The 72,089-nt window shown below is 41.0% G+C and overlaps 1 protein-coding gene across 1 annotated transcript; it reads left to right on the top strand.

The window, feature by feature from the left end:
* Positions 1-45,099: 45,099 nt before the first annotated feature.
* On the top strand, positions 45,100-46,794 carry LOC122010976. Its single transcript, XM_042567431.1, has 7 exons — positions 45,100-45,258; positions 45,334-45,420; positions 45,493-45,759; positions 45,843-46,004; positions 46,079-46,132; positions 46,199-46,342; positions 46,411-46,794. The coding sequence occupies exons 1-7, from the start codon at positions 45,100-45,102 to the stop codon at positions 46,792-46,794; spliced, it is 1,257 nt and encodes a 418-aa protein (XP_042423365.1).
* The last annotated feature ends 25,295 nt before the right edge of the window (positions 46,795-72,089 follow it).

Here is a 72,089-nt window from a genome sequence, read left to right as displayed (position 1 = left end):
CATGGAGATAGATCGCTTAGAAAACTTAAGATTTTGTTTAAGAAAATTCGGTCAAAAACAAGAAGAAGAGTTTAAGAAAGTTGTGATTAGATATGCTTTCTATTTTTCTTGTGACATGTATTTTATGTAAGAAGTTAATCTATGGTTTCCATGCTAGAATAATTAATGGAAAATTAGTTTTATGATTTACATGTTTCGGCCAAGCATGAACAAGAAGACTAGATAAGTTCAAAACTAAAACTAGGCACGTTTCCTTAATCTTTTAGTTATGTACCCTATGATAATGAGGTTGTTAACTTTTCTCTTACTTGTATATTGTTTGAAACTCCATTTACATGCTCATGAATATTCGGCCAAGTAAGGAGTAAAGGCCTAGGAGAGTTTTAAACCTAAGACCAAGCATGCTAAGATTTTTCCTAAGACAAGACATGAAGCTAAAATGTTATGCCATGATTGTATGTTAGTTATGAATCTTATTTCATGCTTATGAGGGTTCGGTCATGATGAGAGTTGAAGCCTAGGAAAGTTGAAACCAAGGCTAAGAGGCTCATGACCTTCTTGATAATATAATATGAAACTAGTTAATGTTTTATAGTTGCTTGTTATATAGAATTTTGAATACATGTAACTTTCGGCCACATTAGGTTTTAAAGCTAGTATGTGTAGGTTTTTTTTAACTAAGTTTACTTATGTCGTTCCTTGTTATGAAGCCATGAAAATTGTGTAGGGTTTCCATGCTCTTGTGCCACTAGAAACTTAATTCCATGATTGTTAAGTTTCGGCCACTACAAGTTTAAAGGGTCTAGGGAAATTTGAATCCAACTTATACATACTTATGATGTACTTGAGATATATGATATGAAATGTAGTTGTGGTTCCCATGCTCTCATGTCACTAAAAATCTAGTTCCATGATTTACATTTTTCGGCCACTACAAGTTTAAAGGCTTAGATAAATTAGAACCCAACTTATACATGCTTATGATGTCCTTAAGATATATGCTATGAAATGTAGTTGTGGTTCCCATGCTCTCATGCCACTAAAAACCTAATTCCACGATTGTTAGGTTCGGCCACCTTGAGTTAAGGGGGTCTAGGAAGTTTGAAATTTGAAACAAACATGCTTATGTTGTTCCTCATGAAAATGTATAACATGTTGGCTTAAGGTTCAACACCTCTATGCTACTTGTAACCTAGGATGAGATAAGCTATGGTTCGGCCATGATATGATTAGGAGCTTAGGGAACTTAGAACCCAAACTAAATGTGCTTAAGTAGTTCCCTATGAAATATAATATGATATGAGTATAGGGTTTACATGTTTACATGTTGCTTAGAACTTGATTCCTCTTCATGAAAGGTTTCGGCCATGAAATAATTGGAAACCTAGGAGGGGTTTAAAATTTAGGTTAACATGCTTATGATCTTTCTTATGTTAGTATGTGAAGATATCATGAGAATTTTTATGTTTATATATTGTCTAGAGATCATGTGGACCTTTCATGACTTTCGGCCATATGGGTTTAGTGACTAGATATACCTCACATGCTATGAAGAGATGATATTTAATGATTCCATGAATGGTTATGCCTTTTTAGGATATGTGTTATGTTCTTTCATGTATGCTTATGACCCTTGTATGTACTATGTGCTCAAACATGCTTACTTTATGACATGATAAAATGATACGTTCGTTATGCAAGCCTATGATTCATGCATGTGCTGTGTGCCCAAATATGCATGCTTTAAGATAAGTGATATGTTCATGATGTATGTTATGATTCATGCATGTGCTGTGTGCCCAAATATGCATGTTTTATGATATGTTAAGAAATACGATATGCATGAAATGATAAGAACTATGATATGTAAGTTAAGTCATGCTACTTTACTTTATGTATGGCTTGTACCAAGGGTGGGCTCCTTAAGCGCCCCGGGGTCGATGGACTAAGAAACGGGCCTCGTTAGGGATGGGCTCCTAAGTGCCCCTAGGTCGATGGACTAAGAAACGGGCCTAGTATGTATGCCTTGTAGGGTTCAAGACTTGCTACCTTGGACCTACGTAGGACGCGCGCATTTATGTATGTGGTACAAGCCGGGGCCCTAATCATGTTGAGATTATGTTTAAGTATGTATTGTATAAGTTTTCAAAAGACATGTTGCATATGTTGCATGATATATGTCTAGGAGTTTACCATGCTTATACTTTATGATTATGCCATGATACTTTATGTTATGTTATGATATGCCATGATGTATGCTTACACTTTATGATTATGCCATGATACTTTATGTTATGTTATGATATGCCATGATATGCTCTTAACATGATACATTTGTCTTTATGCTTTATGACTTGTGATTTTAATATGCTTGACGATTTTTGTGAGTAGGAAAGGAACTTACTGAGCCATGAGTGCTCATAGCTTACTTTCTTGTACCACAGATAAAGGCAAGGAATGGATGTACTAGGGGAGCAGCAGGAGGGCTTGAAGGATGTGTGCGGTAGTGGACTGGCTAAAAGAAATAACCTGCTTTCATATAATAAGAAATTTGCCTTGTTGATGTTTTTCTTTATGATTCCATGACTTTAAGTATGTGTTTGGTATTAAGACCCAAAATTTAGGATAAGTATGCTATGTGGACCTTTTATGTCTATTGTGACTTTTAAGTAAGAAAAAGGTTTTTTAAATTCTCTAAGTAAGATTTCCTCTGTGTTAAGTATGCAAGTGTCGTCAAGTAACCCCCGTCGCCTTAGAAGGAGTGGCGGGGCGTTACAGTTTGGTATCAGAGCCAGGTTAGCCTTTCCACTACACACATGTCAAGCCTCTGTCCTGTCGCTCCAAGTAAGATTTTATATGCTTAATGTAAAATTTTATTTTTGATGCTTTAATATTTTGCATGTTTACTTATTCTTGATTTAGTTAATTTTAATTTTGATGCTTTAATATTCTGCATGTTTAATTATACTTTGAATTAGGATAGGTATGCATGATGGTAGGATAGGGATAGTAATAACCTTATGACAGCAAATAGGGTTAACGATAATTTGTTATTGTGTAATGAAGATAAACATGGCTAGGAGACGCACTACCCGAGCAGACGAGGCAATCACTCCACTAGATCTGACTCAGGTAGTCACCGACCTTCAACGTCAGATCACGGAACAACAACAGTTGATCACGACTTTCATGGGTCAACAAGGAACCCCTACCACCCCACCAGTAGTTCAGCATGCAGTGCCCGTTGTGCCACTAGTTGCACCAGTATCACCGGTAGCCCCTGCCCCAGTGGTTCGACAGGAGACCTATTTGATTCAATGGTTGAGACTTAAACCGGAGAACTTCTTGGGTACTTGCGAGCTGTGGGATGCCCAGGCCTGGTTCAAGACAGTAGAAAGCACCGTGGAACTTTTGGACTGGCCTGAATCAGAGAAGATCAAATGTGTATCTTTCTGCTTCTCCGGAGATGCGAGAATGTGGTGGGAAAGAGTTAAAGCGAAGAGGCAAATTAATCTGATGAATTGGACGGACTTCGAGATAGAGTTCTTCGAAGAATTCTTTCATACGCAAGTGACGAACCGACATTACGACGAGTTTACCGAGTTCCGGCAAGGTGACTTATCAGTGAACGAAGCAGTAAAGCGCTTCAACCGACTAGCACGCCTTTGTCCTGAATTAGTGCGTACAGAGAGAGAAAGGGTCAGACTGATGCTGAAGATGCTTCGACCCGAGATAGCACTGAACGTGGCCGGCGGAGTTAATAGGCCGCAGACTACAGAGGAATTAGTCAGCAGTGCACTGATCACGGAGCATTATCAGAAAGCGATGAAGGAGAATAAAGGTCAGACCCGAGCCGAGGGACAGAAACCTCAGAGTACCAAAACAGGCTGGAAAGGAACGTCTACCGGAAAAAGAAAGCAGTGGGACAATGCAAAAAGTGGGTCAGTGAATAAGCAACCGAGATACCCTCAGTGTTCTATTTGTGGGAAGCTGCATTCCGGATTGTGTCACAAAGGTACACGAAAATGCTATAATTGTGGACAGGAGGGACATTTGGCCAGAGACTGTCCTACTCAAATGCAGGCACCATTCCAGCAGAACAACCAGAACAGGGGTGCCCCTTCACAACTACACTAGATGCAAACTGCTATAGAAGGGACTTCAATCAGCCAGGGAAGATTGGAAGCCCCGCCAGCAATGACAAATGCCAAGGTTTTTGCGATCACTAGTGAAGATGCGCCAAACGCCTCTACCGTCGTTACAGGTCAGCCACTTACCTTTAGCCAACATGCTAAAGTTTTATTTGATACTGAAGGCAAACCAGTGGTCGAATCTATCGGGAAACCAAGAAACATTTCGTGTCATGGGGTCGAGACCATGTCCGAGCAACTCTCCACCCTGACTATAGCACCCACCCTATTCGACAATATATTAGAGAAGCAAGCCAGTGACCAAAGCCTCCAAAGGATTAAGCAAGAGATCTTAGAGGGAAAGAATGATGGATTTCGTATCGCGGACAGCGGAATATTATACCTCAGAGATCGATTATGTATTCCCGAGGACCCCGAGTTGCGAAGGAAGATATTAGAAGAAGCTCATTCAACGCCCTATGCAATGCATCCGGGATCCACCAAAATGTACCAGGATTTGAAAAAGAAATTCTGGTGGTCCGGTATGAAAAGAGATGTGGCTCAGTACATCAGTGCATGTCTGACTTGTCAGAGGGTTAAAGCGGAACACCAGAGGCCTGGAGGATTACTGCAGCCTGTCCAGATTCCGGAATGGAAATGGGAGGATATCTCGATGGACTTTATTTCAGGATTACCCAAGACAACAAACGGCTATGACGCTATATGGGTAATCGTGGATAGACTAACCAAATCCGCCCACTTTTGGCAATCAAAATGACCCATTCAATTGAGCAACTGGCTCAATTATATGTCAAGGAAATTATTAGACTACATGGGATCCGTAAGACCATCATCTCTGACAGAGATGGTCGTTTTGTTTCGCATTTTTGGGAATGTGTTCAGAGGGCTCTCGGCACAAAGCTATTATTTAGTACTGCCTTCCACCCTCAAACCGATGGACAGACAGAGAGGGTGAACCAGGTGCTGGAAGACATGCTACGGGCTTGTGCCTTGGACTTCAAAGGAAGTTGGTGCCGATATTTATGCTTAGCAGAATTTGCTTATAACAATAGCTACCAGGCTACTATTGGGATGGCACCCTACGAGGCTCTGTATGGTAGAAAATGTAGATCACCCATATGTTGGTATGAAGGCGGGGAAAAGAAAGAGATGGGATTTCAAATAGAGCTTATCGATAACACTACCCGTGTTATACAGAATATCCGCCAAAGAATATAAACTGCTCAGAGTCGACAGAAGAATTATGCAGATAAGCGACGAAGGCCATTGGAATTCAGTGTCGGAGACTCAGTATTCCTCAAGGTAGCTCCTATGAAGGGAGTAATGAGGTTCGGTAAGAAGGGAAAACTAAGCCCGCGCTATGTGGGACCATACCAAGTTCTGAAAAGAATCGGCAAGGTAGCATATGAAATAGAGCTGCCTCAAGAGATGTCAGTCATTCATAACGTGTTCCACGTTTCAATGCTGAAGAAATGTATTCCGAACACGGGCCAAGTGATCGAACCACAGACGGTACAAGTGCAAGAGGACCTAACCTACGAGAGCCGACCAATTCAGATATTGGATCGAGACGTCAAAAGACTAAGGAATAAAGAAGTTTCCTTAGTAAAGGTCCTATGGCAAAATCAACAGTACGAAGAAGCCACGTGGGAACGAGAAGATGATATGAAACAAAAGTATCCAGAACTATTTTAAGTTCGAGGATGAACTTTCTATGAGGTATGGGGTACTGTAACACCCACAAAACTATAAGATAAGCATATGGGTGTTATTTGCTTTAGAACATAAAAGAAGAAGAATCAAAGAAAAAGAAATAAGAGAAATAAAAAGAAGAGGCGAAGGTTTGAACCTTGAACCTCCCACCAAGGATAGAAATAAAATTATGTATGATAACCACTAGGATAATAAATAATATGTGAATGGGAAATGATGGGAATTGTAGTTAAATGTAAAGCTAAAATTTAGTGAAGGAACAAAGGGAAAATCAAGTGGCTTCTTTCTCTTGTTTACCTCTTGGTTAAGAAAAAGAGAAGCAAAAGACAAGTTGTCTTTCTCCCTTTTTCCTCTCTATTTTCGTGGAGTTTAAAGAGGATAGTGAAGAGAGGAGTTAAGGGGCAAGAATGAGGACATATTCTCATTAAGAAAATACATGCATGAGATAAGGAGGAAGGGAAGCAAAGTTCATTTTGGTAACTTCCACCTACTTAGCATAAAAAGGGAAGGAACTAAAGGTTTTCATTTTTTTCCCTTCTCCCTCACCCTTGCCGAGACTCTAAGCCTCCTCCCTCATCTCCACAAGCCAAGTTTAGGTTTCTCCCTAAGAGAAAACTAAACTACAAGAAGGAGCCTTCAAGGTGTACCTTTCCAAGCAAGAGAAATCGAAAGGAGTGCTAGAAGAAGAAGCTCCCTACTTCCTCTTCACCAAGGGTACCATTTCTTAAGGATTAACAAGTGATTACTAGGTAAGCTTCCCCTCACCTGTGGTACAATGGTTTGCATGGTTTTCCATGGAGATAGATCGCTTAGAAAACTTAAGATTTTGTTTAAGAAAATTCGGTCAAAAACAAGAAGAAGAGTTTAAGAAAGTTGTGATTAGATATGCTTTCTATTTTTCTTGTGACATGTATTTTATGTAAGAAGTTAATCTATGGTTTCCATGCTAGAATAATTAATGGAAAATTAGTTTTATGATTTACATGTTTCGGCCAAGCATGAACAAGAAGACTAGATAAGTTCAAAACTAAAACTAGGCATGTTTCCTTAATCTTTTAGTTATGTACCCTATGATAATGAGGTTGTTAACTTTTCTCTTACTTGTATATTGTTTGAAACTCCATTTACATGCTCATGAATATTCGGCCAAGTAAGGAGTAAAGGCCTAGGAGAGTTTTAAACCTAAGACCAAGCATGCTAAGATTTTTCCTAAGACAAGACATGAAGCTAAAATGTTATGCCATGATTGTATGTTAGTTATGAATCTTATTTCATGCTTATGAGGGTTCGGTCATGATGAGAGTTGAAGCCTAGGAAAGTTGAAACCAAGGCTAAGAGGCTCATGACCTTCTTGATAATATAATATGAAACTAGTTAATGTTTTATAGTTGCTTGTTATATAGAATTTTGAATACATGTAACTTTCGGCCACATTAGGTTTTAAAGCTAGTATGTGTAGGTTTTTTTTAACTAAGTTTACTTATGTCGTTCCTTGTTATGAAGCCATGAAAATTGTGTAGGGTTTCAATGCTCTTGTGCCACTAGAAACTTAATTCCATGATTGTTAAGTTTCGGCCACTACAAGTTTAAAGGGTCTAGGGAAATTTGAATCCAACTTATACATGCTTATGATGTACTTGAGATATATGCTATGAAATGTAGTTGTGGTTCCCATGCTCTCATGTCACTAAAAATCTAGTTCCATGATTTACATGTTTCGGCCACTACAAGTTTAAAGGCTTAGATAAATTAGAACCCAACTTATACATGCTTATGATGTCCTTAAGATATATGCTATGAAATGTAGTTGTGGTTCCCATGCTCTCATGCCACTAAAAACCTAATTCCATGATTGTTAGGTTCGGCCACCTTGAGTTAAGGGGGTCTAGGAAGTTTGAAATTTGAAACAAACATGCTTATGTTGTTCCTCATGAAAATGTATAACACGTTGGCTTAAGGTTCAACACCTCTATGCTACTTGTAACCTAGGATGAGATAAGCTAGGGTTCGGCCATGATATGATTAGGAGCTTAGGGAACTTAGAACCCAAACTAAATGTGCTTAAGTAGTTCCCTATGAAATATAATATGATATGAGTATAGGGTTTACATGTTTACATGTTGCTTAGAACTTGATTCCTCTTCATGAAAGGTTTCGGCCATGAAATAATTGGAAACCTAGGAGGGGTTTAAAATTTAGGTTAACATGCTTATGATCTTTCTTATGTTAGTATGTGAAGATATCATGAGAATTTTTATGTTTATATGTTGTCTAGAGATCATGTGGACCTTTCATGACTTTCGGCCATATGGGTTTAGTGACTAGATATACCTCACATGCTATGAAGAGATGATATTTAATGATTCCATGAATGGTTATGTCTTTTTAGGATATGTGTTATGTTCTTTCATGTATGCTTATAACCCATGTATGTACTAGGTGCTCAAACATGCTTACTTTATGACATGATAAAATGATACGTTCGTTATGCAAGCCTATGATTCATGCATGTGCTGTGTGCCCAAATATGCATGTTTTATGATATGTTAAGAAATACGATATGCATGAAATGATAAGAACTATGATATGTAAGTTAAGTCATGCTACTTTACTTTATGTATGACTTGTACCAAGGGTGGGCTCCATAAGCGCCCCGGGATCGATGGACTAAGAAACGAGCCTCGTTAGGGATGGACTCCTAAGTGCCCCTACGTCGATGGACTAAGAAACGGGCCTAGTATGTATGCCTTGTAGGGTTCAAGAATTGCTACCTTGGACCTACATAGGACGCGCGCATTTATGTATGTGGTACATGCCGGGGCCCTAATCATGTTGAGATTATGTTTAAGTATGTATTGTATAAGTTTTCAAAAGACATGTTGCATATGTTGCATGATATATGTCTAGGAGTTTACCATGCTTATACTTTATGATTATGTCATGATACTTTATGTTATGTTATGATATGCCATGATGTATGCTTACACTTTATGATTATGCCATGATACTTTATGTTATGTTATGATATGCCATGATATGCTCTTAACATGATACATTTGTCTTTATGCTTTATGACTTGTGATTTTAATATGCTTGACGGTTTTTGTGAGTAGGAAAGGAACTTACTGAGCCATGAGTGCTCATAGCTTACTTTCTTGTACCACAGATAAAGGCAAGGAATGGATGTACTAGGGGAGCAGCAGGAGGGCTTGAAGGATGTGTGCGGTAGTGGACTGGCTAAAAGAAATGACCTGCTTTCATATAATAAGAAATTTTCCTTGTTGATGTTTTACTTTATGATTCCATGACTTTAAGTATGTGTTTGGTATTAAGACCCAAAATTTAGGATAAGTATGCTATGTGGACCTTTTATGTCTATTGTGACTTTTAAGTAAGAAAAAGGTTTTTTAAATTCTCTAAGTAAGACTTCCGCTGTGTTAAGTATGCAAGTGTCATCAAGTAACCCCCGTCGCCTCAGCAGGAGGGGCGGAGCGTTACACAAGGGACCGCCAAGGGGTCACCAGTTGGGCCGCCCAAGGGGTCAAGGGGGACGGGTCCTTACACTCAGGTTGACGACGAATCCTATCAGATCTGCGTACAGCTTGTGCTATTTAAACAGGTTGTTGCTCCACAACTTTCTTGTGGTGTAACAAGATCCCGATCCACAACATCTTGTGGTACCTGTTCAATTTCCATCAAGGTGTCAGTGCTAGTATCTTGAACTTCTTCAAGATCTACTTCACTCCCACTAGTTTTTCTAGAAATAAATTCCCTTTCTAGAAATACACAAACACCTTGCCATGTGTGGGATTATAGAAGTAATATCTCTTTGTTTCCTTGGGATATCCAACAAAGTAGCACTTATCTGATTTGGGTCCTAGTTTATCTGAGACTTGTCGTCGAACGTAAGCCTCACAACCCCAAATCTTCATTAATGACATATTGGGACTCTTCCCTGTCCATATCGTATATGGTGTCTTTATAACAGCCTTGGATGGAACTCGGTTAAGTGTGAAAGCGGTTGTCTCTAGAGCATGTCCCCAGAAGGAAGTAGGAAGATCTGTATGACTCATCATCGATCGTACCATATCTAATAAAGTACGGTTCCTCCTTTCTGATACACCATTTTATTGTGGTGTTCCGGTGAAGTGAGTTGAGATATTATCCCACACTCAACGAGATGTGTTGGAATGTATACTGAAAGCCTAAGCTTTTGTAAACATTTATGTTAAATAAAGAATCACATTTGGTCAATTTATCTACATTTATTTGTAGTTGTTCAATTAATTTATATTGTAGATAACATAGTATGTGGTGTCACATATAGAAGATGATGTTATCAGTACCTTATAAATTATAAACAGTAGCTCACGACCAAAATGGAAAGGAACAAACCATTGGAAGGTCGTAGTGTAATTAGGAATTAGTTTATCTTGACTATATAATTACACTAGTACACTTAGAGTGTATTGAGTAGGACCATTTGAGGTTGTTTCTTTTATACTGACTTTATAAAGGAACAAATATCTCAGTTATTATGGAAGTGTGTGCTCTTAATCCTAATATAATAACAAGCATATATATTTGATATTTATTTCTTTAATTTATCAATGGGTGAGATTTAGTTCGATGAATCAATAAACCCGATAAGTTGGGAAATGATATCACTTATAGTGTGTGTTGTTGATTATAGAAGGAAACTGTGTCCTAGAGATACTAGGTTGATAATGTCCCCAAGAGGAGCTCATAAGGATTGTCATGTTAAACCCTGCAGGTGGACTTAGTCCGACATGACGATAAGGTTGAGTGGTACTACTCTTGGACTAAGATATTAATTAAATGAGTTGTCAGTAACTCACTTAATTAGTGGACATTCGATATCTTAAACACAGGGAGACTAACACACTCATAATAAGAAGTAGCCCAAAAATGTAATTTGGGATTGGTGCGGTAGTTCAATAATAGTTCTCTAGTTTAATGAACTATTATTGATAAAATTAAGTTGTGTGTTCGGGGCAAACACGAGATGCTTAATTTTATCGGGAGGCCAAAACCAATTCCTCCTCTCGGTCCCTATCGTAGCCTCTTATTTATAGAGTACTATACCCACCTATACCCACCTTCTATACCCACCTAAAGGGGGCCGGCCAAGCTAGCTTGGAATCAAGCTAGGGCCTAAGCATGGTTTATGGGTGGCCAGCTTGAACCCAAGCTAGAGGGGGCCGGCCATATTAAATTTAAAAGAATTTTAATTTTAATTTTTATTATGTGGAAGATATAATTTATTAAAGAGAATTAAAATTAAAATATCTCTCTTGTAAAGGATCTACAAAAGATTAAAGAAAGAAATTAGATCTCTTTCCTTATTTGTAGATTGGTGAGATATTTTATTTTCTCTTTAAAAATTATTCACATGTTGAAAAATTAAAATTATAGAAATTTCTTTTTATCAACCATGAAGAGATTTTTGAAGAGAAATTTTATTTTTAAAATTTCCGGAAACAAATTAGGAAGTTTTAATTTGTTGATTAAAACTTGTCTAATTTATTCCTCCATGATGTGGCCGACCATTATAGTTTAATTGAAAAATTTTATTTTATTTTTCTCAATTAAATCATGTCAAGGAAATTAAGGAAATTTTATTGTAATTAAATTTCCTAATTTACCAAGGCTAAGGAATATAAAAGAAGGGGTGGGGGTGCCTTCATTGGTGACAACCTCTATTATTTCTCTCCCTCTTTTCCTTGGTGTTGTGGCCGGCCATCATCCTCTCCCTCTTTTCCTCTTGTGGTGGCCGAATCTTTCATTTCCCTTGGAGCTCTTATGGTGGCCGGATACTACTTGGAGAAGAAGAAGAAGAAGGAGAGAAAGCTTGCATCTCTTGGAGCTTGGTTGGTGTTTTGTTCTTCATCCTTGGTAAAACTTCCTTATTGTGGCCGAACCTAGCTAGGAGGAGAAGAAGGTGGTTGGTGTTTTCTCATCTCGGAAGATCGTTGCCCACACAACATCCGAGGTTAGAAGAGGAATACGGTAGAAGATCAAGAGGTCTTTCTAGAAGGTATAACTAGTAATTTTTCCTTTCCGCATTATACTAGTTATTTATGGAAATAATACCAAATACAAGAGACTTACGATTCTAGTATTTCGAATACGTTTTTCGATGTTGTGTTCTTTTGTTTTATTTATCCTTGTGATTTGATTGTTCTTTTCGGTTAACCTAAAGTTATTTTAGGAAATTAAATATTAGCTTTCCATAAAAGGTTTTGTCTAGTCGGTGGTGGTTGCTCCCATATCCAAGAAGGTCGTGTGCCTCGCCACGTCAGTACTGGGAACCAATTATGGAAATTAATATTTAATGAAATTGATAACTTAAGGTGATTTGGGTCGAACGTGTTAAGTTCCGCAGGAGACCCAAGTCAAAACCTAAAAGAACGAATAGATTAAGTTTTGGATCAAACGTGTTAAGTTCCGCAGGCGATCCAAAATTTAATTTAAAAGAACACATGGTAGCTAGGAAAAGGTTCAGACCTTTGTACAAAATTTTTGTATAGTGGAACCTCTAGGTTTTCCGAGTAGCAACCAACAATTGGTATTAGAGCTAGGGTTTTGCCTCTGTGTATTTGGTATTAGTTTAATTATGCACATGTCATACATAATTTAGGCAGGATAATAGTAGGATGTGCTAACTTTGTGGATGCAGGATCCAACTATTATGGCTTATAATTTTATGTGTGTGATTGGACCCTTGGACATGTCAAGGGCATTTATATGTGTGTGCATGATTGTATTATAAAATACAGCATGAGCTGTATTTAGTTTTATTAGGATTTTATTTTTGATCTAGATACATGTACATTCCTTTTATGGAATATAGGATCAAAATTGTAAAATTCTATTTATGTCGCGGATCGAATCTTGCAAAGCGTTGTCCCTTCTGAGGACCAGAGGCACAGCGGAAGATGGATTCGACAGCAAGACCCGGTGGCGGTGGCCAAATATGGCAGCAGCTTGGGATGACAACACACGGAGGACAACCATAGATAAAAGCCATAATAGTTGAAAATTAGATTTTCTATTTATTGCTTTTATATTGTGCTGTGTGTGTATGTTAGTATACATGTTTAGTAGGCTAGCATAGTTAAAATTCCTCTTTTATAAATAACTAAGTGGGAGAAGGATTTTTAAGTAAAACCCATGGTCTCCATTACTGGTTTGTAAGTGATGCAAACAAGCTTGCGCGTTGGCTCTGAGTGCCTTCCTCCATATCGGATGAGCTTGTTTGTGGATCACTAGAACAAACTTCCATTTGGGATGACTATAGGAAGTTAATTAAGAGCGTGTGATCTTCCCCATCGGAAGGGGCACAATCTTATTAATGGACTTAGTGTCAAGTAATGGTATACACTTAGGCACAACTAATAGTATCCTCCCTATCGGAGTCACTGCTATTATTTGTGTGACCAAAGGATACCAACTATTAATTTTATTTGTCAAAAAGTTAGGTTGACAAGATAATAAAATTAATGGGTTAAAACCCTCCTTTTACAAATGTTGAATTTGTATACGTCCACACTATCGTGACATACAAAATTCACGGTGGTTTGAGGTGTTGGTTAATTTAAAATAGTATTGTTTGAGGAATCAATATTATTCTAAATTTAGAGTTCTGACCAAAAGTTATTTGTGATTCTTAGGATGACTTTCAACCCACTGTCCATCATACTTCAACAGAATAGACTTACTGGACCTAATTATAGAAATTGGAAAAGGAACCTGGACATTGAAAGCTATAAATTTATCTTGACTGAGCCTTGTCCTGACGCAGCTACTGGTGAATCTACCCAAGAGGAGATTGAATATCATAGGAAATGGGTAAAAGTAGATGAGATGGCGCGGTGTTACATTTTGGCTTCAATGTCAAATGTATTGCAACATCAACATCAAGATTTACCAACAGCCTATGATATTATGAACAATCTCAAGGAATTCTTTGGTCATCAGGATAAGGCTTCTAGACAAGAAGCCATGAGAAAGATAATGACAGCAACCATGCAAGAGGGTACTCCTGTGAGGGATCATATCCTAAAGATGATGGCTTATCTGAATGAGATACAGATCCTTGGAGGAGAAATTGATGGGGAAACCCAGATCGATATGATCCTCCAAACACTACCTAGAAGTTTTGAGCAATTCCGCCTGAATTACAATATGAACAAAAGGGTATATTCATTGGCGGAACTCCTAACAGAACTTCAGGCAGCAGAAGGATTGTTTCGTCACAACTCTCATATTCACTATGTTGAAAATGGTTCTACTTCTAAGCCGAAAGGAAAGAAGAAGAAGAAACAAGTTGGTTCAACAAAGAAAGTGAATAAATCTCAGAGTACAGGACCTAAAGCTGGAATGAAGAAGCCGAAGGGCAAGTGCTTCATCTGCAAGCAGTCAGGGCATTGGAAGGCGGACTGTCCTCGTAGGAATCAGAACAACAAAGGTATATCTCATACTCTAGTTGTTGAAACATGTTTAGCGGTGTTATCTACCAGCACCTGGTGTGTAGATACGGGAGCCACTGATCATGTCTGTAATTCCTTGCAGGGGTTCCAGGAAACCCGACGACTATCTGAAGGAGAGATTACCGTTTACATGGGCAATGCTACTAAGGTGGCAGCTGTTGCAGTGGGAGACGTCTACTTATCTTTTAGTAGAAATAAAAATTTGGTTTTAAGAAATTATCTTTATGTACCCAGTTTTAGAAAGAATTTAATTTCAGTTTCTATACTGTTTTTAGATGGATATTCAGTTTCTTTTAGTAACGATGTAGTTATTAAGAGAAATAAAGTGATTATCTGTTTTGGTACATTAGTTGGCAATTTATATATTTTAAATCCAATTTCTCCCACAAAGCAAAACATGGAAATTTATAACTCATCTTCTAACTCAAATAAGAGAAAAGAACCTTCGGAAATGAACCAAGCATATCTTTGGCATCTAAGGCTTGGTCATATTAACTTAAGTAGGATTCAAAGGCTAATAGCCGATGGACTTTTGGGTTCATTAGAGTTGGAAAATTTTCCAACTTGTGAATCTTGCTTGGAAGGTAAAATGACCAAGAGGCCGTTTAAGGCCAAGGGGTATAGAGCCAAAGAAGTGTTAGAATTAGTTCATTCTGATTTGTGTGGTCCTATGTCTGTCCAGGCAAGAGGAGGTTTTGAATATTTTGTCTCTTTCATAGATGATTATTCAAGATATGGATACATTTACCTAATGCGCCGCAAGTCCGAGTGCTTTGATAAGTTCAAAGAGTATAAGGCTGATGTGGAGAAACGACTAGGTAAAAGTATCAAGACACTACGATCTGATCGTGGTGGCGAATACCTCTTAGGAGAGTTTAGGAATTACTTATCAGAGGCCGGGATTCAATCCCAACTGTCTGCACCTGGAACACCCCAACAGAATGGTGTAGCAGAACGAAGGTATAGGACTCTTATGGAGATGGTTAGATCAATGATGAGTTATTCAGAATTACCAAATTCGTTTTGGAGATATGCTCTGGAAACAGCAGTATACGTTATGAACTTAGTACCTTCTTAATCAGTTTCTTCTACTCCCACAGAATTATGGAATGGGCGAAAACCCAGTCTAAGATATATTCGGATTTGGGGTAGTCCAGCACATGTGCTGAAACCAGATGCTGATAAGTTAGAATCTCGTACAGAAGTTCGAGTGTTTGTGGGATATCCCAAAGGAACGAAAGGAGGTTTATTTTATAGTCCTAAAGACCAGAAGGTCATTGTTAGCACCAATGCCCAGTTTTTAGAAGAAGACTATATAATGGATCACAAGCCCAGTAGTAAAGTTGTTTTAGAAGAACTAAGAGAGGACACTGATAGGATCGACGGTCGAGGCTAGAGAGGGGGGTGTGAATAGTCGACCCCAAATTCGCGTTTCTTCCTACAATTTTAGTTAGCGCAGCGGAAATACAATGTAGAAATGAAACAAAGAATAGCAAACCTTAAACTCGACGATGTAACGAGGTTCGGAGATGAAACTCCTACTCCTCGGCGTGTCCGTAAGGTGGACGAAGCCTATCAATCCGTTGGTGGATGAGATCCTAAACCGCTAATAGAAACTCCTTCGGGTGGAGAAACCTCACAAACTTCTTGCAACAAGAAGATAGAGTACAAATATACACAATACAAAGGCGGAAGAATGTAAAAACACTTGCCTTCTCACCGATGGATGAAGCAACTTCACGAAACACCTACAACAAAGGAACCAACCGAAGGAAGCTTCCACGAAGCTTGAAAATGAGAGCTCAGAAAGCTCGATTGCAGAAGATCGAAAGAAAAGAGACGCTTCAAACTCGTAGCCCTCGACTGTTATATAACTGCGAAAAGAAGACACATAAACTAGCCGCTGTGTCGCATCGGTTAGGCTCGGACCGATCGCACACTCATGATCGATCCAGAGTGTTCGATCGGTCTTGGGACCGATCAGACCTAGGCGACGGTCCCCGCACCGATCGGCCATCTCGCGATCGGACTCGATCGGTCAGGACCGATCAGCCTTAGGTTGATCGGTCCCGGACCGATCAGCCAACTCTGAGAGTTGGCCTCTCGATCGGTCTCGTGCCGATCAAGAACTCTCACGAAAGTTATCGATTCATCGATCGGTCACCGCATCGATCGATAACTCGATGTATCCGATCGATCCACTGATCGATCCAGCTCTTGGTTTTTACCCAAACCAAGTCCCAAGCCTTCCAAACCAATGTCCGGTCAACCTTGACCTATTGGTACATCATGCTTAGCATCCGGTCACTCCCTTGACCTGCTAGGACTCCCCGCCAACTGTTCGGTCAATCCCTTTGACCCACTCGGAGATTTAATTTATCAATGGGTGAGATTTAGTTCGATGAATCAATAAACCCGATAAGTTGGGAAATGATATCACTTATAGTGTGTGTTGTTGATTATAGAAGGAAACTGTGTCCTAGAGATACTAGGTTGATAATGTCCCCAAGAGGAGCTCATAAGGATTGTCATGTTAAACCCTGCAGGTGGATTTAGTCTGACATGACGATAAGGTTGAGTGGTACTACTCTTGGACTAAGATATTAATTCAATGAGTTGTCAGTAACTCACTTAATTAGTGGACATTCGATATCTTAAACACAGGAAGACTAACCCACTCATAATAAGAAGGAGCCCAAAAATGTAATTTGGGATTGGTGCGGTAGTTCAATAATAGTTCTCTAGTGGAATGAATTATTATTGATAAAATTAAGTTGTGTGTTCGGGGTGAACACGGGATGCTTAATTTTATCGGGAGGCCAAAACCAATTCCTCCTCTTGTTCCCTATCGTAGCCTCTTATTTATAGAGTACTATACCCACCTATACCCACCTTCTATACCCACCTAAAGGGGGCCGGCCAAGCTAGCTTGGAATCAAGCTAGGGCCGGCCTAAGCATGGTTTAAGGTGGCCGACCCTAGCTTGAACCCAAGCTAGTGAGGGCCGGCCATATTAAATTTAAAAGAATTTTAATTTTAATTTTTATTATGTGGAAGATATAATTTATTAAAGAGAATTAAAATTAAAATATCTCTCTTGTAAAGGATCTACAAAAGATTAAAGAAAGAAATTAGATCTCTTTCCTTATTTGTAGATTGGTGAGATATTTTATTTTCTCTTTAAAAATTATTCACATGTTGAAAAATTAAAATTATAGAAATTTCTTTTTATCAACCATGAAGAGATTTTTGAAGAGAAATTTTATTTTTAAAATTTCCGGAAACAAATTAGGAAGTTTTAATTTGTTGCTTAAAACTTGTCTAATTTATTCCTCCATGATGTGGCCGGCCATTATAGTTTAATTGGAAAATTTTATTTTATTTTTCTCAATTAAATCATGTCAAGGAAATTAAGGAAATTTTATTGTAATTAAATTTCCTAATTTACCAAGGCTAAGGAATATAAAAGAAGGGGTGGGGGTGCCTTCATTGGTGACAACCTCTATTATTTCTCTCCCTCTTTTCCTTGGTGTTGTGGCCGGCCATCATCCTCTCCCTCTTTTCCTCTTGTGGTGGCCGAATCCTTCATCTCCCTTGGAGCTCTTGTGGTGGCCGGATACTACTTGGAGAAGAAGAAGAAGAAGGAGAGAAAGCTTGCATCTCTTGGAGCTTGGTTGGTGTTTTGTTCTTCATCCTTGGTAAAGCTTCCTTATTGTGGCCGAACCTAGCTAGGAGGAGAAGAAGGTGGTTGGTGTTTTCTCATCTCGGAAGATCGTTGCCCACACAACTGTTGGTGCAACCTTAGGTCAAGGTTGACCTGGTTGACTCGACTCGAGTTGACCTGACTCGAGTTGTATTTTGATGTTTGACAAGAACAAAAGAGTTGTATTTTGATGGGAGATTGTTGGTGCAACTGTAGGTCAAGGATGACCTAGTTGACCAAGCGTAAACCTTGGTCATGGTTTCGATGTTTGACAATACAGAAAGACATGTAGACATGGACAATGCAGGTGCAATTGTCCATGTAGAGAGATACTGATCAGGGTCTGATCAGGTTGGATGAAGAAGAGTCAAGTAGGTCAAGGTTGACCGGATACTTGACTGGGAAGTCCTAACTGAGATGTTAGGCAGTTCGGAAAGACCTGGTGAGTGAAGCCAGCGGTGAAAGTCCCGTGAGTGAAGCCGGGCAGCTGGTAAGTGAAGCAGGGTGAAAATCCTAGTGAGTGAAGCTAGGTGAAAGTGAAAGTCCCGTGAGTGAAGTCGGCAGGTGAAAGTCCCGTGAGTGAAGCCCAGGCTTGGAAGTCCCGTGAGTGAAGCCGCGAGGAAATCCAGATGGGTCAAGGTTGACCAGACCCTGGAAAGCAGGGAGTTTGGCACGGAAGAGTCCAAGTATGGAGACTTGGCACGAGAAGTCCAAGTATGGAAGCTTGGCACATGGGAAGTCGGAGAGGGCTCGGTCGTTTCCTGAGGTCAGAGAGGGCTCGTAGCTCGTTCTCGGACCGGACGAAGTCGGAGAGGGCTCGTGATTGCTCTCCTGACTAGGTCAAGAGAGGGCTCGGCTCGCTCGAACCATTTAGGGTTTAGGGCTGGAGCTCTAAACCTGGATCGGTCTGGTGACCTATCCAGCGATACGAGTGATCGGTCTGGTGACCGATCAGTAACCACACAGTGAGCTTCTGTGTGTTATCATATCGGTCTAGAGACCGATCAGAAGGTCGGTCAGAAGGAGGCAACAGGCTCGGGAAGGAACAGCTGATCGGTCTGGGGACCGATCAGGCTAAGGCTTGATCGGTCCCCATGACCGATTAGATAGGCTCTGGACCGATCAGGGTGGAGCCTGATCGGTCCACATCCTAGCCGTTGCGTAGCAACGGCTAGTTTCATCTATGTCTTCTTTCAGGTTATAAAAGGATCGAGGGCTTCTACAGCACCCCTTCTTACTTCTTCTTTCTCCTCGAGCTGCTGTTCTTCTGAAAGCTGTGCTTGAGCTTTGCTGAGCTCCGAAGCTTCAGGGGAGTTTCTTTGACTGAGTTGCTTGTTGGCATTCGTCCGTGAAGTTGGTGCTTCATCCGGGACTTCAGTCGACGAGAAGGCAAGCGAGTATTTGTACATTTATTGTGTATTTTTTTCTTGCTCTTCTTTGTACTCCTTATTGCTGTTGCAAAGTTCTTGTGGCGAGGTTTCTCCACCCATAAGGAGTTTATATTAGCCGATTTTCTGGGGACTCATCCACCGACGGATTGATAGGCTTCGTCCACCTTACGGACACGCCGAGGAGTAGGAGTTTCATCTCCGAACCTCGTTACATCATCGCGTTGAGGTTTGATCTTCTTGTCTTTGTTTCTATTGTTTTATTTTCCACTGCGCTAACCCTAATTTGTAGAAAGAAACGCGATTTTGGGGTCGGCTATTCACACCCCCCCTCTCTAGCCGCGACCATCGATCCTAACAAGTGGTATCAGAGCGAGGTCGCTCTTCGCCGGATTAACACCCGAGGGAGCACAAGCTAGAGATGGATCTATTTGGAGAAGATGTCACGATTCCACCCTTCTACGATCGCGATGACTTCGCGTTTTGGAAGGTAAGAATGAAGTACTTTCTTATGACTAACCTTGAAAATTGGAGTTGTGTTCAATTAGGTTTCAAGCCTCCGATGGACAAGAAAGGAGAAACCCTAGAGAAGAAGGAGTGGACCAAGGAACAAGTCCACCAATCCCTAGTCAACGATGAGGTATTGAAAATTTTTGAATTCTCATTACCTAACGATATCTTGTGTAAGATAGGTGGTTACAACAATGCCAAGGAGTTGTGGAACAACTTGGCGAAGTTCCATGAGGAGAGCTCCAATTCAAGCCATGAAGAGGAGTCAAGTGAGCCAAGTAGCTCACATCATGGAAGTGTCGAATTAGAAGTTGAGGGCCACTCAACATCTAAGGATGAAGTGGAGGAGAGTTCTTCTTCAAGTTCGGAGCAAGAAGAAGAAGCTTCTACCTCCGGAAGGGATGAAGAAGAGAGCGTTCATCCATCCTCAAACCTAGGTAACTCAAGCATTTTAATTTCTAGCAAATTACACATAATGTGCTTTGAGTGTAGGGAATTTGGGCACTACAAGAGTAAGTGTCCAAGGAGGATTAGGAAGACTCCACCGGCGCCAAAGGTCAAGGAAGCCGGAGTCCCGATACGCAAGGGCAAGGAGCACGTGGTGTGCTTCCAATGCAAGCGAAAGGGACACTATAGGAGCCAATGCCCGAGGGGGAGGCAATCTCACAAGGACAAGAGATCGAGCACATCAATAGGGGGAGGGAGCTAAGGCAAACCCTAAGGTACCCTCTAAGGCTCATTTTTGCAATTATAATAAGACACATGCTAGTAGCCTTATTGCAATTGCCAATAATGATAAACATGTTAACCTTAGAAATCAATACATGAGCTTAGGAGCCAAACATGTTAACCTAGATAAGGACAATTCTAGAAATGCTAACCCTAGAATTAACTCATCTAAGGCTAAGGAGAACCTAGGTAGAAATCCCAAAACTTCTAGACATATGCCTAGGAATACCTCAAAGAAAAATGAAAAATTAAAAATTGAGGTATTAGAGAAGGAGAATCAAGTCTTGAGGTCAAGACTTGATACTTTGGAAAAGGCTCTTAAGAACTTGGAGAAGTCATCTCTAGGGTTTAAGGGTCAAAAACCAATGTCCAAGGACAAGAAAGGTTTGGGTCACAAACCTAAGTCCCAAATGGTCAAGCCCACTTATCACAATGTTCCATTCGATTATGGAACAAAATCTAGGACTAGAAAGACCATCACCAAGGTCACAAGGGGAGTCACCCCTAGAGTTGATCTTGATGAGTCCCAAATGACCAAGGCTTTAAAGCCTAGGAGGGTCATTAGAAGGGTTGCTAGGGAAGTCATCCCTAGTGAATACTTAGTAAACCCAATGAGCTCCAATAGGTATTGGGTTCCTAGGAGCGTGATTTCATCACGCTAGATGAGTTAGGGTGTGTCAACCTTACTTGAATAGGTAGTTAACCTAATCATGGCAAAAGGTGGCACTTTAGGAATTTTCAAGGTGCAATCAAGCCTTGAAAATGAAATTGAAAATTATTCCTAAGGTGATTAGGATGTGCCAATCACATTTGAGGAGTTCTCTTAGGTCAATTTAATTGGCACATAGTGATCTAAACATCCTTGGTATGTGATTTTAGGTCTATTACACTTTGGAATATAGAACCTATGGCAAAATGATCAAAACTATCAAAAATGGCAACTAAGGCTAGAATTAGGTATTTTCTATACCTTTATGTGCTATTTGCCATATATTGTTTGCCATATGTCATGTCATGACATCATATTTATTTTATGATCATTTAAAATGTCATGATAATGCTTAGGTTAGTTAAATGTCATGCTTTATTTAAGTTTCATACTTTATGCCATGACATCATGACATTGGCACATGTTTCACTTATGATATCATTATATGTCATGTCATCATCTTTTGCATTTATAATCAATTAATTTGATTTAAGGACAAAAACACAATTTGATATGGAGATCAAATTGTTGTTTAGAAAATGCATGAGAACTTAGCCTAAGATGACCTAAACCCATATCTCACATCAAAATTGACTTGGATGTGTTTGATACACCTTAGATGTGTGTGAGATATTAGGATTGTGAGTTAGGATCAAGGTACATAGTTCTTGTACCTAGATGAGCCTAATTCTAATTGGGGATCATAGGGAAAGCTTATGTACAAGTCATGTACATATAGCCCAAAGATTGTGGTCCCAAATTAAAGGGTTTAATATCATTTCAAAATTGATTTGAAAAACCTTGATGAAGCTTTTCTAGTAATAGCATTCATCATTGAACAAGTTGATACAAAGATAAGTTAACTGTTGGTTGCTACTCGGAAAACCTATAGGTTCCACTGTACAAAAATTTTGTACAAAGGTCTGAACCTTTTCCTAGCTACCATGTGTTCTTTTAAATTAAATTTTGGATCGCCTGCGGAACTTAACACGTTTGATCCAAAACTTAACCTATTTGTTCTTTTAGGTTTTGACTTGGATCTCCTGCGGAACTTAACACGTTCGACCCAAGTCTCCTTAAGTTACTAATTCCATTAAATATTAATTTCCATAAAAGGTTCCCAGTACTGACGTGGCGAGGCACATGGCCTTCTTGGATATGGGAGCAACCACCACCGACTAGACAAAACCTTTAATAGAAAGCTAATATTTAATTTCCTAAAATAACTTTAGGTTAACCAAAGAGAACAATCAAATCACAAGGAAAAGAAAGAAACAAAAGAACACAACTTCGAAAAAACATATTCGAAATACTAGAACGTAAGCCTCTTGTATTTGGTATTATTTCCATAAATAACTAGCATGATGCGGAAATAAAATTTACTAGTTATACCTTGTAGAAAAACCTCTTGATCTTCTACCGTATTCCTCTTCTAACCTCGGACGTTGTGTGGGCAACGATCTTCCGAGATGAGAAACCACCAATCACCTTCTTCTCCTCCTAGCTAGGTTCGGCCAACCAAGAGGAAGCTTCACCAAGGAAGAAAAACAAAATACTAACCAAGCTCCAAGAGATGCTAGCTTTCTCTCCTTCTTCTTCTTCTTCTCCGAGTAGTATCCGGCCACCACAAGAGCTCCAATAGAAGGGTAGGGTTCGGCCACCACAAGAGGAAGAGAGGGAGAGGTTGGCCGGCCACACCAAGGAACAAAAGAGGGAGAGGAATAATAGATGTTGTGTCTTGTGAAGGCACCCTCACCCCTTCTTTTATATTCCTTGGCCTAGGCAAATTAGGAAATTTAATTACAATAAATTTTCCTTAATTTCCTTGACATGATTTAATTGAGAGAAATAAAATAAAATTTCCCCAATTAATTTCAAGTGGCCGGCCACATTATTGGAAAACAAAAGAGGACAAGTTTTAATCAACAATTAAAACTTCCTAATTTGTTTCCGGAAATTTTAAAAAATAAAATTTCTCTTTAAAATCTCTTCATGGTTGATAAAAGGAAATTTCTATAATTTTAATTTTATCAACATGTGAATAATTTTAAAGAGAAAATAAAACATCTCTCCAATCTACAAATAAGGAAAGAGATCTAATCTCTTTCTTTAATCTTTTATAGATCTTTTACAAGAGAGATATTTTAATTTTAATTCTCTTTAAAATATATCTTCCACATAATAATAAAAATTAAAATTAAATTTCTTTTAATTTTATTTGGCCGGCCCTACTAGCTTGGGTTCAAGCTAGGGCCGACCACCCAATTTTATACCTAGGCCGGCCCTAGCTTGGTCCCAAGCTGGCTTGGTCGGCCCCCTATTGGTGGGTATAGAAGGTGGGTATAGGTGGGTATAGAACTCTATAAATAAGAGGCTACGATAGGGACCGAGAGGAGGAATTGGTTTTGGTCTCCCGATAAAATTAAGCATCCCGTGTTCGCCCCGAACACACAACTTAATTTTATCAATGATAATTCATTCCACTAGAGAACTATCATTGAACTACCGCACCAATCCCAAATTACATTTTTGGGCTCCTTCTTATTATGAGTGTGTTAGTCTCCCTGTGTTTAAGATATCGAATGTCCACTAATTAAGTGAGTTACCGACAACTCATTTAATTAATGTCTAAGTCCAAGAGTAGTACCACTCAACCTTATCGTCATGTCGGACTAAGTCCACCTGCAGGGTTTAACATGACAATCCTTATGAGCTCCTCTTGGGGACATTATCAACCTAGTATCTCTAGGACACAGTTTCCTTCTATAATCAACAACACACACTATAAGTGATATCATTTCCCAATTTATCGGGCTTATTGATTCATCGAACTAAATCTCACCCATTGATAAATTAAAGAAATAAATATCAAATATATGTGCTTGTTATTATATTAGGATTAAGAGCACACACTTCCATAATAACCGAGGTCTTTGTTCCTCTATAAAGTCAATATAAAAGAAATGACCTCAAATGGTCCTACTCAATACACTCTGAGTGTACTAGTGTAATTATATAGTCAAGATAAACTAATACCTAATTACACTACGACCTTCTAATGGTTTGTTCCTTTCCATTCTGGTCGTGAGTTACTGTTTATAATTTATAAGCTGATAACATCATCTTCTACATGTGACACCACATACTATGTTATCTACAATATAAATTAAATGAACAACTACAAACAAATGTAGATAATTAGACCAAATGTGATTCTTTATTCATAATGAATGTTTACAAAGCTTAGGCTTTCAGTATACACTCCAACAATACTTCTATACTATTGACTACGTTGCCATATCTTCACATCCGACACTTCCTTGGCGAGAAGGTTTCGAAAAGGGCACGCATGAAGGGTATTTTCTCACATATGCAATCTTGGCGATGACAACTTCTCCTCGCTTCACAATATCTCGTATCGGTGGTACTTGCGCTCTATATGTTTACTTGCCTTATGAGCTCGTGGTTCCTTCGAGTTTGCAATTCGCTATTATCACAATAAATTGTGATGATTTTGGGCAAACCAGGAATCACATCTAAGTCCATTAGAAAGTTCCTGAGCCATACTGCTTCTTTAGCTGCCTCAGAGGCTGCTACATACTCAGCTTCCATGGTTGAGTCCGAAACACATTTCTGCTTAACACTTCTCCATGAAATGGCTCCACCTCCTAAAGTAAACACATAGCCTGATGTAGACTTACTGTTATCCCTATCTGATTGGAAATCTGAATCCGTATAACCCACAGGGAGCAGATCATCTGCTTGGTAAACTAGCATATAATCTCTAGTCCTTCTCAGGTACTTTAATATATGCTTTACCGCAGTCCAATGTCCTTGTCCAGGGTTACTCTGATATCTACTGACCATGCCCACGGCAAAACAGATATCAGGTCTCGTACATAGCATTGCATACATAAGGCTTCCTACAGCCGAAGCATAAGGAACCGCTTTCATGTCTTCTATCTCCTTTGATGTCTTTGGAGACATCTCTTTAGATAGAGCTATTCCATGCCTAAAAGGTAAGAAACCTTTCTTGGAATCCTGCATGCTAAAACGAGCAAGGATTGTATCTATATATGAAGCTTGGGACAGACACAACATTCTTTTCTTGTGATCCCTTATAACTTTAATCCCAATAATGTGTGCACATTCTCCTAAGTCCTTCATATCAAATTGTTTAGACAACCATATCCTTACGTCTGATAATACTTTGACATTGTTGCCAATTAACAAAATATCATCTCGATAGTACAAGAAATACCACCACGTTTCGCTACACTTCTTATATACACAAGACTCATCTGGACTTTGAATAAATCCATATGATCGATTACTTCATTAAACCGGATGTTCCAAGACCTTGAAGCTTGCTTGATCCATAAATGGACCGATTGAGCTTGCATACTAGATGCTCTTTGCCTTTTCAATAAATCCTTCCGTTGCTTCATATGGATGTTCTCTTCAAGACTTCCATTAAGGAAAGTTGTCTTGACATCCATTTGCCAAATCTCATAATCCATATGAGCAAGAATGGATAAGAGTATCCGGATAGACTTAAGCATGACTCCGGTGAAAAGGTTTCCTCATAATCGATTCCCTCTTTCCGAGTGTACCCTTTCGCAACAAGCCTAGCTTTGAAGGTTTCTACCTTCCGTCATCCCTCTTTTCCTTTGTAGATCCACTTGCATCCAACGGCTTTTACACCATCGGTGGTTCTACAAGCTCCGACCTTATTAGAGTACATGGACTCTATTTGAATTCATTGCCTTTTGCCAAGATGTCGATCTATATCTTGGAGTGCTTCATCATATGACCGGATCGGTTCATGTTTACCCGGATCAAGTCCAAGACTCTCCCAAAACATGAATCTTTCAGTGCCTCACAACCTCCCACTACGATGAGCATCGTGGTTGTGTATCGTGTGTGACACGTGTTGCGTCTCTTGTGATACTTCATCTTGTATTGTTGGTAATGAAGTAGACATGTCCTCTCTAAGTTCTTCTAAAACAACTTTACTCGGGCTTGTGATCCATTATATAGTCTTCTTCTAAAAGCGGGCATTGGTGCTAACAATGACCTTAGTCTTTAGGACTATAAAATAAACCACCTTCGTTCCTTTGGGATATCCTACAAACACACGAACTTCAGTACGAGATTCTAACTTATCAAGATCTTGGTTCAAGACATGTGCTGGACTACCCCAATCCGAATATGTCTTAGACTGGTTTTCGCCCATTCCACAATTCTATGGGAGTAGAAGAAACTGATTTAGAAGGTACTAAGTTCGGAACATACACTTCCGAGCATATCCCCAAAACGAATTTGGTAATTCTGAATAACTCATCATCGATCTAACCATTTCCATAAGAGTCCTATTCCTTCGTTCTGCCACACCATTCTGTTGGGGTGTTCCAGGTGCAGACAATTGGGATTGAATCCCAGCCTCTGATAAGTAATTCCTAAACTCTTCTAAGAGGTATTCGCCACCACGATCAGATCGTAGTGTCTTGATACTTTTACCTAGTCATTTCTCCACATCAGCCTTGTATTCTTTGAACTTATCAAAGCACTCGGACTTGCGGCGCATTAGGTAAATGTATCCATATCTTGAATAATCGTCTATGAAAGAGATAAAATATTCAAAACCTCCTCTTGCCTGGACAGACATAGGACCACACAAATCAGAGTGAACCAACTCTAACACTTCTTTGGCTCTATACCCCTTGGCCTTGAACGGCCTCTTGGTCATTTTACCTTCTAAGCAAGATTCACAAGTTGGAAAATTTTCCAACTCTAATGAACTCAAAAGTCCATCGGCTATAAGCCTCTGAATCCTACTTAAATTAATATGACCAAGTCTTAGATGCCAAAGATATGCTTGATTCATTTCAAGGTTCTTTTCTCTTATTAGAATTAGAAGATGAGTTATAAATTTCCATGTTTTGCTTTGTGGAAGAAATTGGATTTAAAATATACAAATTGCCAACTAATGCACCGTAAGATAATCACTTTATTTCTTTTAATAACTACATCATTCTGAAAGAAACCGAATATCCATCTATAAACAGTTTAGAAACTGAAATTAAATTCTTTCTAAAGGGTACATAAAGACAATTTCTTAAAACCAAATTCCTATTTCTACTAAAAGATAAGTAGACGTCACAGTTGCCACCTTAGTAGCATTGCCCATGTAGATAATTTCTCCTTGAGATAGTCGTCGGGTTTCTGGAACCCCGCAAGGAATTGCAGACATGATCAGTGCCTACACACCAGGTGTCGGTAGATAACACCGCTAAACATGTTTCAACAACTAGAGTATGAGATATACCTTTGTTTTGGTTCCTACGAGACAGTCCGCCTTCCAATGTCCTGCTTGCTTACAGATGAAGCACTTGCCCTTCGGCTTCATTCCAGCTTTAAATCCGTACTCGAGATTTATTCACTTTCTTTCTGAACCGACTTGTTTCTTCTTCTTCTTTCCTTTCGGTTTAGAAGTAGAACCATTTTCAAAATAGTGAATATGAGCATTGTGACGAAATAATCCTTTTATGTCAGTAGTTCCGCTAATGAATAAGCCTCTTATTCATATTATAGTTCAGTAAAACCGCTCAAAACTTCTAGGTAGCGTTGGAGGATCATATCGATCCGGGTTTCCCATCAATTTCTCCTCCAAGGATCAGTATCTCGCTTAGATAAGCCATCATCTTTAGGATATGATCCCTTACGAGTACCCTCTTGCATGGTGGTTGTCATTATCTTTCTCATGGCTTCTTGCCTAGAAGCCCTATCCCGATGACCAAAGAGTTCCTTGAGATTGTTCATAATATCATAGGTCGTTGGTAAATCTTGATCTTGATGTTGCAATACATTTGACATTGAAGCCAAAATGTAACACCGCGCCATCTCATCTGCTTTTACCCATTTCCTATGATATTCAATCTCCTCTTGGGTAGATTCACCGATGGGTGCATCAGAACATTGCTCAATCAGTACAAATTTATAGCTTTCAGCAAGAAGAACAATGTCCGTGTTTCTTTTCCAATCTATGTAGTTTGGTCCAGTAAGTCTATTCTGTTAAGTATGATGGAAAGATATCCTAAGAATCACAAATAACTTTTGGTCGGAACTCTAAATTTAGAATAATATTGATTCCTCAAACAATACTATTTTAAATTAACCAACACCTCATAACACCGTGAATTTTGTATGTCACGTTAGTGTGGACGATACAAATTCAACATTTGTAAAAGAAGGGTTTTAACCCATTAATTTTATTATCTTGTCAACCTAACTTTTGACAAATAAAAATAATAGTTGGTATCATTTGGTCACACAAATAATAGCAGTGACTCCGTTGGGGAGGATACTATTAGATGTGTCTAAGTGTATACCATTACTTGACACTAAGTCCATTAATAAGATTATGCCCCTTCCGTTGGGGAAGATCACACGCTCTTAATTAACTTCCTATAGTCATCCAAAAATGGAAGTCTGTTCTAGTGATCCGCAAACAAGCTCATCCGTTATGGAGGAAGGCACTCAGAGCCAACGCGCAAGCTTGTTTGCATCACTTACAAACCAGTAATGGAGACCATGGGATTTATTTAAAAATCCCTCTCCCACTTAGTTATTTATAAATGAGGAATTTTAACTATGCTAGCCTACTTAAACTTGTAAACTAACATGCACACACAGCACAATATAAAAGCAATAAATAGAAAATTTAATTTTCAACTATTATGGCTTTTATCTCTAATTGTCCTCCGTGTGTTGTCATCCCAAGCTGCTGCCATATTTGGCCACCGCCACCGGGTCTAGTTGTCGCATCCATCTTGCTCCTAGTTCCGCTGCGCCTCTGATCCTTAGAAGGTTCCACGCTTTGCAAGATTCAATCCGCGACATAAATAGAATTTTACATTTTGATCCTATATTCCATAAAAGGAATGTACATGTATCTAGATCAAAAATAAAATCCTAATAAAAACTAAATACCTCCTCTGTATTTTAATACAATCATGCACACACATATAAATTGCCCTTGACATGTCCAAGGGTCCAATCACACATAATTAACTAAAAGCCATAATAGTTGGATCCTGCATCCACAAGTTAGCACATCCTACTATTATCCGCCTAAATTATGTATGACATGTGCATAATTAAACTAAATACCAAATACGAGGCAAAACCCTAGCTCGATACCAATTGTTGGTTGCTACTCGGAAAACCTATAGGTTCCACTGTACAAAAAATTTTGTACAAAGGTCTGAACCTTTTCCTAGCTACCATGTGTTCTTTTAAATTAAATTTTGGATCGCCTGCGGAACTTAACACGTTTGATCCAAAACTTAACCTATTTGTTCTTTTAGGTTTTGACTTGGATCTCCTGCGGAACTTAACACGTTCGACCCAAGTCTCCTTAAGTTACTAATTCCATTAAATATTAATTTCCATAAAAGGTTCCCAGTACTGACGTGGCGAGGCACATGGCCTTCTTGGATATGGGAGCAACCACCACCGACTAGACAAAACCTTTAATAGAAAGCTAATATTTAATTTCCTAAAATAACTTTAGGTTAACCAAAGAGAACAATCAAATCACAAGGAAAAGAAAGAAACAAAAGAACACAACTTCGAAAAAACATATTCGAAATACTAGAATGTAAGCCTCTTGTATTTGGTATTATTTCCATAAATAACTAGCATGATGCGGAAATAAAATTTACTAGTTATACCTTGTAGAAAAACCTCTTGATCTTCTACCGTATTCCTCTTCTAACCTCGGACGTTGTGTGGGCAACGATCTTCCGAGATGAGAAACCACCAATCACCTTCTTCTCCTCCTAGCTAGGTTCGCCAACAAAGAGGAAGCTTCACCAAGGAAGAAAAACAAAATACTAACCAAGCTCCAAGAGATGCTAGCTTTCTCTCCTTCTTCTTCTTCTTCTCCGAGTAGTATCCGCCACCACAAGAGCTCCAATAGAAGGGTAGGGTTCGGCCACCACAAGAGGAAGAGAGGGAGAGGTTGGCCGGCCACACCAAGGAACAAAAGAGGGAGAGGAATAATAGATGTTGTGTCTTGTGAAGGCACCCTCACCCCTTCTTTTATATTCCTTGGCCTAGGCAAATTAGGAAATTTAATTACAATAAATTTTCCTTAATTTCCTTGACATGATTTAATTGAGAGAAATAAAATAAAATTTCCTCAATTAATTTCAAGTGGCCGGCCATCATTGGATAACAAAAGAGGACAAGTTTTAATCAACAATTAAAACTTCCTAATTTGTTTCCGGAAATTTTAAAAAATAAAATTTCTCTTTAAAATCTCTTCATGGTTGATAAAAGGAAATTTCTATAATTTTAATTTTATCAACATGTGAATAATTTTTAAAGAAAAAATAAAACATCTCTCCAATTTACAAATAAGGAAAGAGATCTAATCTCTTTCTTTAATCTTTTGTAGATCTTTTACAAGAGTGATATTTTAATTTTAATTCTCTTTAAAATATATCTTCCACATAATAAAAATTAAAATTAAATTTCTTTTTAAATTTATTTGGCCGGCCCTACTTAGCTTGGGTTCAAGCTAGGGCCGGCCACCCAATCTCATACCTAGGCCGGCCCTAGCTTGATCCCAAGCTAGCTTGGCCGGCCCCTATTGGGTGGGTATAGAAGGTGGGTATAGGTGGGTATAGAACTCTATAAATAAGAGGCTACGATAGGGACCGAGAGGAGGAATTGGTTTTGGTCTCCCGATAAAATTAAGCATCCCGTGTTCGCCCCCAACACACAACTTAATTTTATCAATGATAATTCATTCCACTAGAGAACTATCATTGAACTACCGCACCAATCCCAAATTACATTTTTGGGCTCCTTCTTATTATGAGTGTGTTAGTCTCCCTGTGTTTAAGATATCGAATGTCCACTAATTAAGTGAGTTACTGACAACTCATTTAATTAATGTCTAAGTCCAAGAGTAGTACCACTCAACCTTATCGTCATGTCGGACTAAGTCCACCTGCAGGGTTTAACATGACAATCCTTATGAGCTCCTCTTGGGGACATTATCAACCTAGTATCTCTAGGACACAGTTTCCTTCTATAATCAACAACACACATTATAAGTGATATCATTTCCCAATTTATCGGGCTTATTGATTCATCGAACTAAATCTCACCCATTGATAAATTAAAGAAATAAATATCAAATATATGTGCTTGTTATTATATTAGGATTAAGAGCACACACTTCCATAATAACCGAGGTCTTTGTTCCTCTATAAAGTCAGTATAAAAGAAACGACCTCAAATGGTCCTACTCAATACACTCTGAGTGTACTAGTGTAATTATATAGTCAAGATAAACTAATACCTAATTACACTACGACCTTCTAATGGTTTGTTCCTTTCCATTCTAGTCGTGAGTTACTGTTTATAATTTATAAGGTACTGATAACATCATCTTCTGTATGTGACACCACATACTATGTTATCTACAATATAAATTAAATGAACAACTACAAACAAATGTAGATAATTAGACCAAATGTGATTCTTTATTCATAATGAATGTTTACAAAGCTTAGGCTTTCAGTATACACTCCAACATTAACTTTGAGCTATTTCAAAGACTTTTGAACTTTGTATCAAGATTGAAAAATGGAAGTTATTTTCATAGAAAATTATTTTTCCATGATAGTATATGTTATGAGGAATGTATCCTCAAAATTTCATAATTTTTTGAATTTTCTGTGATTTTATAGAGGTTTCTGAATTTCGGGAGAAGACAAAAATTCAGAAATCAGAGTTGTGGACCGATCAGGAGGTTCCCTGATCGGTCCAGGTCTGTGTGGATCGGTCACTGGACCGATCCAGAGGGAGCCTGATCGGTCTGGTGACCGATCAGGGCGTGGCAACCTGCTGAATTTCGACTGTTTGTCTGAAATTGCAGCTCGGGAAGTGGTGTTTTAGGTTTCTAAAGGTTTGAAACTCACCAAGACATTGTTGGTGCAATGGTCAAGGGGGAGTTGACCTTTAGGGGGAGTTTTACCTATTAGTCAAGGAGGAGTTGACTTTTAGGGGGAGTTTTTACTCGTCGAAATTTTTGAGGATGAGTGATATGGGATTATCACTAAGTTGATTGTTGACTCTAGTGTCAAGGGGGAAATTAAGGGTTTCAATGAAAGGTATGAGACTTTCATTAGGAAGAAACTCTTGACCTTGATTCACTCCTTTTGATGTGTGTCAAAAAGGGGAAGAATGCCTAGAGAATGTTCAAGGAAGAACATTGGAGTTAGTGGGAGAGTTTGTTGATCACGACGAGTGAAGTTGTGAACAACGATAACTTACTCTTCAGGGGGAGAGTTTGTTGATGTGTGCCAATAGGGGGAGAATGAAGGATTTAAGTTAGGCCTTCATTATCTAAGAAGGAGGTTGCCTTCTTAGAAGGAGAATGTAAGGTTATAACTTATGTTTCATTACCTAGTGGCATGAGGAAAGTTGAGGCTATTGGATTAGCCTAACTTAAAGGTATTGTCAAACATCAAAAAGGGGGAGATTGTTGGTGCAACCTTAGGTCAAGGTTGACCTGGTTGACCCGACTCGAGTTGACCTGACTCGAGTTGTATTTTGATGTTTGACAAGAACAAAAGAGTTGTATTTTGATGGGAGATTGTTGGTGCAACTGTAGGTCAAGGTTGACCTAGTTGACCAAGCGTAAACCTTGGTCATGGTTTCGATGTTTGACAATACAGAAAGACATGTAGACATGGACAATGCAGGTGCAGTTGTCCATGCGGAGAGATACTGATCAGGGTCTGATCAGGTTGGATGAAGAAGAGTCAAGTAAGTCAAGGTTGACCGGATACTTGACTGAGAAGTCCTAACTGAGATGTTAGGAAGTTCGGAAAGACCTGGTGAGTGAAGCCAGGCAGTTCGGAAAGTCCTGGTGAGTGAAGCCAGGCAGTCGGGAAATCCTGGTGAGTGAAGCCAGGTGAAAATCCTAGTGAGTGAAGCTAGGTGAAAGTGAAAGTCCTGATGAGTGAAGCCAGGCAGTTGGTGAAAGTCCTGGTGAGTGAAGCCAGGCAGTTTGGAAGTCCTGGTGAGTGAAGCCAGGCAAGGGAAATCCAGATGGGTCAAGGTTGACCAGACATCTGGTGAAAAAGTCCAAGCAGGGAGTTTGGCACGGGAAGAGTCCAAGTATGGAGACTTGGCACGGAGAAGTCCAAGTATGGAAGCTTGGCACATGGGAAGTCGGAGAGGGCTCGGAAGCTCGTTCTCCGGACTGTGGTCAGAGAGGGCTCGGTAGCTCGTTCTCTGGACCGGACGAAGTCGGAGAGGGCTCGGTAGCTCGTTCTCCGGACTAGGTCAAGAGAGGGCTCGGTAGCTCGTTCTCAGAACCATTTAGGGTTTAGGGCTGGAGCTCTAAACCTGGATCGGTCTGGTGACCTATCCAGCGATACGAGTGATCGGTCTGGTGACCGATCAGTAACCACACAGTGAGCTTCTGTGTGTTATCTGATCGGTCTGGAGACCGATCAGAAGGAGGCAACAGGCTCAGGAAGGAACAGCTGATCGGTCTGGGGACCGATCAGGCTAGGGCCTGATCGGTCCCCATGACCGATCAGATAGGCTCTGGACCGATCAGGGTGGAGCCTGATCGGTCCACATCCTAGCCGTTGCGTAGCAACGGCTAGTTTCATCTGTGTCTTCTTTGCAGGTTATAAAAGGATCGAGGGCTTCTACAGCACCCACCCCTTCTTACTTCTTCTTTCTCCTCGAGCTGCTGTTCTTCTGAAAGCTGTGCTTGAGCTTTGCTGAGCTCCGAAGCTTCGGGGGAGCTTCTTTGACTGAGTTGCTTGTTGGCATTCGTTCGTGAAGTTGGTGCTTCATCTGGGACTTCAGTCGACGAGAAGGCAAGCGAGTATTTGTACATTTATTGTGTATTTTATTCTTGCTCTTCTTTGTACTCCTTATTGCTGTTGCAAAGTTCTTGTGGCGAGGTTTCTCCACTCATAAGGAGTTTATATTAGCCGGTTTTCCGGGGACTCATCCACCGACGGATTGATAGGCTTCGTCCACCTTACGGACACGCCGAGGAGTAGGAGTTTCATCTCCGAACCTCGTTACATCATCGCATTGAGGTTTGATCTTCTTGTCTTTGTTTCTATTGTTTTATTTTCCGCTGCGCTAATCCTAATTTGTAGAAAGAAACGCGATTTTGGGGTCGGCTATTCACACCCCCCCTCTCTAGCCGCGACCATCGATCCTAACATTTTCTCATCTCGGAAGATCGTTGCCCACACAACGTCCGAGGTTAGAAGAGGAATACGGTAGAAGATCAAGAGGTCTTTCTAGAAGGTATAACTAGTAATTTTTCCTTTCCGCATCATACTAGTTATTTATGGAAATAATACCAAATACAAGAGGCTTACGATTCTAGTATTTCGAATACGTTTTTCGATGTTGTGTTCTTTTGTTTTATTTATCCTTGTGATTTGATTGTTCTTTTCGGTTAACCTAAAGTTATTTTAGGAAATTAAATATTAGCTTTCCATAAAAGGTTTTGTCTAGTCGGTGGTGGTTGCTCCCATATCCAAGAAGGCCGTGTGCCTCGCCACGTCAGTACTGGGAACCAATTATGGAAATTAATATTTAATGGAATTAATAACTTAAGGTGATTTGGGTCGAACGTGTTAAGTTCCGCAGGAGACCAAAGTCAAAACCTAAAAGAACGAATAGATTAAGTTTTGGATCAAACGTGTTAAGTTCCGCAGGCGATCCAAAATTTAATTTAAAAGAACACATGGTAGCTAGGAAAAGGTTCAGACCTTTGTACAAAATTTTTGTACAGTGGAACCTCTAGGTTTTCCGAGTAGCAACCAACAAGATGGTCATGAAACTCTTGGCTAAGGTATTCCCCACCTCGATCTGATCGAAGCATCTTAATACTCTTACCAAGTTGGTTTTGTACTTCATTCTTGAATTCTTTGAACTTTTCAAAGAATTTTGACTTGTGTCTCATCAGATACACATAGCCGTATCTACTGAAATCATCAGTGAAGGTAATAAAGTAATGATAGCCTCCTCTAGCTGCTATTCTGAAAGTGCCACATACATCAGTATGTATGAGTTCTAATAGATCATTAGCCCTTTCTCCATGCCCACTAAATGGAGTATTTGTCATCTTGCCTCGAAGACAAGATTCGCATACCTCATATGATTCAAAATCAAATGAGTCTAAAAGTCCATCCTTATCGAGTTGGGATATGCGACTCTCATTTATGTGACTTAAGTGACAATGCCAGAGATATGTTTGGTTCAGATCATTAGATTTGAACCGCTTGGTATTAATGTTATAAATTGGGTTTTCAAAGTCTAGAACATAGAGTCCATTTATCAGATGTGCACTATAATAAAACATGTCATTTAAATAAATAGATCAACATTTGTCCTTTATTATAAATGAGAACCCCTTTTTGTCTAAACAAGAAACATAGATTATGTTTTTGGTTAAAGCAGGCACATAACAACACTCTTCAAGTTCTAAAACAAGCCCATTGGGCAAACATAAGGAGTAGGTTCTTACAGCGACAACAACAACCATTGCCTACTCGTAGGTCCACTTCGCCCTTTGTCAATAATCTACTATTTCTCAGCGCCTGCACATTAGTATAAATGTGAGATGCACATCCGGTATCTAATACCCATGAAGAAGAAATAGATAGATTGACTTCTATAACATATATACCTGAGGCAGAAGTCTCACTTCTCTTCCGTTTCATTTCCCCTAGATACCCTTTGCTGTTCCTCTTCCAGTGTCCGGTCTCACTGCAGTGGAAGCAAGTCCCTTCCTTAGTAACCCCTCCTTTGGGTTTCAGTGCATGAGTCTTGCCCTTGCCTTTGGCTTGGGTCTTACCCTTACCTTTAGGCTTCCACTTGCCTTTACCCTTAGATACCATCAGAATGGAACTAGGCTTTGCCTTCTTAAGATTGATTTTAGCAGTTCTCAACATGCTTAACATTTCATGCAGTGGTTTGTTAATTTCATTCATGTTGTAGTTCATGGAAAACTGACTATAACTGTCAGGCAACGACTCCAAGATAAGGTCAGTGCCCAATTCTTGACCTAATAAAAAAAACATATATATTAATTAAAAAAAAATTTGGGCCCATGTGAGGGTGGGCCAGCCTTGCACCCACCCCAATGGATGGATACAGAAATTGAATGAGTTAAATGTTTTGGTGGACCCATGAACATTACAATACCTTCGTGCATGGCTTTTTACACCCATGAATGTTATAACACAACAAAAAAAAATAGCATTTAGCGACGGAATTAGAGACGGAATTATAGTTTCGTCTCTAATTAGAGACGAAAGTATAATTCCGTCTCTAATTAGAGAATTTTGGTCATTTTAAATTTAAAAAAATGAATATGTAAATATTAGCGACGAAAATAAATTATCCGTCTCTAAATAGAAACAGATATTTTGATTCCGTCTCTAATCAGGGATGAAATTATATTTAGATAAGAGAATTAGCGACGAAATAAATATTTCCGTCACTAGTGTCGCGATTTAGGGCACAGGGCAGAACCCTCGCGCTCCTCTCTGCGCGCGTTGTGTTCTCGTCGGCGATCCCTCCCATTTCTCCTTCTCTCCGCAGACCGCAGCTTTCATCTCCTCTCCACAGCGGCTCGTCTCCTCCCTAGTTCCCTCTCAGTAAGTTCGCAGCAAGCTACACCCTCACCTCCTTCTCCTCTCCTTTGCGCTTCTTCTCTTCTCATCGGCGCCACCTTGGTTTCTCTTCTCCTCTGCGCTCCCTCACTCGTCTCCTTCTCCTCTCCATAGACCACAGCGGTGATTTCATATCCTCTCCGCAGCAGCTCGTCTCCTTCCCAAGTCCTTGCCAGAAGTGTGATTGGTAATCTCCTCAATTGATTTTGCTAGTTTTAGTTTAAAGCCAGTTTCTAAAGCTAGTTTAACATTTTTCTAGTTTACTTAGTATCTTAGGTCTCTCTTTAAGCTAATTTCTCTTTAACACCTGCAAAGGCATTTACATCACTTTCTCTGTTTGCTGTGTTAAAATTTCCTCTCTTCATGTTGCCAAATTTGATAACTTGCAGGCTTTAAATCCATTTCTTTTGGTGTGATTAAAAGGTTCTGAAAACTTTTGATACTTCTTAAAATATATTCCTTGGACTTGGTATTGAGTATCCAGGACATGGATCTAGGTGTTTGATACAACTTTATATAGGTTTTTTGCACATGATCAATGGGTTTGTAACTTGTTAGGGATGGAGCCAATATCTGGCATGGGTTCAATGGAGTTGAAACAAGTCTGAGCATCAATACTTCTTATTTTGAAAAATTACATTACTGATCCGGCAAGTCTATGTAGATGTTGGGTACTCAAGTTTTTTAAGGGCTAATTTTATCACCAAGCAATGCTCCTACTAATTGATTTTAGTTAAGGTATATGGTTATAGAAGGGATCTCTTTTCTACCAGTTTGGTGGGTTATGAAGCATATAATCTTCATTATCAATGACGATTGCTGTTGGGCTTTTATATTTATACACTAGTATTATTAGTGAGATCAACAGTCAGTCCTTTGATCCTTTGATTTTCTCGAAACATTGTTGAATCAACACTATGTGAGAGTGCAATCTCATTTCTTAGATAGTACAATTGATTGAGATTTCAGTATTTTTAGTGGTCTTGATTTATGGCCATACAAGCGATTCTGTAACTGTCAAGGTGTAAAAATCAGTCATCAGCAGCTGATGAGGGCTAATACATGAATCACCCATTTTTGGCGATTCAATTATACCCAGTATATTTATATTTATTACCACACGTTAGCCTTGAGGAGATGTGGAAAGACAAGAGGATTACAAGATAATTTCTCAGCATGTCTTTGATAGAGAAATATCTTATACTATTTTCTTGTACCTGCCATATTTAAAGTCAACAGAAATATCTTATACTATTTTCTTGCCTCTGTGATGGTTCCTTAGGAGCACTCAGGAATATGCCATACAAGTAAGAAATACTTTAGGAAAAAGTATTAACACTATATTTCCTAAATAAGATCCATGTACAAGTAATATCTTAGGAATGTAAACTGGTTAGTATTTTTTGGTTAGAATAATTGATTTCTTGTGAAACATACCTACTTTAGACTCCTAAAGTTCTAACCTAGTAGTTAAGGACAACTTCTTAATTATATACTTAATATTTTGTATTCATGGTATGGTTTTTGAATACATTGAATCACATGTGTAGTACCTCTATTCTATTAATTGCATACTTACTAAGTAATCAATCTTATGTTTATTAGGATACAATGTACTTGAACAAAGATTGGATGTACAATAGGTTAGAAAATGGATTTATCTGAGATGACTATTTTGCTGGAGTTGAAGAGTTTGTGAACTTTGCGAAGAGTCATCCAGAATGTATGGATGGTGTCATGTTACGTTGTCCGTGAAATCATTCCAAATGTAGAAATAAAGCTTTCCATGACGAGGATACTATCAAAGTACATGTATGTAAAAAATGTTTTGTTCCAAATTACTACAACTGGTACTGTCATGGAGAGCCTTATTTGTCTCACTGTATTGGAACTTCAGATGCTTCATCATCAGACACAACTCCTTTAGGGGAATCATCATATATTGAGAATGTAATGCAATCAATGGTTTATGACGCTATGACTGCTGTTGATCATTCAAATATAGATGATGTACCAACACTTGAAGTTCAGCAAATGTATGACATGTTAAAGGCTAGTGAAAGAGAAGTGTGGGAAGGGATTCTGTCTGGTCATTCTTAATTATCAGCTACTGCAAGATTATTGAACATAAAGGCAGAGCATCATTTTTCAGAAAGATGTTACGATGGCATCTGTCAATTGATGTCTGAGTTACTTCCTGCTGATAACATAATGCCTGATAGCTTCTATAATACAAAAAAATTGGTGAGAGGTTTAGGTTTGCCGGTAGAGAGGATTGATTGTTGCATTAATAACTGCATGATATTTTGAAAAGAAGACAGTGAACTGATTGAATGCAGAATCTGTACTCACCCTCGTTATAAGCATAGTAGTCGAATACCAGGGAAGAAAAATAAAAAGATTTCATGGAAAGTTATGTATTATTTCCCGTTAACTGCTAGACTCCAATGCTTGTACGCATCTACTGCAACAGCAAGCTACATGATGTGGCATCATGAGCATGTACACGAAGAAGGTATAATGTGTCATCCTTGTGACTCGCCTGCATGGAAACATCTTGATACAACATTTTCCTCATTTGCAATGGAGCCACGTAATGTGAGACTCGGACTTTCTGCAGATGGATTTCAACCTTTTGGTCAATCTGGACAGCAATATTCATCTTGGCCAGTTATAATAACACCTTACAACTTACCGCCATGGATGTGTATGAAAGATGAATTCATGTTCCTTACTGTACTTATTCCAGGGTCAACTAATCCAAAAGAGAATATTGATATTTTTTTACAACCTCTGATTGCCGAGTTGAATGATTTATGGAATATAGGGTCAGTAACTTATGATGTTGTAAGTAAAACTAATTTTAGATTACATGCTGCATTATTATGGACGATCAGTGATTTTCCAGCATACTCAATGTTGTCAGGATGGAGCACGTCTGGTAAATTGCATGCCCACATTGCATGACAGAGTCTGATGCATTTTCATTACCCTACAGTGGGAAGGTATCTTGGTTTGATAATCATCATAAATTTTTACCAGTTGACCACCCTTTCAGGCGAAATAAGAAAAATTTCATTAGGAATGTTGTAGTTAAAAAACTTCCTCCAACAATCAAGTCAGGTGAAGAAATCCTTGACCAAATAGACAGTTATGGTTTTCTACCAGTAGCTGAGACTAATTTTGATGAGATAAATAAATACATCGTTAGGCAGTGCAAGTGTGGTTGGAAGAAAATGAGTATTTTTTGGGAGCTACCATATTGGAAGTATCTACTTATTCGACATAATTTAGATGTAATGCACATTGAGAAAAATTTCTTTGATAATATTTTTAACACTGTGATGAATGTGCATGGAAAAACTAAAGACACTGCAAAATCACGCGAGGAATTAAAAGAACTAGTTAGCAGACCAGAGTTGCATCAGGATGAAACAACTAATAAATTCCCAAAGGCTTGTTATACATTGGACAAAGACGGTAAACAAGTTTTATATAATTGGTTGAAAGAAATCAAATTCCCAGATGGGTATGCCTCGAATATGGCTCGATGCGTGGATATGAACAGGTTAAAGATGTTTGGAATGAAGAGTCATGACTGTCATGTATTCATGCAAAGACTTATTCCAGTAGCTTTTCATGACTTACTTCCTCAAAATGTTTGGCAAGCACTCACAGAATTGAGTCTATATTTTAGAGATTTGACTGCAAGGTGTATTATGATGGATGATATTCTTCGACTAGAAACAGACATTCCTCTCATACTATGTAAGCTTGAACGTATTTTTCCACCCAATTTTTTTGATTCAATGGAACATCTACCAGTACATTTAGCATACGAGGCACGAATAGCTGGTCCTGTCCAGTACAGATGGATGTATCCATTTGAACGATTTTTAAGGAAATTAAAGAATAATGTTCGTAACAAAGCTAGAGTTGAGGGGTCAATCTGTAATGCTTATCTGGTTGAAGAAGTATCCTCATTCTGCTCCTATTATTTTGCTGATAATGTAAAAACCAGACATCGCAAGTGTCCTAGAAATTCAGATGATGCACAACCTATAGACCCATCTATGCTTTCTATTTTCAAGTTTCCTGACAAGCAATGGGAGCATCTATTTCTAGATGGTTAACTCCACAAGAATATCATGCTGCGAGGACATACATACTCTTAAATTGTGATGAAGTCAAACCCTACATAAAGTAAGTTGACTTCTGGAATCAAACATTTATCCAAAAAAAAAAGTTATTTCCCGATAGTGTAATTTTCTAAAAATTAGCTTATTTCCAGCTTGTATGAACAACAACTACAAGTACAAAATCCATCAATTTGTGCAAGTGAGATAGCTGAAAAGTTAGAGACGGAATTTGCATTATGGTTTCAAATCTATGTAAGTTAGAGGATAATTTTAATTTCTTACATCCATATTAAATTATCAGAGGCTTATTTTATATTCTACTATTGTTATAGGTGTCTGATCGAAGAATATCAAATGTGCAAGATTCCAGGATAATCAATCTTGCATCAAGACCTCTCCGTAAGATAATAGTCTACTCTAGCTACTATGTTAATGGTTTTAAATTTCACGTAACACAACGGGATTCACGCAGACTAACTTTCAATTCGGGTGTTTGTGTGAAAGGATCTATCAACAACAATAATTCTGAGTTTGATTATTATGGGAGACTTAAAGAAATCATAGAAGTTGAATATCTTGCTTTACCCATCAAAAGATGTGTGTTATTTAAATGTTCTTGGTATGATCCAACTCCAAGAACAGGTACCAGAATACATCCAAACTACAATTTAGTTGAGGTAAATGCAAACAAAAGCTTCAATAAGTATGAACCTTTCATTTTTGTGGTACAAGCGGGGCAGGTTTTCCATCTTGAATATCTCACAAAGAGGAGAAGAGCTAGTGAATGGTTAGCAGTTTGCCAAACAAAGCCACGCTCTACCATAGAAATGCCCAACTCTATCGTGTACCAAAACCATGATGCATTTCAAAATGATACAGTGGAGATATATTCAGTAGATTCTCAGATTCAATCAACATCTCAATTACTTGTAGATATTAATGTACCTTATGAAGAGATAGATGATGGAGAAATATCCAGCAGTGAGGAGCTTATTGAACATACAGAGTCTAGTGAGGAGGATCTCCAAAATGTTAATGATTAAAATTGTTATATATTCAGATTAAGCATTGTTCAGTTAAATTTTGGATCTAAATATTCATGGTTATATCACTTGTCTTACTCTATTAGTCATTATTATTTGTTTGATTAAACCTAGTGTGCATGCGTATGTGTTATAATGTAATTCTACAGATATAGACATGTCTGATGTTGGTGGCCAGATTGTTCTACGGATTATCGGGGGTTGGTAAGTATTGGTGTTATTAGTCTTATTCGTTGCATCTATTTTTTTTAACATATTTGGTTTATTTTATTTGTTAAATGCAGTTTTACCCCAGATGGTCATAGAGTAGCTGCATACATCACCTTGAAATTTAAAGAGCGATTTAGCCCCGTTGGTACTACATGGAAGCGGGTAGACCCGGATATGAAGCAATTTTATTACGATGAGTTTTTGGTAAGCCAATTTAATTATCATGATTTTGTTATGTTTTTTATAATAATTTGTGAATGTATTATTGCAGAAAAGATATACTTGGGAGACAGAGCACGAGGCAGAATTTTATGCTACCTAGAACGCAGCTTGTGCCAAACTATACAAAGACATGCTATATAAAGCAAGACAAAAGGGAATAAAACCATCCTATGTACCTGAGAACATTTGGGATGCATGGCGAGCCATCTGGGCTACAGACAAATGGCAGGAAAATGCAATGAAAGCTCGAGCCAATAGAAAGAGTGTGATGGCTGGCCCTAGTACCGGAGCGACAAAACATACCGCTAGATCCCGATCGATCGTCAAGCATGCCTTAGACTTGGTTAGTTTCCAATTTTAAAATTCTATAAGAGTTTTGTACCTAGACTATACCACTGGAAATATTTACATTCTTTAATATTCAGGAACATGATCTACAACGACCTCCTACTTGTTGGGAGATATTTACCAAGACACACAAGTCAAAAGATGGCAACTTTATAGATCGTCGATCGTCGGCATTAGATGTAAGATTCTACACTTGAATATATTTAACTATTAATAATGATTATCTATCATTTTAGTAAATATCTGACAATACTTTTTTTTTAATGTAAATAGGAAGAAATTGCTGCTAGGGTTGCACGGGCGTCTCAGCCTAGTTTAGAGGGAGGTGAGGAGCAGACTCTATCCACTGACCAGATAAATGAAATTTATTATGATGTGGTTGGTGGAAGGAAAAAAACCTCCACCCTATATGGTCTTAGGGCTCAGGCGAGAGTTGTATATGATCAGGCGATGGCTCCTAGGGTCAGGGGTCGTCCCAGCACATCATCGAGTGCATCCGAATCATCTGCTAGAGTAGACGTCTTAGAACAGGAAAACGCAGATTTGAAGACTCGACTCTCGACCTTGGAGGCTGAATTTCAAGCAGAGTGGCAATCCCGATTGGATCTTGAGAAAATTGGGTGGGATATGCAAGCCTTCTTGGATCAAATGAGTGCAATGCCGCATCATTTTGCCTCTCAGGAGACTCAAGACCCTAATAATCCTCCTGATCCATAGATTGTGATAGGTATCTTGATGTTTAACTTTTTAAGTTTTTTTGTTCACTAATGAAACTATGTCTAACATTGTATTATATCTTTTCGGGAACGTTGATGTCTATACAACACCATCATCATATAACCAAACTAGCTTTCAGGTATGTAAAATAAATTCATAATATTAAATTTAATATGTTACTCATAATTGTGAATTAGTTTATTCTTTGTTTTATTAGTAATCTATCGTATTAACATTTTTGCAGGATTGATTACTACTTGCTAGCTTAGGATTGGATTTTCTTTGCTAGATGGTGTTGTATTATGTTTTTAAATTTCAGATGTTGTAGTACTATACAATCAGGTGTTTATGGTTGGAGATGTTTGGATATTTATCTTTGTTTTTTGATTGGATATTTAGTTTAAGTTTTGTACTTGGATTATTGTTTTGTGCTTGGATTAAGTTTTTTGTATGAATGTATTGTTATTTGGAGAGTTTTGTGTTGTTTGAAAATCATTGTATGTGATGGTTTAGATTATTATAAAATGTAAACAAGGATGACTACAGGAACAAAATTGTGCTGCTGAAATCTTCAGGTATTAGAGACAGAATTTTAAAATTCCATCTCTAATTTCTCCATGGAAAATACTGTTATAACGATATTTAGCGATGGAACTTTAATTTTTCGTCGCTGATTGCCCTAAAATTGTTTGAAATGTCGATGCCTTGCGACAGAAAATTTAAGTTCCGTCTCTAATTAGAGACGAAATATTTAAGTTCCGTCTCTAATTAGAGACGGAACATTTAAGGTCCGTCTCTAATTAGATACGTAATTTTAATCAAATCAGAGATAGGATTTTATTGTTAGCGACTGATGATTAAATTTCCGTTTCTAATATTTTAGAGACGGAATATATATTCCGTCGCTAAAGTTAGAGATGGAATATATATTCCGTCTCTAATTAGCGACGGAATTTTCCGTCTCTAATGCTGAATTTTTTTGTAGTGTAACATCCTATTAATTGTTCAATGTGGATGCTCTTAGAGTTTAAAACCCTAATAAAACACAAAGATGTATGTTTTGAAAGTCGACCACATAAGTTGTGTTTAAGATCATCTAAAAATATTTGTTTCTTCTGATTTTTCGTGAGCTATGGGGGCACTCATCTGGTTAGTTGCACCCATCAACAAGTGTGAGTGAGTGGGCTATCTGTTAAATCATCCAATCAATGTGGGCATTGCACTGTTTAAATCTTATGAAGAGGCACTTGGCTTTCATAGTACAAATGACGGCCATTATAGTAGAAAAAAGGATGCTTCTGTTAACCTTCCTCTGTTTCACCGTAGAAGCCATGGGCAGGGAATCGAAAACTCTCCTCGAAAAGCAACTGTTAGCGGAGGAAAAGCTAAAACTGATCAACAAACCTACACTGAAAAGCATTCAGGTTCACTATTTGTATTCAAAAAAATTAATAGACTTTTGAGTCTTATTATGTTTGCAATTTCTTGAAACTTTTCAGAGTGCAGATGGTGACGTGATAGACTGTGTGGATATTTACAAGCAACCGGCTTTTGATCACCCACTTCTCAAAAACCATATCATCAAGGTACATATGAGTTTTTTTTCATAAGATAAATAATGACTATGTAGATGAATAAATGGTTGTCGATTACTGCAGATGAAACCCACTTACGATCACTCCAGAAAGAGAAATAAGGATTCCTCTCAGGCTACTACTTCAGCGGGCCCAACGCCCACACAAACATGGCAAAAGAGCGGACCATGTCCCAATGGAACAGTACCAATCCTCCGGGTCCAACGCCATCACTTGCTCAATGCTCCTTCCATTGAAAACTATGGAAGAAAACCATGGAATGGGGTTGTCGAGCACGAGATCCACTTATCGAATCAGACGATAGCTGCCGGTATCGAAGGCTTGCACGCAGTCAGTCCTCCACGAACTCCATTCCAATTCATTCACAAAGTCATGCGATCGCGTGCCTTTGAATCTGTTCTTCTGATATCCAGTATGCAGTGCTAATTGGAAGCGGATACAACTACATCGGCGCCAAAGCAAGCCTCGGCATCTACAACCCCTGGGTCGGGGCCGACGACGAATACACCACTTGCCAAATTTGGCTAAGGCATGGAGAGTATAACAACTCAGAGTCCATTGAACTTGGCTGGATGGTCAGTGTTCTTGATCTATACATTTGACGCCGTTAGCTACTAATCCTTTTGAGTTTTGCCCTCTGATCTACCAGGTAAACCCTAGTGTTTTTGGCGACAAGACGACGAGATTTTTTGTCTACTGGACGGTATGATTTTCTTCTAGCTTCCATCTCCACACTGATCCTAGCTAGCTTCTTTCTTCAATAGCACAGACCGACTCAGGGAAGGAGACAGGCTGCTTCAACCTCCTTTGCCCAGGCTTTGTCCAGACGAGCAGCGAGATAGCCCTCGGAGCTGCCTTTTCCCATGTCTCCGGCGACGAACTTCAGTATGAATTCTCAGTAGAAGTATGGAAGGTAAACGAGGATCAATATATATAACGGTTGGAATTCCAAGTCGACGAGCTCAAGAACGTAATTTTCAGGACTTCGACGAGGAGAGATGGTGGGTGGTGTACGGCGACACCACGGTCGGGTACTACCCAGCTTCCCTCTTCGGAGGGCTGTGGAGAACAGCCACGTTGGTGTTCTTCGGTGGAGACGTGTACAGTCCGAGGATATGGGAGTCGCCGCACCCGTCCACCGCCATGGGCTCCGGCACCTTGGCCTCCTACCATTTCATGGACGCCGCCTTCATTCGGCAGCCGAGGATCATGGACTTCTCCGGATATTACAAGTATCCTGACCCATTCGGCATCTACGTGAACCAGGCATACTGCTACAGTGCAGAGAATTACGCAGAGATTCTGTGGACGGAGCCCCTCCTCTACTATGGTGGGCCGGGTTGGAACTTTCCCTACTGCCAGTAGATCGATCTCGTCATCATGTTTCACTGGTTGGTAAGTTATTCTATCCATCCAGAAGAAGATTACGGCTGCTGTCGCTTTGCTTCGATCTTTCGAAGATCATCCAGCTGGAAAGGTTCTGTTTTTTTATTTTCAGATTATTCTTACAACAATCTTAATGGCAATGATTCTGGATTCAAGTTATATTTTACCATCATTCTTACTTTCGTTTTTTAAAATCACTATATGAGATCCAGTTTAGAATTGTTCCAAATCTATGTGGTATTCATGAATCAAGAGCAATTCACTTTTAAAAACTTCATCACTCAATGTGAAGAACAGTCGGATACAAATAGGCTTTTACAATGTTAAACTAAACAACACAAAATCAAGTCGATGTAGAAGCTGAATCGCAATACAGGAAACTTCAGCTGCTCAAGTTTTGGGAATCCCTGGCATCATAGAAGCTGCTCCATCAGTGCAAAGTTTATTCCCATAACTTTCGAGAGAATAGCTTGTATCTGAACTCTACGGGTTATATTTCCCAGCACACACTGTTGGAGTGTATACTGAAAGCCTAAGCTTTGTAAACATTCATTATGAATAAAGAATCACATTTGGTCAAATTGTCTACATTTAGTTGTAGTTGTTCAATTAATTTATATTGTAGATAACATAGTATGTGGTGTCACATGCAGAAGATAATGTTATCAGTACCTTATAAATTATAAACAGTAGCTCACGATCAAAATGGAAAGGAATAAACCATTAGAAGATCGTAGTGTAATTAGGTATTAGTTTATCTTGACTATATAATTACACTAGTACACTCAGAGTGTATTGAGTAGGACCATTTGAGGTCGTTTCTTTTATACTTACTTTATAAAGGAACAAAGACCTCAGTTATTATGGAAGTGTGTGCTCTTAATCTTAATATAATAACAAGCACATATATTTGATATTTATTTCTTTAATTTATCAATGGGTGAGATTTAGTTCGATGAATCAATAAACCCGATAAGTTGGGAAATGGTATCACTTATAGTGTGTGTTGTTGATTATAGAAGGAAACTGTGTCCTAGAGATACTAGCTTGATAATGTCCTCAAGAGGAGCTCATAAGGATTGTCATGTTAAACCCTGCAGGTGGACTTAGTCCGACATGACGATAAGGTTGAGTGGTACTACTCTTGGACTAAGATATTAATTAAATGAGTTGTCAGTAACTCACTTAATTAGTGGACATTCGATATCTTAAACACAGGGAGACAAACACACTCATAGTAAGAAGGAGCCCAAAAATGTAATTTGGGATTGGTGCGGTAGTTTAATAATAGTTCTCTAGTGGAATGAATTATTATTGATAAAATTAAGTTGTGTGTTCGGGGCGAACACGGGATGCTTAATTTTATCGGGAGACCAAAATCAATTCCTCCTCTCGGTCCCTATCGTAGCCTCTTATTTATAGAGTACTATACCCACCTATACCCACCTTCTATACCCACCTATACCCACCTTCTATACGCACCAATAAGGGGCCGGCCAAGCTAGCTTGGGAACCAAGCTAGGGTCGGCCTAGGTATAAGATTGGGTGGCCGGCCCTAGCTTGAACCCAAGCTAGTGGGGGCCGGCCAAATTAAATTAAAAAAGAAATTTAATTTTAATTTTTATTATGTGGAAGATATAATTTATTAAAGAGAATTAAAATTAAAAAATCTCTCTTGTAAAAGATCTACAAAAGATTAAAGAAAGAGATTAGATCTCTTTCCTTATTTGTAGATTGGTGAGATATTTTATTTTCTCTTTAAAAATTATTCACATGTTGTAAAATTAAAATTATAGAAATTTCCTTTTTATCAACCATGAAAAGATTTGAAGAGAAATTTTATTTTTTTTTAAATTTCCGGAAACAAATTAGGAAGTTTTAATTGTTGATTGAAACTTGTCCAATTTTGTTTTCATTGATGTGGCCGACCACTTGAATTTAATTGGGGAAATTTTATTTTATTTTTCTCAATTAAATCATGTCAAGGAAATTAAGGAAATTTTATTGTAATTAAATTTCCTAATTTGCCTAGGCCAAGGAATATAAAAGAAGGGGTGAGAGTGCCTTCAAGAGACACAACCTCTATTATTTTCTCTCCCTCTTTTCCTTGGTGTTGTGGCCGGCCATCATCTCTTCTCCTCTCTTTCTCTTGTGGTGGCCGAAACTCTCTATTGCTTGGAGCTCTTGTGGAGGCCGGATACTACTTGGAGAAGAAGAAGAAGAAGGAGAGAAAGCTAACATCTCTTGGAGCTTGGTTGGTGTTTTAATCTTCTTCCTTGGTGAAGCTTCTTTCTTTGTGGCCGAACCTAGCTAGGAGGAGAAGAAGGTGGTTGGTGGTTTCTCATCTTGGAAGATCGTTGCCCACACAACATCCGAGGTTAGAAGAGGAATACGATAGAAGATCAAGAGATCTTTCTAGAAGGTATAACTAGTAGTTTTTCCTTTTCCGCATTATACTAGTTATTTATGGAAATAATACCAAATACAAGAGGCTTACGTTCTAGTATTTCGAATATGTTTTTCGACGTTGTGTTCTTTTGTTTTATTTATCCTTGTGATTTGATTGTTCTTTTCGGTTAACCTAAAATTATTTTAGGAAATTAAATATTAGATTTCTATAAAAGGTTTTGTCTAGTCGGTGGTGATTGCTCCCATATCCAAGAAGGCCATGTGCCTCGCCACGTCAGTACTGGGAACCGATTATGGAAATTAATATTTAATGGAATTAATAACTTAAGGCGGTTTGGGTCGAACGTGTTAAGTTCCCAGGAGACCGAAGTCAAAACCTAAAAGAACGAATAGATTAAGTTTTGGATCAAACGTGTTAAGTTCCGCAGGCGATCCAAAATTTAATTTAAAAGAACACATGGTAGCTAGGAAAAGGTTCAGACCTTTGTACAAAATTTTTGTACAGTGGAACCTCTAGATTTTTCGAGTAGCAACCAACACACACAAACCGACTAAACCAAAAGGACTTCAAAGCGATAAAAAAGGGACCGTCTTCAAGAACTTCGAGAGAGAAGACACCACCGCAACATACTGTCATTCGGCAGAATGAACAGCAATGAACTTTCTAGAAAACTTGTGTGATTCAGAGATTGTGATAGATTCTATTAGCAAGTGTAACTAGAGTCTATTAGTCATGCAGATATAGCTATCTCAAAAACACACTGCAACCAGCGAAAAACTCACCAATCCAGATAATGATTCTTCAATCCGCTTACTCGAGGAGTTTCTGGAAGGACAATGTTCTTTCATCTGACCAATCTAGCTCATCCCGCCATTCTTTGTCATATTTGATCTCAGTCAGATTTTCAGCAACCAATGTCAGCTTCTTTAGCTTGGGACAATTCCTCACTTCCATGGTTTTCAGAGAAGGAAGTGCTATTACTTGATCTCCGTCACTCAAACTCTCTAACTCCGGTAGCTTTCGAAGCACAATTTTTGTTAGTCTAGGAAAGGTTGCAATAGTCTCTGTAGAATTAGTTTCATTGTCTTCCAACTTCAGTAGCCGATCAATTACACTGCAATCTTTGATTTCCAGCACACATAGATTCGCTAAACACCTGTTCTTCCAGATAATCTTAGCTTTTGGGAGAGCCAAGAGACGAAGGTATTCAAGGCACGACAGAGCATTGAGCACATGAAGATCACCACCAATGATAACCTCTTCAAGATCATGCATCGCATGGAGTAGGATCTGTAAAATACCAAAATAAGGATGAATCACCATAACGGAATTTTTAAAAATTTTCTGAAAATTTTTCGAAAATCGTATGGTATATATTGCGGGAATAAAAATTTAACCCTAGGAAAGCTTATTTGTGCTACCCCATTTAAATGAGGAAAAGTTTGATTTTTTTTTCCTTTTTATTTTCTATTTCTTTTCTTTTTTTTTCCCGTGCCCGTCCCTTCTACGCTTCCTCTTCTTTTCTATCCCTGACGGTTTCCCCTTCCCAAACCGTCAATGCTTCGCCTTCTTCCCCGCGTACAAGACCTCTAGGAGAAGGAAGCCTTGAGCCGATTCCTCCTCTTCTTCTTCTCCTTTCATCACTGTCGATCACCAATGGCTAGAAGTTAGATGCCGGCGCTGTCAGCCAGTGACGCCGCTGGTTATTGGAGACCTATTGTTGTCGGCTGGTTCCCAACGCCGATCTCAGCCTAGGTATCCAATCTCTCCTCTTCCACGGCAAGCCCTAAATCTCCCGATCTCCTGTTTCCTCTTTCCTCGTGTTGCCACAGCCGACGTCGCCGCTTTCCTCTACCCTAGTTATCCAGCCGACCTTCCCTGCTGCCCTAGCGCCAACGCCACAAAACAAACCCAGCCGAGCATCCCAGTCGTGCCCTAGATTTGATCGTACCACCATCAAGTCTGCTTCGCCGACCTCCACTTCTCTTTCTCTCTGCCCTAGCGCCGAGCGCTTGGCATCACCCATGGTGAAGCCTTCGGTCTCCAACCAAGGGGGAAAGGACCATGCTCTAGAATCTGTCACTCTCCTCTGCCGAAGCCTCAGCCGCATACCCGAGGCGTTGTCCACCGTCGACCGTGCCACTGGTCGATCCACTACCGCCTACTGCAGTCACCTCCCGATGCCCTAGTGCCCTTTGCCCTAGTTCACCACCACAGTCGCATCCGGATTCCATCTGAGGGAAATCAGTGGACTCAATTAGGGCTTTTGGCGGCCAGATTTGAGGGATAACTGGACTGTGGTTTTCTCCAACAGTGGTTCAGCAGCTGAGACATTCAGATTTGGGTGAGTATTTGGATTTAGTCTTTGGGTTGAATGCCTTGATACGAATGTGATGATATTTTTTTGATTTAGGGCTTTTGGAATTTGCTGTGGCGATCTTGCTTCAGCTGAGGACCTCAAGGAAGAGGTTGCTAAGGTGAGTTTTTAGGATATGCTTTAATCTGAGCTATAAAGGAAGTGTAGGATTGTGATATATTTTGTAGTGAATTTGGATTTACATGGTTAGATGTTATACATCTTGTTCGTTAGGTTTAATCCGAATGATGGAATAATTAGGGTTCCTGGTAAATAAGGATTTGAGTTTAGCTATTTTGGTTTACAATAAAACTTAGCTAAACCATACGATTTATTATAGGATTCGGATTCAGGACGAGCACTTCGACATAGAGGTTGATTAGCTCGATCTACATTGGAGGCGGGTACCTTGACTTATCTTTGATAATGTCATATTGATATGTTTAGTAAGTTATAACCTTTAGTATTAATTATGCTCGTCTTTGCTTCAGTTGGTCACTACCCGATACCTGTTACATGCTTATTTTGTTTACTTATTATGCACTTCATGTTAGTACCTACCTAATTATACATGCTTATAGGGGTAGTGACACAACCATGTGTTTATTATGTTCAGGATCTAGGTTTTTATACCTTATCTGATCTGTGTACCTTTGATTTGGTTCATTGTCTTATGGTACACATTATATATATATATGGATATTGCTATGCTGTTCAGGATTTTGCCATGCTTAGTGTCAAAAGCTATATGGATTTTGGATTTTAGACTTGTTATCGGGGATCTCTGGTTGAGAATATTTGTTATACAGACATTATGAGTTTTTTGTAATATTATTTAAGCTTACTGATGCTCCAGCGGTATTTATGGATTTGATGAACCGCATCTTTATGGAGTATCTAGATCAGTTCGTTGTCGTTTTCATCGACGATATATTGATGTACTTACATTCCGAGGAGGAACATGCATAGCATCTTCGCATAGTCTTGGAGATTCTTCGAAGACATCAGCTATACGCGAAGTTCAGCAAGTGTGCCTTCTGGCTATCTTCAGTCGGTTTTCTGGGTCATGTGGTCTCTAGCCGAGGTATTTCAGTAGACCCTCAGAAGATCGAGGTTGTCACCAGCTGAGAGCAGCCGAAATCAGTTCAGGAGATCCGCAGTTTTCTAGGACTAGCTGGATATTACAAACGATTGGTCGAGGGTTTCTCCCAGATTGCTATGCCACTGACACGCCTGATAAGGAAAGGCGTGAAGTTCACTTGGACTGAGGACTGCGAGACCAGCTTCCAGGAGCTGAAGCGGAGATTAGTGTCGGCACCAGTTTTCGTTTTGCTTTCTGGAGAGAACGGATACGTACTCTATGTTGGTGCAACCTTAGGTCAAGGTTGACCTGGTTGACCCGACTCGACTTGACCTGACTCGAATTGTATTTTGATGTTTGACAAAACCAGAAGAGTTGTATTTTGATGGGAGAGTGTTGGTGCAACCTTATGGTCAAGGTTGACCTGGTTGACCCGAGGTGAATTGACCTGACTGGGAAAAGTCCAAGCAGGGAGCTTGGCACGGGAAAAGTCCAAGCAGGGAGTTTGGCATGGTGAAAAGTCCAAGCAGGGAGCTTGGCACGGGAAAAGTCCAAGTATGGAGACTTGGCACGGAGAAGTCCAAGTATGGAAGCTTGGCACATGGGAAGTCGGAGAGGGCTCGGTAGTTCGTTCTCCGGACTGAGGTCAGAGAGGGCTCGGGAGCTCGTTCTCTGGACCGGATGTGGAAATCCTGGTGAGTGAAGCCAGGTGAAAATCCTAGTGAGTGAAGCTAGGTGAAAGGGAAAGTCCTGGTGAGTGAAGCCAGGCAGTGGGAAAGTCCTGGTGAGTGAAACCGGGCAGATTGGAAATCCTGGTGAGTGAAGCCAGGTGAAAACCCTAGTGAGTGAAGCTAGGTGAAAGTCCTGGTGAGTGAAGCCGGGCAAGGGAAAATCCAGATGGATCAAGGATGATCGGACATCTGGTGTTGAGAAGGTCAAGTAGGTCAAGGGAGTGATCGGATACTTGACACGAAGAGAAAAGTCCAAGTGGGTCAAAGGGATTGACCGGACACTTGGTGGGGAGTCTTAGCAGGTCAAGGGAGTGACCGGATGCTAAGCATGATGTACCAACAGGTCAAGGTTGACCGGATGTTGGTTTGGGAGACTTGGGACTTGGTTTGGGCAAAAACCAAGCTCTGGATCGGTCTGCAGACCGATCAGAGATCGTTTAGTATATGATCGTCGGTGACCAATCGATAGCAAAGGGCGATCGGTTACTGGGCTTCTTGATCGGTGCGGGGACCGATCAGGCCTCTGATCGGTCCGGGACCGATCGGGATGCTACCATGGGATCGGTCGAGGACCGATCAGATTCCACTGAGAGTTGGGCAACTCTCTGAGGCGATCGATCGGCACGGGGCCGGATCGGCCTGATCGGTCCCCGACCGATCGAGCAAGGCCCAGACCGATCAGGGTGAAGCCTGATCGGTCTGGATCTAGCCGTTGTGAGTAACAACGGCTAGGTTCTGCGTCTTCTGTCTTCGTTGCAGGTTCTTCGCAGGTGCAGGTAATATAAAGAGGTCGAGGGCTACAGGGCTGAGTGACTCTTCTTCCTCTCTTTCTTCTAGCTTGCTGCTGCTTGCGATCTGAGCTTTGTTTGAGCTCTCCCCAGTAAGCTTCGTGTGAGCTTCCAGTTGACGGTCAGCTGCTGCTGTTGTCCGAGAAGTTGTTGCTTCACAGGCAGTCGACGAGAAGGCGAGTTAGTGTTTGTACATTGTTCTTGTCTTTCTACTTGTATTTCTTGTACTCCTTCTTGTTGTTGCAAGTTTTGTGGCGAGGTTTCTCCACCCAGAAGGAGTTCATATTAGCCGATTTTCCGGGGGCTCATCCACCGACGGATTGACTGGACTCGTCCACCTTACGGACACGCCGAGGAGTAGAAGCCCTAATCTCCGAACCTCGTTACATCCTTGTGTTAAGGTTTGGTTTTCTTCTCTTTCGTTTCTTTGTTGTATTTTCCGCTGCGCTAACTTTGATTTGTAGAAAGAAACGAGTAATTTGGGGTCGGCTATTCACACCCCCCTCTCTAGCCTCCGTACGAAGGATCCTAACAAGTGGTATCAGAGCCAGGCGCGCTCTTCGTCGGATTAACACCCGTGGGAGCACAAGCTAGATAATGGATCAACTCGGAGAAGACATTACGTTTCCACCCTTCTACGAGTGCTGCGACTTCGCGTATTGGAAGGTAAGAATGAGGTATTTTCTTATGTCTAACCTTGAAAATTGGAGTTGTGTTGAATTAAGTTTCAAGCCTCCGATGGACAAGAAAGGAGAAACCCTAGAGAAGAAGGAGTGGACCAAGGAGCAAATCCACCAATCAACCATCAATGATGAGGTAACGAAAATCATTGAATTCTCTTTACCTAATGATGTTTTGTGTAGGATAGGTGGATATAACGATGCCAAGGAGTTGTGGAATAACTTGGCAAAGTTCCATGAGGAGAACTCCACTTCAAGTCATGAAGAGGAGTCAAGTGAGCCAAGGAGTTCACATCATAGAGGAATGGATTTAGAAGTTGAGGACCACTCAACATCTAAAGAAGAAGAGGAGAGTTCTTCTTCAAGTTCGGAGCAAGAAGAAGAAGCTTCTACCTCCGGAAGGGATGAAGGAGAGAGCGTTCATCCATCCTCAAACCTAGGTAACTCAAGCATTTTAATTTCTAGCAAATTACACATAATGTGCTTTGAGTGTAGGGAATTTGGGCACTACAAGAGTAAGTGTCCAAAGAGGGTTAGGAAGTCTCCACCGGCGCCAAAGGTCAAAAAAGCCGGAGTCCCGATATGCAAAGGCAAAGAGCACGTGGTGTGCTTTCAATGCAAGCGAAGGGGACATTATCGGAGTCAATGTCCGAGGGGGAGGCAATCTCACAAGGACAAGAGACCGAGCACGTTGATAGGGGGAGCTAAGGCAAACCCTAAGGTAACATTTAAGGCACATTCTTGCAATAATAATAAGACTCATGCTAGTAGTTTTATTGCAATTGCCAAGAATGATAAGCATGATAATCTTATGAATCAATATATGTGCTTAGGTGCCAAACATGTTAGCCTAGATAAGGATAACACTAGGAAAGCCAACCCTAGAATTAACTCATCTAAGGCTAAGGAAAACCTAGGTAGGAATCCAAAATCAACTAGACACATGCCTAGGAATGCCTCAAAGAACAATGACAAATTAAAACTTGAGGTATTAGAGAAGGAGAATCAAGTCTTGAGGTCAAGACTTGATATTTTGGAAGAGGCTCTTAAGAACTTGGAGAAGTCATCTCTAGGGTTTAAGGGTCAAAAACCAATGTCCAAGGACAAGAAAGGTTTGGGTCACAAACCTAAGTCTCGAGTGGTCAAGCCCACTTATCACAATGTTCCATTCGATTATGGAACAAAACCTAGGGCTAGGAAGACCAACACCAAGGTCACAAGGGGAGTCACCCCTAGAGTTGATCTTGATGAGTCCCAAATGGCCAAGGCTTTAAAGCCTAAGAGGGTCATTAGGAGGGTTGCTAGGGAAGTTATCCCTAGTGAATATTTAGTGAACCCAATGAGCTCTAATAGATATTGGGTTCCTAAGAGCATCTTCTCTACCCCATAGATGGGTTAGAGAGTGTCAACTCCGATTAGAAGGGTAGTTAACCCAACTTTGAGAAAATTGACGCTCAAGGAGCATTTTCAAGGTTTTTGGGAACCTTTGAAAATGAAATGGAATATTTACTCCTTGGAAGAGTAAAATGTGCCATCATGGAAAATGATGATGTTAATTTCAATTGGCACAATTTGGGAAAATCTAGAGAACTCTTGAGGAAAAATGAAACATGCCAAGATTTGAGGATAAATTTGATCTTTAAGTGGCATGAATGAATCTAGAGTTCAAGAAGTGTCAAAATTAGGATTTTGGCATATTAGGGCAATCAAGGGTTAAAGCTCAAGTATTAGCTAAGGCTAAGGATACTTAGATAGGTAATCTAGGTATGTCTTATTCATGCTAAATCTTGCCATGATTGTTTGTCCTCACATGTCATGACATCATATTTAAGTTTATCTTTTGAAATGTCATGATAATGCTTAGGTTAGTTTTATGTCATGTTTATTTAAGTTCCAAACTTTATGCCATGACATCATGACATTGGCACATGTTTTCATTTATGATACAATTATATGCCATGTCATCATCTTATGCATTAATGATCAATGAAATTGATTTAAGGTTAAAAACACAATTTGATATGGAGATCAAGTTGATGTTTAGAAAATGCATGACACCTTAGCCTAAGATAACCTAAACCCATATCTCACATCAAAATTAACTTGGATGTGTGTTTGATACACCTTAGATGTGTGTGAGATATTAGGATGATGAGTTAGGATCAAGGTGCATGGTTCTTGTACCTAGATGAGCCTAATTCAAAATTGGGGATCATAGGGAAAGCTTGTGTACAAGTCATGTACATTTAGCCCTAAGATTGTGGTCCTAAATTAAATGGTTTAAAATCATTTTAAAATTGATTTAAAAAACCATGATGAAGCCATTTTAGTGATAGCATTCATCATTGAACATTGTAATACAAAGTTGACTTAACTTTGAACTATTTCAAAGTTTTTGAACTTTGTATCAAGATTTGAAAATGGAAGTTATTTTCATCGAAAATTATTTTTCCATGATAGTGTATGTTATGAGGAATGTATTCTTAAAATTTTACAATTTTTGAAATTTTCTGTGATTTTCGAGAGGTTTCTGAATTTCGGGAGAAGAAATCAGAAATCTGATATCAGACTTGTGGACCGATCAGGAGGTTGCCTGATCGGTCCGAAGATCTTGGATCGGTCACGTGACCGATCCGAGAATCTGATCGATGGAGACCGATCGGGCGTATAAATCTGATTTTTATTTGTTTTGTTTGAAATTTCAGCTGGGAGTTGGTGTTTTGGATTTCCAAAGGCTTGAAACTCTCCAAGACATTGTTGTTGCAATGGTCAAGGGGGAGTTGACCTTTAGGGAGAGTTTTACCTATTAGTCAAGGGGAAGTTGATTTTTAGGGGAAGTTTTTACTCCTAAAGACTTGAGTGATATGGGGTTATCACTAAGTTGAGTGTTGACTCTAGTGTCAAGGGGGAAATTAAGAGTTTCAATGAAAGGTATGAGACTTTAATTAGGAAGAAACTCTTGACCTTGATTCACTCCTTTTGATGTGTGTCAAAAAGGGAAGAATGTCTAGAGAATGTTCAAGGAAGAACATTGGAGTTAGTGGGAGAGTTTGTTGATCACGACAAGTGAAGTTGTGAACAACGATAACTTACTCTTCAGGGGGAGAGTTTGTTGATGTGTGCCAATAGGGGGAGAATGAAGGGTTTTAGTTAGGCCTTCATTATCTAAGAAGAAGGTTGCCTTCTTAGAAGGAGAATGTAAGGTTGTAACTTATGTTTCATTACCTAGTGGCATGAGGAAAGTTGAGGCTATTGGATTAGCCTAACTTAAAAGGTATTGTCAAACATCAAAAAGGGGGAGATTGTTGGTGCAACCTTAGGTCAAGGTTGACCTGGTTGACCCGACTCGACTTGACCTGACTCGAGTTGTATTTTGATGTTTGACAAAACCAGAAGAGTTGTATTTTGATGGGAGAGTGTTGGTGCAACCTTATGGTCAAGGTTGACCTGGTTGACCCGAGGTGAATTGACCTGACTGGGAAAAGTCCAAGTAGGGAGCTTGGCACGGGAAAAGTCCAAGCAAGGAGTTTGGCATGGTGAAAAGTCCAAGCAGGGAGCTTGGCACGGGAAAAGTCCAAGTATGGAGACTTGGCACGGAGAAGTCCAAGTATGGAAGCTTGGCACATGGGAAGTCGGAGAGGGCTCGGTAGTTCGTTCTCCGGACTGAGGTCAGAGAGGGCTCGGGAGCTCGTTCTCTGGACCGGATGTGGAAATCCTGGTGAGTGAAGCCAGGTGAAAATCCTAGTGAGTGAAGCTAGGTGAAAGGGAAAGTCTTGGTGAGTGAAGCCAGACAGTGGGAAAGTCCTGGTGAGTGAAACCGGGCAGATTGGAAATCCTGGTGAGTGAAGCCAGGTGAAAACCCTAGTGAGTGAAGCTAGGTGAAAGTCCTGGTGAGTGAAGCCGGGCAAGGGAAAATCCAGATGGATCAAGGATGATCGGACATCTGGTGTTGAGAAGGTCAAGTAGGTCAAGGGAGTGACCGGATACTTGACACGAAGAGAAAAGTCCAAGTGGGTCAAAGGGATTGACCGGACACTTGGTGGGGAGTCTTAGCAGGTCAAGGGAGTGACCGGATGCTAAGCATGATGTACCAACAGGTCAAAGTTGACCGGATGTTGGTTTGGGAGACTTGGGACTTGGTTTGGGCAAAAACCAAGCTCTGGATCGGTTTGCAGACCGATCCAAAGATACGTTTGTGTATCTGATCGGTCTGGTGACCAATCAGATAACAAACAGAAGGCGATCATGGTTCTGTGGGCTTACTGATCGGTCTGGGGACCGATCAGCATGGAGCCTGATCGGTCCCCGGGACCGATCAGGGATGCTACCATGGGATCGGTCCAGGGACTGATCAGATTCCACACAGAGAGTTGGGCAACTCTCTGTGAAGCCTTCTGATCGGTCTGGGGACGGATCAGCACAGGGCCTGATCGGTCCCCACGACCGATCAGGCAAGGCCCAGACCGATCAGGGTGAAGCCTGATCGGTCTAGATCTAGCCGTTGTGAGTAACAACGGCTAGGTTCTGCGTCTTCTGTCTTCGTTGCAGGTTCTTCGCAGGTATAGGTAATATAAAGAGGTCGAGGGCTACAGGGCTGAGTGACTCTTCTTCCTCTCTTTCTTCTAGCTTGCTGCTGCTTTGAGCTCTCCCCAGTAAGCTTCGTGTGAGCTCTCCCCAGTAAGCTTCGTGTGAGCTTCCAGTCGACGGTCAGCTGCTGCTGTTGTCCGAGAAGTTGTTGCTTCACAGGCAGTCGACGAGAAGGCGAGTTAGTGTTTGTACATTGTTCTTGTCTTTCTACTTGTATTTCTTGTACTCCTTCTTGTTGTTGCAAGTTTTGTGGCGAGGTTTCTCCACCCAGAAGGAGTTCATATTAGCCGGTTTTCCGGGGGCTCATCCACCGACGGATTGACTGGACTCGTGCACCTTACGGACACGCCGAGGAGTAGGAGCCCTAATCTCCGAATCTCGTTACATCCTTGTGTTAAGATTTGGTTTTCTTCTCTTTCGTTTCTTTGTTGTATTTTCCGCTGCGCTAACTTTGATTTGTAGAAAGAAACGAGTAATTTGGGGTCGGCTATTCACACCCCCCTCTCTAGCCTCCGTACGAAGGATCCTAACACTCTACACCGATGCTTCTCTACAGGATTTGGGCGCTGTTTTGATGCAGCACGGCAGGGTAGTCTCCTACTTCTTGGCAGTTGAAGGAGCATGAGAAGAACTACCCAGTACATGACTTGTAGCTGGCTACCATTATTTTTGCCATGAAGATTTGGAGGCATTATCTGTACGACATTATCTTTGAGATTCTCACGAATCACAGAGTCTCAAGTATATTTTCACCCAGAAGAAACTTAATCTCCAACAAAGGAGATGGATGGAATTCCTGAAGGATTATGACTGTACCATTAGCTACCACCCGGGGAAAGCTAATATGGTTGCCGATGCACTCAGCAGGAAGTCCAGAGGGACTTTAGCTTGCCACCTAGTAGTGGTCACATATTTGATTCAGGGATTCTCCCAATTGGGCCTTGAGGAGCAGGGACAGACAGAGCAGGGTATTCTGGTGACCATGGTTGCTCAGTCGTCGATCAGGATGAGGATTCCGGAGGCCCAAGCCGGAGATCAACATTTACAGTTCATTAGCAGCCAGATAGCTTCCGGGCAGCAGACCGAGTTCACCCGAGATTATGCGGGTATTATATATTTTCAAGGCCGATTATGTGTACCTCCATCTCACCCGGTCAGGGAGGAGCTACTTCAAAAGGCTCATCGCTCCAGTTTTACTATCCACCCAGGCGGGACCCACATGTATCGAGATTTGAGGTGCTCATATTGGTGGAACGGTATGAATAAAGACATCGCGGAATTAGTAGCTAGATGTCTTGTTTGTCAGCAGGTGAAGGCTGAGCACCAGAGACTTGCCGGATTACTTCGGTGGATTCCTATTCCTGAGTGGAAATGGGAACACATCACCATGGACTTTGTGGTGGGTTTGCCTAGGATACGACAAGGTCATGACGTGGTTTGTGTAATCATTGATCGATTAACCAAATCCGCGCACTTCAATTAGTGATCCGGAAGACTGATTCCCTGGATCGATTGGTAGATTTGTATTGCCGGGAGATCATCAGATTACATGGTGTCCCTTTGACTATTATTTCGGATAGAGACCTCTGGTTTATGTCTCATTTCTGGCAGAGTCTGCAGCAGGCCTTGAGCACTCAGCTCCGTTTCAGTACAGTTTTCCATCCGCAGACAGATGGACAGTCAGAGCGGACCATTCAGACTCTAGAGGACTTGCTGAGATCATGTGTATTGGATTTTTGGGGACAGTTGGGAGGACCATTTGCCATTGGTAGAGTTTGCCACAACAACAGCTTTCATTCAGCTATCCAGATGACACCGTTTGAAGCGTTGTATGGTAGGCCTTGTCGGACACCCACCCTCTGGGATGAGGTTGGGGAGGCCCAGTTGTTGGGACCTCATAGAGCTCAGCATGAGACAGAGTTGGTCCGTACTATCAGACGGAGGATGTCAGAGGCGCATGACCGCCAGAAGAGTTATTCAGATCGGAGACGCTGACCCCTGGAGTTCTCTACTGGTGACCATGTATTTCTGCGAGTTTCACCCATGAAAGGGGTGAAGAGATTTGACCTCAGAGGTAAGCTAGCTCCGCGATACATTGGACCTTTCCAGATCTTGGAGAGAATTGGAGCGGTAGCTTATCGTTTGACACTACCACCGTCACTGGCAGACGTTCACGACATATTTCATGTATCTATGCTGAGGAGATACGTAGCCGACCCAGCTCGTGAGCTATCTGATATACCAGTTCCCCTTCAGTCTGACGTTACTTATGAGGAGGTTTCGGTATGGATTCTGGACCGGAAGGAGCGTCAGTTGTGGAATAAGACAATCCGGCTGGTTAAAGTCAGATGGCAGCATCAATCCGACAAGGAGGCTACCTGAGAGCTCGAGGATACGATCCGAACTCGATACCCCCACCTTTTCACTTGAGGTATGTAAGTTATGGTTTCATTTAACATTTATACTGTCTATTTATTGTTAGTGCTTGCTGATGGTAGATAACAAAATTTGGGAACCCAATTTTATATTAGTGGGGGAGAATGTAAAATACCGAAAAAGGGCGAATCACCATAACAGAATTTTTTGGAATTTTTAGAAATTTTCTGGGAATTTTTCGGAGACCGTATGGTATAGGTTACGGGGATAAAAACATGACCCCAGGAAAGCCTATTTGGGCTACCCCATTTAAACGAGGAAAAGTTTGATTTTCTTTTTCTTTTTCTTTTTATTTTCTATTTCTTTTCTTTTTTTCCCGTGCCCGTGCCGTCCCTTCTTCACTTCCTCTTCTTTTCTTTCCCCGATGGTTTCCCCTTCCCAAACCGTCGACACTTCGCCTTCTTCCCCGCGTACAAGACCTCTAGGAGAAGGAAGCTTCGAGTCGATTCCCCCTCTTCTTCTTCTCCTTTCATCGCCGTCGATCACCAATGGCGAGAAGTTAGATGCCGGCACTGCCAGCCAGTGACGCCACCGGTTATTGGAGACCTATTGTTGTCGGCTGGTCCCCAACGCCGATCTCAGCCAAGGTATCCAATCTCCTCTCTTCCACGACAAGCCCTAAATCTCCCGATCTCTTCTTTCCTCTTTCCTCGTGTTGCCACAGGCGACGTCGCCGCTTTCCGCTACCCTAGTTATCCAGCCGACCTTCCCTGCTGCCCTAGCGCCGACGCCACAAAACGAACCCGGTCGAGCATCCCAGTCATGCCCTAGATTTGATCGTGCCGCCGCCGAGTCTGCTTCGCCGACCTCCGCTTATCTTTCTCTCTGCCCTAGCGTCGAGCGCTTGGCATCACCCGTGGTGAAGCCGTCGGTCTCTAGCCAAGGGGGAAAGGACCATGCTCTAGAATCTGTCACTCTCCTCTGCCGAAGCCTCAGCCGCATACCCGATGCGTTGTCCACCGTCGACCGCGCCACTGGTCGATCCACTACCGCCTACTGCAGTCACCTCCCGATGCCCTAGTGCCCTCTGCCCTAGTTCACCACTACAGCCGCATCTGGATTCCATCTGAGGGAAATCGGTGGACTCAGTTAGGGCTTTTGGAGGCCAGATTTGAGGGATAACTGGACTGTGGTTTTCTCCAGCAGTGGTTCAGCAGTTGAGACATTCAGATTTGGGTGAGTATTTGGATTTAGTCTTTAGGTTGAATGCCTTGATATGAATGTGATGATATTTTTTTGATTTAGGGCTTTTTGGAATTTGCTGTGGCGATCTTGCTTCGGCTGAGGACCTCAAGGAAGAGGTTGCTAAGGTGAGTTTTTAGGATATGCTTTAATCCGAGCTATGAAGGAAGTGTAGGATCGTGATACATTTTGTAGTGAATTTGGATTTACATGGTTAGATGTTATTCATCCTATTTGTTAGGTTTAATCCGAATGATGGAATAATTAGGGTTCCTGGTAAATAATGATTTGGGTTTAGCTATTTTAGTTTACAATAAAACTTAGCTAAACCATACGATTTATTACAGGATTCGGATTCAGGACGAGCACTTCGACATAGAGGTTGATTAGCTCGATCTACATTGGAGGCGAGTACCTTGACTTATCTTTGATAATGTCATGTTGATATGTTTAGTAGGTTATAACCTTTAGTATTAATTATGCTCGTCTTTGCTTTAGTTGGTCACTACCCGATACCTGTTAAATGCATATTTTGTTTACTTATTATGCACTTCATGTTAGTACCTACCTGATTATACATGCTTATAGGGGTAATGACACAACCATGTGTTTATTATGTTCAGGATCTAGGTTTTTATACCTTATCTGATCTGTGTACCTTTGATTTGGTTCATTGTCCTATGGTACACATTATATATATATATATATATATATATATATATATGGATATTGCTATTGTTAGGATCGATGGTCGCGGCTAGAGAGGGGGTGTGAATAGCCGACCCCAAATTCTTCGTGTTTCTTCCTACGATTAGGGTTAGCGCAGCGGAAATAACTAAATAGAAACGCAAAAAGGAAAGATCAAACCTCAAACTCGAACTCGACGATGTAACGAGGTTCGGAGATGAAACTCCTACTCCTCGGCGTGTCCGTAAGGTGGACGAAGCCTATCAATCCGTCGGTGGATGAGTCCCCGGAAAATCGGCTAATAAGAACTCCTTCTGGGTGGAGAAACCTCACCACAAACTCTTGCAACAGCAAGATCAGAGTACAAGTACAAGAAGCACAGCAAGATACAAATATAAAGATGAATGTAACAACTCTTGCTTGCCTTCTCGTCGAAATCTGAGATGAAGCACCAACTTCACAGCAGCAGCTGAAACCAATCGAAGAAGTCGAGGAAGCTCACGCGAAGCTTCAGCGAGCTTAACAAAGCTCTAGAACAACGAAGCAATAACTTGCGAAGCAAGAAGAAGATCAAGAAGCGAATGGTAAGGATAGAAGCAAGCAGTAGCCCTCGATCTCCTTTTATAACTTGCATCCACCTGCGAAGAAGCCAGAAGATAGAAGACCGTTGTGAGCCAGCGGATAGTTACGGACCGATCGGGCTCAACCCGATCGGTCCACCGCCCCTGATCGGTCTTGGGGATCGATCGAGCTAAGCTGGACCGATCGGCTATGTCTGATCGGTCGGAGGAGTCGATCGGTCCTGGACCGTCGCCTTCTCCTTCTTCTTCTTCCTCCTTTGTGGATCCCCCGACGGTTCTGTAGCTTCGTTTTATTCTGATCGGTCACCGGACCGATCAGATAGCCCACAGAACTACTCTGAGTGTTAACTGATCGGTCCACAGACCGATCAGATACCTAAGGTATCACTGGATCGGGCTGTCGACCGATCCAGTCAACCACAGTCTCCGACTCCATCCGGTCCGAGAGCGAGCTCACCGGCCCTCTCGACCTGGTTCGGAGGCGAGCCGAGCCTCTGAGCTCTGAGCTACCGAGCTGCAGAGCTACCGAGCTCAGGGCCCTCTCCAGGCTCCATCCGGTCCAGAGAACGAGCTATCGAGCCCTCTCTGACCTAGTCCGGAGAGCGAGTTGCCGAGCTACGAGCTACCGAGCTACCGAGCTACCGAGCTACCGAGCTACCGAGCCCTCTCTGACTTCCCATGCCAAGCTTCCATACTTGGACTTCTCCCGTGCCAAGCTCCCTGCTTGGACTTTTCCGTGCCAAGTCTCCATACTTGGACTTTTCTCGTGCCAAGCTCCCTGCTTGGACTTTTCACCAGATGTCTGGTCAACCTTGACCTATCTGGATTTCCCTTGCCTGGCTTCACTCACCAGGACTTTCCAACTGCCTGACTTCACTCACCAGGACTTTCCAACTGCCTGGCTTCACTAATCAGGACTTTCCATCTGCCTGGCTTCACTCACCAGGACTTTCCAACTGCCTGGCTTCACTCACCAGGACTTTCCATCTGCCTGGCTTCACTCACCAGGACTTCCAAACTGCCTAGCTTCACTCACTAGGTCTTTCCCCTGCCTGGCTTCACTCACCAGGACTTTCACTTTCACCTAGCTTCACTCACTAGGATTTTCACCTGGCTTTACTCACCAGGATTTCCTGACTGCCTGGCTTCACTCACCAGGACTTTTTGAACTGCCTGGTTTCACTCACCAGGACTTTCTGAACTGCCTAACATCCCAGTTAGGACTTCCCAGTCAAGTATCCGGTCAACCTTGACCTACTTGACTCTTCTTCATCCAACCTGATCAGACCCTGATCAGTATCTCCCCGCATGGACAACTGCACCTGCATTGTCCATGTCTACATGTCTTTCTGTATTGTCAAACATCGAAACCATGACCAAGGTTTATGCTTGGTCAACTAGGTCAACCTTGACCTACTGAAAATTGCACCAACAATCTCCCCCTTTTTGATGTTTGACAATACCTTTAAGTTAGGCTAATCCAATAGCCTCAACTTTCTTCATGCCACTAGGTAATGAAACATAAGTTACAACCTTACATTCTCCTTCTAAGAAGACAACCTCCTTCTTAGATAATGAAGGCCTAACTTAATCCCTTCATTCTCCCCCTATTGGCACACATCAACAAACTCTCCCCCTGAAGAGTAAGTTACCGTTGTTCACAACTTCACTCGTTGTGATTAACAAACTCTCCCACTAACTCCAATGTTCTTCCTTGAACATTCTCTAGGGTTGAGGATGAGCTCTCTCCTTCATCCCTTCCAGAGGTAGACGCTTCTTCTTCTTGCTTCGATCTTGAAGAAGAACTCTCCTCCTTTTCTTCCTTAAATGTTGAGTGGCCCTCAACTTCTAATTCCATGCCTCCATGAAGTGAGCTACTTAGCTCACTTGACTCCTCTTCATGACTTGAAGTTGAGCTTCCCTCATGGAACTTGGCCAAGTTGTTCCACAACTCCTTGGCATTGTTATATCCACCTACCTTACACAAAATGTCATTAGGTAATGAAAATTCAAGAATTTTCGTTACCTCATCGTTGATTGTGGATTGGTGGATTTGCTCCTTCGTCCACTTTTTCTTCTCTAGGGTTTCTCCTTTATTCCATCGGATGAGTAAACCCTACCTGCACACAACTCCAATGAACTAGGTTAGTCATAAGAAAGTACTTCATTCTTACCTTCCAAAACGCGAAGTCGTCGCGATCGTAGAAGGGTGGAATCGTGACATCTTCTCCAAGTTGATCCATTCTCTAGCTTGTGCTCCCCCGGGTGTTAATCCGTCGAAGAGCAACCTTGCTCTGATACCACTTGTTAGGATCGATGGTCGCGGCTAGAGAGGGGGTGTGAATAGCCGACCCCAAATTCTTCGCGTTTCTTCCTACGATCAGGGTTAGCGCAGCGGAAATAACTAAATAGAAACGCAAAAAGGAAAGATCAAACCTCAAACTCGAACTTGACGATGTAACGAGGTTCGGAGATGAAACTCCTACTCCTCGGCGTGTCCGTAAGGTGGACGAAGCCTATCAATCCGTCGGTGGAAGAGTCCCCGGAAAATCGGCTAATAAGAACTCCTTCTGGGTGGAGAAACCTCACCACAAACTCTTGCAGCAGCAAGATCAGAGTACAAGTACAAGAAGCACAGTAAGATACAAATATAAAGATGAATGTAACAACTCTTGCTTGCCTTCTCGTCATCGACTGAAATCTGTAGATGAAGCACCAACTTCACAGAATCACAGCAGCAGCTGAAACCAGTCGAAGAAGTCGAGGAAGCTCACGTGAAGCTTCGGAAGCGAGCTTAACAAAGCTCTAGAACAGCAGAAGCAATAACTTGCAGAAGCAAGAAGAAGATCAAGAAGAAGCAGAAGCTTCGGAGAGATAGAAGCAAACTGTAGCAGCCCTCGATCTCCTTTTATAACCTGCATCCACCTGTGAAGAAGAAGCCAGAAGACAGCAGAAGACAGAAGACCGTTGTGAGCCAACGGATAGTTCTGGACCGATCAGGCTCCAACCTGATCGGTCCACTTCATCCTGATCGGTCTTGGGGACCGATCGAGCTAAGCCTGGACCGATCAGGCTATGTCATAAGAGGAGGGCTGCTGCTGCGACGCCTTCTCCTTCTTCTTCTTCCTTCTGCTGACCCTGGACCGATCGATCGATAATCCAAATCCTGAGTTGCCCGATCGGTCACCAAACCGATCGAGCGAACGAGCCACCGAGCCCTCTCTAACCTAGTCCGGAGAACGAGTTGCGAGCCCTCTCCGACTTCGTCCGGTCCGGAGAATGAGCTACCGAGCCTCTCGAGCCACGAGCTACCGAGCCCTCTCCGACTTCATCCGGTCCGAGCGAGCTACCGAGCCCTCTCGGCCTGGTCCGGAGGCGAGCTCGAGCTCTGAGACCGAGCTCTTGAGCTACAGAGCTACAGAGCTCTGAGAGCTGGAGCCCTCTCCGACTCCATCCGGTCCAGAGAACGAGCTACCGAGCCCTCTCTGATCTAGTCCGGAGAGCGAGCTGCCGAGCTACGAGCTACGAGCTACGAGCTACCGAGCTACCGAGCCCTCTCTGATTTCCCATGCCAAGCTTCCATACTTGGACTTCTCCCGTGCCAAGCTCCCTGCTTGACCACCTGTTTCCATATGTCTTGCTTCACTCACCAGAGCTTTCTTTTTGCCTAGCTTCACTCACTAGGCTTTTCACCTGACTTCACTCACCAGGATTTTCTCACTGCTTAGCTTCACTCAGGGCTTTCCAACTCTGTCCGACTTCACTCATCGGGACTTTCCATTTGCCTGGCTTCACTCATCGGGACTTTCCAACTGCTTGGCTTCACTCACCAGTACTTTCCAACTGTACTCACCATGACTTTCCATCCGCCCGGCTTCACTCACTGGGACTTCTCAACCGCTTGGCTTCACTTACCAGGTCTTTCCACGGCCTGGCTTCACTCACCGGGACTTTCACCCAGCTTCCACTCACTAGGATTTTCACGCTTTACTCACTTTCCATTGCTGGCTTCACTCACCAGGACTTTCTGAACTGCCTGGTTTCACTCACCAGGACTTTCCGAACTGCCTAACATCCCAGTTAGGACTTCCCAGTCAAGTATCCGGTCAACCTTGACCTACTTGACTCTTCTTCATCCAACCTGATCAGACCCTGATCAGTATCTCCCCGCATGGACAACTGCACCTGCATTGTCCATGTCTACATGTCTTTCTGTATTGTCAAACATCGAAACCATGACCAAGGTTTACGCTTGGTCAACTAGGTCAACCTTGACCTACTAGAAATTGCACCAACAGCTATGCTGTTCAGGATTTTTCCATGCTTAGTGTCATGCACCATCTCACATGATTGCATACTGTGTGATAGTTGGCTCCATTATTATTGAGCACATCGCCAGTTACATAGATCTGCACACCACCACTCATGGGTTAGTGGTATATCAGGCAGGTGTGTGGTAGTTCTGCTGTTAGGCTCTGCTGGTTCGGTGACTCAGCGTGATAGCCGGCAGACCGTTCTGCTCTGTTAGGCTCCGTTGGTTTAGAGACGCAGCGTGGTATTCGACAGACATTTTGCTCTATTTGGCTCCGTTGGTCCGCTCATGAGTAGTGTGACGCAGCGTGGTAGCCGGCAGGGATCCCTCCCCATCATCATGTACCGGGAGATGAGAGCATTGCGCTCCCCCACTTATGATTTGGGGTAGGAGGATAGGTGTACTTTGACAACATCCTGTCCATTCGGTCACTCATAAGGAGTAGTGACGGCAGAGTGCACTGTTGTCACATCCCTCCCCACTCGGTCTCACCATCGTGTGTGAGACGTCTGACTAGAGAGTAGGGTGACCAGGACATGTCATTGGCATCATACGCATTGATGCATTTACTGATTGTGTTTGTTGAACTTATATGCTGCATTTGGATGGATGCATATGTTTGACATGCATACAGGATTCATGATACTCTCGGTCTGACGACCTGACTATTCTGATAGAAGGCCCTGGTGAGTACAATTCCCTTGAGCCCTTTTCTATTGTGCATTTCCAGCTTTTGTCCAGGAGATTGTACTCCATAGTCATTACTATTTGTTATAGTTTACTATACATGTCAACTAGATATCTGCTGAGTTGTTGAACTCACCCCCGTGGATACTATTTTTTTCAGGTACCAGGTTGCTTATGGAGTCTCTTGGAGTATCTTGTCTGCCGATCCCCACGTCACATCAGAAGACTTGTCTCCGCTTTCGTTTATTTTTATTTTGGTATATGAAATTTGTGTATTTAGCTTTGTGTTCCAGTTTTGTTTCTGGAGTGCTGTTTTGTTGTGTGGTGTAAGCCTAGCTGGCTAGTAGTCTTCGTTTTTAGTTTGTATGTGTTGTCTATTGTATTTTCCGTTGTGTTTGGTTTTGGTACAGCCGAGTGGGCTGTTAGATTTACATATAACTGCGTGGTTGTGTCTTTATTGTATCAGTCGAGTAGGTTGCATATAAACTGCGTGGTTGTGTGTATATTCCAGCCGCCTGTGGCTGAGGTATATTGTGTCTGTAGAAATTGTTCAGATTGTCAGCCGTACAGGGAAGATGTTGCCGAAATTTCTTCGGAAAGGGACTCCCCCGGGGCGTGACAATTTGCCACTCACTTGGCTACCAGGAGTCATAAACTCTAGTATTTAGCCTGGAGGTCTAGGGTTCGAATCCTGGGAAAGGCAAAAATCCACTAGCCAGGGGGTGGGAAGACCTAGTGAGTAATGACACGGTCGAGGGTCGTCGGTCGACGACATAAGAGGTCACCAATTTGGGTCGCCAGTTGAGCCGCCCAAGGGGTCGAGGGGTCGGGTCGTTCCAATAAAAGGCGCCTTTTTATTGGAACGACCCGACCCCTCGGCCTCTTGGGCGACCCAACTGGCGACCCCTTATGTCGTCGACCGACGACCCTCAGCCGTGTCGTTACTCACTAGGTCTTTCTACCCCTGGCCAGTGGATTTTTGCCTTCCCCAAGATTCGAACTCTAGACCTCCAGGATAAGTACTAGAGTTTATGAATCCTGGTAGCCAAGTGAGTGCCGCTCACTTGACTATCAGGATTCATAAACTCTAGTACTTATCCTGGAGGTCTAGAGTTTGAATTCTGAGGAAGACAAAAATCCACTGGCCAAGGGTGGGAAGACCTAGTGAGTAACGGCACGACTGAGGGTCGTCGGCCGATGACATAAGGAATCGCCAGTTGGGCCGCCCAAGGGGCCGGGTCGTTACATGATCATGATCATATTCTGCATATTTTTTCCAAGACAGCAAGTAAATGGAATATTGAGACTAGCCAAGCCTCCGCAGCCTTCAATCTGGAGCCAATGGCTAGCGGCTGCTAGTCTTTGCGACTAGTGGAATCTTCAAAGAGCAGTTTCTGAGCTCATGGTGATGCCAAGAACCTTTAATTTCTTCAAGCTTTCTACCTCATCGAGAAGTATCCCCTCTCCATCCAATTGCAGGGCACCCATTGTTGAAGATCAATACCAACTCGTTAACGGATAAAAAATAAAAATATAGATGGGAGTATTATTTCTCATTCAATGGATAAGATTTAACAGATAGAAATTAGAATGTGTGGTTGAGAGTATTTCTCTCATTCAATAGATAGAATTTAATTAATAAGAATTAAAATGTATGGTTGAGAGTCTTTCTCTCATCCAATAGATAGAGATAGAATTTCTTGATAGATAGAATTTAGTTTTCTGATCAACTATGTATCTTGTATGGTGAGTACTATAAATACTCCCCCTGCATTCTTGTTTTATCATCCAATGAAAAATAAAAGTATAGAGTCTTCAAGTTGAAAGTTGTTCTTCATCTTCCTTTTCTTTTCCTCTCTAAAATTGTGAGTGATCCTCAAAAGTGTTGTAGTGTCTTTGTAGTGTGAATATAATACAAGTAATTTATTTACTTGTTTATAGTTCAATTTGTTTTCTCGACAATTGGTATCAAAGTTGAACGATCAAGGATTGTTCTTGGTGGAGTTATCTTGAATCGTGAGGAGGTTTATATTGTACAAGGTTGTTCATCAAACTTGTTCGGTATAATCAAAATCTTTCCGACACGATGGGCGACCTTCAAATAGTAGGAGTCAAGAAACTCAACAACAAAAACTACAATACGTGGACAACATGTATGGAGTCCTACCTACAAGGTCAGGATCTTTGGGAGGTTGTTGGTGGTAGTGAAGTCATGCAACCAGCAGAAGATGCTAATGGCATCTTGCAAAAATGGAGGATCAAAGCAAGTAAAGCAATGTTTGCTTTAAAATTCACAATTGAAGAAGAAATGTTGGAGCACATCCGAGATGCCAAAACACCAAAGGAAGTATGGGATACCTTTGCTACACTTTTTTCAAAGAAGAATGATGCAAGATTGCAACTCCTGGAGAATGAGCTACTAGCAATAGGGAAACGTGACAAAACGATTGCCCAATACTTTTACAAGGTAAAGTCGATATGTCGCGAAATTTCAGAATTAGATCCAGAAGCTCCTATTGGGGAAATCAGGATAAAGAGAATAATTATCCATGGTTTGAAACCAGAATATCGAGGATTTGTTGCTGCTATACAAGGATGGCCAACACAACCATCACTTCTTGAGTTTGAAAATTTACTTGCAGGCCAAGAAGCTATGGCTAAGCAAATGGGAGAAGTCTCGATAAAGGGTGAGGAGGAAGCACTCTACACCAATAAAAGTAAGGGCAGCTTCAAACGACATACTGGTGATGAATCTA

Source organism: Zingiber officinale, chromosome 8A (assembly GCF_018446385.1).
Source record: "Zingiber officinale cultivar Zhangliang chromosome 8A, Zo_v1.1, whole genome shotgun sequence".
NCBI lineage: Eukaryota > Viridiplantae > Streptophyta > Magnoliopsida > Zingiberales > Zingiberaceae > Zingiber > Zingiber officinale.
This window is presented reverse-complemented; position numbering and strand designations above follow the sequence as displayed.

Bases quoted from the DNA above. Each gene is read 5' to 3' on its own strand.
- LOC122010976 (XM_042567431.1), top strand. From the start codon at position 45,100: ATGACGGCCATTATAGTAGAAAAAAGGATGCTTCTGTTAACCTTCCTC. The intron at 45,760-45,842 runs GTCAGTCCTCCA...TCTGATATCCAG, and splicing joins GTATCGAAGGCTTGCACGCA to TATGCAGTGCTAATTGGAAG. The intron at 46,005-46,078 runs GTCAGTGTTCTT...CTGATCTACCAG, and splicing joins CCATTGAACTTGGCTGGATG to GTAAACCCTAGTGTTTTTGG.